This window comes from Cupressus sempervirens, chromosome 6 (genome assembly GCF_028749045.1).
Source record: "Cupressus sempervirens isolate cs-2001-9-10 chromosome 6, ASM2874904v1, whole genome shotgun sequence".
NCBI lineage: Eukaryota > Viridiplantae > Streptophyta > Pinopsida > Cupressales > Cupressaceae > Cupressus > Cupressus sempervirens.
In genome coordinates this window covers 237,742,306-237,814,394 of record NC_143123.1, presented here as the reverse complement: position 1 = coordinate 237,814,394, position 72,089 = coordinate 237,742,306, and the positions used below count along the sequence as shown (strand labels likewise).

Below are 72,089 nucleotides of genomic sequence, written 5' to 3'. Positions count from 1 at the left end.
GGGCTACCTCTAAAAGAAACTCAAGCTAATCTACATTTGGCTGCAAATCTTTTCAATGCTACTAAGGCTAAAGATCCTAAACCTTCATGTGATTTTATTCCTACTATGCCTACTTCAACTAGCCCTACATTGCCTCTTCAAGATACTACCATGTAAACTTCACATTCTCCCTTGTCCTTTGAAGTGGCTCCATGTCAAGAGGATTCTAAAAAAGATAAAGATATACATGTCAAGAAAGATCAATATCAAGCACCCTTTCATCTCCTTCAAGATGTCATCCCTCCATATCCTATGTCTTATTCATCTCCCAAACATGACAAGGATACCACTTCCACTATCTCCATTGAGATTATTGAAAATTGTGAGAAAGTCAATGCCTATGCTATCCAAAGAAAATTTTCAAGATCAAAGTATATCCTCTTGTTCTACTTCTCCACTTCAAAAACATTCTCAAGCTTCAAATTCTCTATAAAAGGTTTTTCTATTATCAAATCTACTCATGAGTATATTGATGGCCTTGGTCATGTTTCCTACTCTAAATATGTTGATATCCCCACCACTTATCCTTTTACATCTTCCAAATCTATCCTTGGTCCTTACCCATCAAAGCTAAAGCCTTCAAACCTTAATTCCATATAGGGGCCTTACATTCCTCCATCTCCTAATTTCACTCCTAGATCATCACCTACTTCTCCCATTACACCTCAAGATCAACAAAGACACTCATTCTTGAAAACATTTCATCGACCCATCCATCTAAATTTTCCATATTAGTCTTATCCATCCACAAGTCCCAAGTCTTTTGGAAGAAATTTGGAAGTACAACATAAAAATAAACACAAGAATCCATTGAAAATTGAAGATCACTATGTCCTGTCTAGTCAATATGTGAGTACAAACAAAGAAAAAATATTCAAGAGACCATAAAGGTCCACTAACCAAAGAGTCAAATCAAATCAAATATGTGTTCCTAAATCAACTATTGAAGAAATGTGTTCTAAAGCATCCAAAGGAAAAGAAAAGTCAAAAGCTATATGGATTCCTAGGTCCCTTTTGAAAGAATTGAATATTGAAAACAAACTAAAGTTGATATTCAAACTTCCAAGGGCTTCCACTCCATCTTCTTCTAAAATTACTTTATTGTCTCATATATCAAGACTTGAAGTTATTTCACCAATGACTCCCCCATCATTCCATCACCCTTAAAGGTGTGTGTCAATGTTGATCTCTCCTACTTTCTCACCTACCCTTATAAAATCCTTTCAAGCCTACACTTACCTTCTATCTGTACTCCTTCTAGCCTTCCAAGATATGAACTCTTATCCTCAATACACTTTTCTACTATCATCTCCCTTCCATCACCCTGTTAGCATCTTTGAGCATCCCTTTCTACAGTCTTGTCTTATTACGACTTATCCTTCCATTAAAAGCACTATCCATTCTATCTAAAAATATTTTAAAAAATTAAAAAGAAAGATAGAAAAAAATGTGCCTTGGTGAAAACCTGGTAACCGGTGCCTTGTAGAAAAAGTAAAGAGCTATAAAGTTGTCTTATGGTAAAAACCACTTCTTCTAGTGCCTTGGATGAGTACCATGATGAAAACTTTGAAAATAGGAATCATGCATAATTCTTCCATCATCCATCCATTCCATCATTCCTCTTTGATCTTGAAAATGTTGAACTATCCCTGAGCATTAGCTATCTTATCCATTGTCTACCTTATCATGACCCTTCTTATCCCAAAATATTTCACTTCTAGCCTCCATACAAGCTTTGTCCTTGCTATTATATCCTATCACTATCCTATTTGACCTCATAATTGACCCCTTGGTCTTGATCACATAAAGTACAACATGGTTTTCATAAGCCTCTTGACATGTCTACTCTTTTAGACTACATAATTTTTTGGTATCTCACTTATTAGCTTCCATTATTTATCCTATATGTTATATTTCTTAGTGGCTTGCAATATTTATCCTATATGTTATGTTTCTTTTGGCTTCCATTGATTATCCTATATTCTATCTTTCTTATTGGCTTTAACTTCTTATCCTACATGGCTTGTCCAAAACATGTTTCATATGGCTATCTTTCCCTAGCTTGGATGCTCTTGAGGAGCTAGTCCTTGAGGATCACCTTTCACTTGCTTCATGCAATATCTTTTGCCTATTCATCTTATCTACTAGCTTGCTACTCCATCATACCCTTCACCTTGCCAAACATTAGAAAAAAATAATGTGATCTTTCTTTAGAGCTAGTCAATCTTTCCAAGTGGTGAAAACCTGGAAATAGGTGCTAATTGAGACCCTTGCATCTATGTCTATCAGTATCTTTCTTGAACTCATGAAATATATTTATATCCTTGTGATTTTCCTTTCCTAGCTTGGAAATAAGTCTCCTATAGGTCTAGGGGTCACAAACTATATAGTTGTTCAAGATCTCATTGTTTTGTTGGTGTTTAGTTGGCAACTCGCTCAATAGTGTTTTTCAACACTTCCCTTGACTTTGAGTGTTTTTCAACACTTATCAGATGCTTTGGATACACTCTAGGATTTTGAGATATTTCTTACTAATAGACTTGAGTCCTAAGGAGAAAGTAATGTGACTCTCACGCACTTAAACACTAAAATTAGCTGAGACTTGTTGGCTTATTTTTCTTTGTGTCTTCTCTATGACAATTTTGTTGATGATTTTTCCCTCCCTAAGAGCCTCTTGAGGATGTCATGAACTAGAGGACTAGGGACATGGAGCATTTTTTCCTTTGATTTATGTTTGTGGGTGTACTTTGTTAGATCTTAGGTGTCTTGAGCATCTTGCTTGACCCACTTGACGCTTAGGATCTTCAATGTTACATCCTTTTCTTTTTTTCACAAGTGTTTGCTTCTCAAAATTGTGTGTCTCAATGTAAGCATAATCTTGCTATACTAAACCTCAGGAATCTAACTGCATAGTCATCTTGGCCTTTATGTCTTTGATGCATAGGTTGAGTTCCCACATTTCTATCTGATATAGATCATATTCATACCCTCATATTTTATACTAGTGATGATTATATGATCTTTTGATGTCCCTAATAAGGCTCGATGATAAAAGCTAGGAGCTACTTAAATAACCCTTGCAATTGCACCTTTGCATACTAGCTTGAATTCCAGGTTCATTATATCTTAGCTTGCATTTGAGTGTCAAGATAATCTTCTTTATCTTTCATGGATGTGCTCATCGATTTCGTTCATCTTCATGATTCTTCTCAATCATGTCTTCATCTCTTTTGACCTTGTCATCTCATCATTCTTTTCTTTTCCTGTCATCAAAAGGGTTCATCTTATCATCGCATTTGTCTACCCTTTTGGGTCCTTCATATAGTATTTTGACCTAATTTCAATTTCCTAGATCTATTTTTTAGATCAATATCGAAATCTAGGTTAATCTTGCTAGTCAAAATTGTATTTCAAAATTATTCCTTCTTCTACACAATTGTCAGATCATTTGAGGCTTAATCTTTGCACATTTTTTAGGCAATCATCATTTCTTCATCATTTCTACTTTCTTCCATTCTTCTTATTCATTCTATTTCATTTCATTTCATCAAATTCTCATGCTTTATCTTTTTGGTCAAATCCAATCAAACAGGGGCATAATATCTTCATTGATTGGTGGTCATTCTTTTGCCTTGATTGCTTAGTTGTCATTATGGACTTTGGCTTATCTCAATTCGATCAAATCTAGCTCATTTTTTCATCTCCTATACCTCATTTTGATTTTGATCCTAAGGGGGCATGAATACATTGTCATTGCTTTGGTTTGTTGCATATTGATTATGTTATGACTATATATTCCCTTAGGAGCATATGCTTGACCTTTCCATTTACTCTTGATTCAACTATCACTATAGAGCTTATGCTTGACCTTTCCATTTTCTCTAGGTTTATTTCTCTCCTAGTGTTTATTTTTTCTTCTAACTGACTATGCATTTGGGATCTACTATCACTATGTACTTCATTCTTTAGAGTTACATCTATCTTTTAGTTTTTATCTTGGTTTCTTCATTCTTTGATGTAATATATTCCCAGATCAATCAGGCATTAGTCAAAAGGGGCAAATGTAACCACCCAAAATGGTCATCTATACTATGAGCCCACTTTCTAGCATTTTCACTTAATTTATTAATCACTTATTCTTGATCAAATCGCCACTTTGCTATTTATTTGATTATAATCTATGGTTTGACTACTTTATCCTAAGTCTTTTATATAATTAATATAACTTTCTCCCTTTAATTAAATAAAATTCCCAAAGTTCCACTTATCCTAAGTGTGCACATGAAAAACATTATTCCTATTTTAAAAAGAAAAGGAAAGGCATTTCTGTCTCACATGAGGGGCACACTTTCTACGTGAGAGGAATCTTTATTTTCAAAGTAAACTTAATTCTCCTCCACACATATTTTACCTCTTAAATTCAATTTTTGATCTATCTCAGGCTCTTAAATTCAATTGTTGATCTATCTTAGGTGAGATTATTGTGCACATGGATAAACCCTTGGTTATGCCTCTTTTGCCTCTTAATCTCAACCGTCCATTTTATTTAAAAGGAGGCTTACTCCTTACTCTCTCATAAGCTTACACTCTCATGTTAATGTTATGGTGCATGTTTTCCTAGTGACTTTTGAGCTTTTGAATGGCTTGGAGCATTCTTGTATTTGCATTCTCATACTTGCAACATGGCTTGCATGTAGCTTAGTTTTCTTTATGCTCTAGTTTAGATCACATAGCTTAAATATGAGGTTTTTTAACTCTCTTTGTTATCTTGCATTTCATTTAGTTTAATTTTCATTTGCATTGCATCCTTTATTGATCCTTGGACATTAGAACTCTTACCTCTACTCTTTGAATCTTCCATTCTATGGTCCACCTTGCAAGGGTTTTCTTAAGCTAGGTTCATTTGAGAGCCACCATCTCATAGCTCTTGCACGTCATAGATGGGAAGCTATAAGCCACCTCTTGAGATTATCTTTATCATGGATATTCTTAAGAATAATGGTTTATAATAGTGTACCCTATTTTTGGTATACAACCATCATAGGAGTCTAGGTTATTAAGAGGTAAATCAAGGAATGTATAATAGCATGACAAAGGAAACCAAGAAGTAGAAGCTCTCATAAATACCTTCTAAGTAGACATGATGGACCCCATGACAACAAACTTCAAAAAATTTGCACGAGTTGAGGCCATGCTATACCTTTGTATAGATCATTTATAGTGCCTACCCCTAGTTTTTTTGTTTTGTTATATTGCCAAATTCTTTTAGGCCAATTTTTATGGTTATGTTATTTGATTTAGTGGTACTTGGTTACCCAATTTGATTGATGTTATTTCATACTTGGTTTATATATTTGATGAGCTACTTGATACTCAGTTATTTCATGTTTATTCTTTTGATGATGATGTTGGAAATAATTTTTAAAAAAAATAAGGGAGATTGTTGGAAATGACTGAAGAGATTATACATAAAAAGTAATGGAACTGGTAAAGAATGCTCTCAATCATTGTTTTTCCATTGATGTCAAAGTTGCTACTTGCAGGAATGACAATTTCTTTAGTGATCCAAATACTATCAATTGGTTGATTGACAAGGAGGAGGCAATCAATAAGATGTAACTAGAGTACCTAGAGAAAGGTTGAAGTTATGATGTTGTAATGAAATACAAGGATCAGCTAAGCCATTGATGAAAAAGTGTATTGATGACATACTCTAAGACACAGAGAATGGGCACATTGAAACATATCAAAGATGTAAGGTTTTAGCTAAGTCATTTGTAAAGTCTAACTAAGTTCATTAGAGAAAGAGAGCCAAGCAAGCAAGTCAATGCCAAACAGATTCTTAGTTGAAGCCGAGCAAGTTCACTTTTAGAGTGTGCTGAGTAAATATCAAGTGCCAAATAGAAAAAAAGTGCCAAGTAAATATCAAGTGTCGAACAGAAAACAAGTGCCGAGTAAATATCAAGTGCCGAACAGAAAACAAGTGCCGAGTAAACATCAAGTGTCGAGCATGAAATAGGTGCCGAGTAAAGATATAGATGTCGAGCAGGATACAAGTGCCGAGTAACACAAAACAAGTTGAGTATCAGTAAACCAATAATGCTTAGTTGCTGCATTATTTTGAAATAGAAGATTCGCTAGATCTAAGCCGACAAGGTTGTTACCTAGAAGTTTGTAAACCAGATAGAAGATAGAGTGATGAGCTGGTGGCACAGAACACCATGTAAAAAGGTTTTTAGCGAATACAACTGGATGCTAGACAAGGTTTCTAGATGAAGAAGAAATATGGGGTAGATACATTGTATCCTACCTAATCCATTGAGACCCTAAAATTGGAGAGGGAGAATTGAGCGGGAAAGATATTTCATATTTCTATTTAAGAAGTCATAAGGTCATGAAGCAGTAGTGTGGTGGTGAGAAAGTATGAAATCATGAGCTGTTGAAGAAAAGTGCTAAGGAGTAAGAGAACAAAGAATACTCTGTTTCACTGGATGACCACAGATATGATTCCATTGGTTTGATGAGTAAAGAAGACTCAAGGAAACAAAGCTTGAGAGGAAGACAAGCTAACAGAACTGAAGTGATTAAAAACCAAGCAAAGGATTGAACTGAAGTGTGATATGTAATCTGCAAGTTATGTTGTAAGTTGAATCAGATCAAAGCTATTGTTGTTACTTTCTAGCAATTGTAACAGTTAAGATAAAACCTATGAACTTAGGTTGGTTTAATAGCCATGTTGTAAATCCTTTAATAGGGTAACATTCCAAGTGAATGTTCCAAAGTCCTTTAACCAGGCCCATTCCTAATAGTTTGGTGAAATCCTCTAACAAGGTCACATTTAACAATGTGTTGTAGCCTTTAATAGGGCAGGCTTTTCACAGGGCAGACCATCAGAAGTGGTTAAAATCAATTGCGCAGTTATTTTGTGGGTATGATCCCCACCCCAGTTTTACCTTCTTATTCTTGGAGGGTTTCTGGGTTATCAAATTCTTGGTGTTATGGTGTGATGCATGTTTACTTTTCTTAGTTGTTTCAATATTTAAATTTCATGCATGATAAGTTCAGTTATGCACCATTAAGAATTTGTAGAGAAAACAGAAAAAGTTTTATCATGGCATTTGGACCTTGAATAACTGATTCACACCCCCCCCCCCCCCCCTCTCAATTATTCTAAAGAATTATAACAGATGATACTTTGTATGTTCATATAGTGATTTCACTCGTTTCATGATGATAGCTAGATGGATGATTTATATATGTTTTTCATGGTTACTTGCCCCATACTTTCAAGTGTATGGTGGACATGTGTGTTTTACTTTATGTTTGATGTTTCTGATGTGGTTGAGGGAGGGAGTTGTAGTCACCTACTAGTCAAGATCTATATGATATACCACTCCCCACCATTGTTTGTTTAGTTTAGATTTATATGCACATGTACATGTTCAACTTTTATGTAGAGTGCAAGTATTGGGCATTGACTTCTATGAATTGTTAGGATGAGTGTACCCTATCATAGTATCTCAATGGTAAAGAGGGGAGATAGTTCTTGAGTCCAAATCCTAACCCTAGGCCAATTATCCTAGAATATAGGACAAGTATCTGAGTTATGTACCCTTCAAAATTTGTCAAGTGATGTGAATTCAAGATTTTGACCCTTTGAGTTTGATATCGTACTTTATCTTTTAGAATGGGTTTTCTTCTTAAGTTTGTGGGTCTATTGTGATTTTTAGTTATTATTAAATCAAATGGAGATAATATTAAATGATTTAATTTAACAAAAAAAATAAAGAAAAATCAAAATTTTAATTATATTTAGAGGAAATAAATTTAAATATTTAATTAAAAGTCCAAATTTGGCATAATTATATATATTTTTTGATAGGTAACAGTTTTGATTTTTCATTAAACTTAAAAAGAGGAATTACATTGGGTTGCCAATTGCAAAAGTTGGCCAAAAAAATTATGAACATTTATCTTCCCTACACCGCAAACATATATCAACGTAATACATTAAAAGGGCATAAACACCCTACCAAGAACAACAACATCCCAACCCACAAAAGCCCACATAATAAAGACATTTAGTTGCCTAGGGCAATGACACCATCCATCTCCACCAACCACCTACGCTTAGTCCTTGAACCATTGCACCACCTCCTCCCTTGTGAAATTTGGAATGGTTCAGTCATCCTCGACTGACCTTGGCATGCCGAGAGGGTTGGTTCCTTAGCAATGCATGTTGTCCATTTCACTCGTGCCCACGTCTTTAGTCAATGAGATGTCCAACCACATTCCTTTCACAATGGAGTCTCCAGTAATCTTCAGAGTCTTCCTCTCAATCTAGTGTCATAGTGGCTATCCTGGAGCTTTAACACTCTTGCATGGCATTGCCTTCATAAATCCCTGCCTCTCCTCACTTGACAACCAAATCTTCTCCTACAGAAACTCCACAATCTTCTTTCACCCTTTCTCTACCTATGGTACATGCACCCCTTGTGGAAACTATAAGGGATTGAATCAAAGTATCCCCTCCCCCAACCAACCTCCATGGCTCATGTCCCATCTCCAATCCCACATCCAAGATGACTCTATCCATAATTTCCTCCAGCCCCAGTAGCCATTGTGGGTCAACACATGTTTCCACAGCCCATTAGACTTCCTCCTTAGTCCCTCCAACGTGTAGTGCCAATGCCACAAAGAGTGAAGCCACATCCAAGTTGGAGTGTCTCCTCCAGTAGGAGTCCAAGTACTCCATTCTATACATTTGTTGGATGTCATCCAGGAACTCCATATCATCAAACATGAAAATTTTCTTCAAACACCCAACCATAATCTTTCTCTCATACGTTTGCGTCTAATTATCTAATTCAAGTACAAAATTGGCCTCTATTTCCGTCTCTCTACTAAAAACCCTATGAAGTGCCCTTCCTTTCCTCATTGAAATCACACACTTCAGACAATCTAGAAGCCTTCTCTATGCGGGGTGCCAATATATAATTACAAACTTTATCATGCTTTAGGGATTGATATCTCTTGAATGTCATCAGGGGTATTGGTTCATGATTTGAGTTGTAGTCCCCTCCATAATCAGCAAAAATGCCTTTTTGGCCTCTTCATAATGCTTCCCAATCTTTTTTCCAAGTTGAGAAGTCTAAGGTCTTCAAAAAAAAATTTCTGAGTCCCCAAAATTGCATTCATGCCCATATTCGCCAGCTTATCTGCCACCTTATTTGCTTCTTTGTAGACATGGGAAACCTTAAAGTCCCCAAACTCCATTAGTAGGCATCTAATCTATTTTATGTGTTTGTCAAGATGTCATGCTTCCAACTTCCCTTTCTTAATTTTGTAAGTGATTATCTTTGAATCCCCTTCAAGATGCACTCTACAGATATCCAATTTAATGCCTAAGATTAAAGCCTCCTTAGCTGCTTGACATTCTGTCATATTATTCGTTCCATCTTTCAGTCTTTTGGCTATAAAGGCAAGAGTGTGGCCTTGATTATCTCTTGCTACACAACCACAAACAAAGACCCCTAGATTTCCCCTAGCTACCTCATCAAAGTTAATTTTCACTCATCCTTCCTCTAGTGGTGGCCAACACATTTTTTCCCTTTTTTGTTTAGGATTAGCCCTTACAAGCCCATTAACGGGCCTTTGTGTAATTATATTTATTTAGTTTAATAATAATTAATTTAGAAGTTTCATTTTTTTAAATGAACTCTAAATATTATATTAGTTAAATTAATAAATATACTTCCTAATTACGTCTTATTATTAAACAAAAGCAAGTGAGAATAATTTTTAAAAACTTTATTATAATTAAGACACAAAAAGTATGTATGAAGAATTAAATAAATAAAATAATAAAAGAGAAGGCTTTTGCATATTCGTAAAATCAAAACCCTAGGTTGAGAAATTCTTTATCGAGAGATTAGAGCCCATTTCTCCACACATAGGTTTTGGGGAGCAAAATTTGGAATTTGAGAAAAAGAATTATTGAAAGTTTCAGAGGGTTTGGATTTGCATGCATTCATAGGTTGTCTCACATTTTAGCTATTTTTTTGAGGTAGGGTTTGAAATCCCATTGTAGGTCTATTTTGTGTCTTCCTGGGTACTTGCATAATGCTTATTAATTTATTGTATTAATCTTTGGATAAAGAATTATGTTGTAGATTTTGAAAAGAAAAAACTTATTAATCAAGAAAACGTGATAGGGGAAAAATGTAGAAAAAATTATAAAATTATTATGACTGTATTCATTTAAAACCCTTTCTAATTCGATCATAGAAAATTGGAAGAAAACAAAAATTTGAACAGTTACATTTTGAACTTTAAATTTTTCATGTGATTATCTCAAGTTTTCCAAATAAAGATAAATATTCTTCTTATATCTAAAATAATTTAATTGCAAAATATATTGGAAAATTAAAAGAATAATTGAGAAAAAATGTTAAATGAATGTTTATTTTTATTTTAAAAAATTATAATTTAATTTTTAGATTTATTTAGTTCAAAAAAAATGATTAATTATTTATTTTAGAAATTTAAAAAAAATTATTAATTAAAAATATATATTATTTATTTATTTTGAAAATTAAACAAATAAATAGTACTCTTTTTTTTATAAGTGGGTTTTTAATATTAATCCTTTTTAAAAAACTCTGAGTGGGTTATAACTTGTTATATATTTATTAATGCAGGTGGACTTATAAGTTAATAAATATATATTGTGACGTGGCTATCTTTAAAGAAGAGTTGTAGTTGAGTTAACTTTATAATCATCAAGTAATGAATATTTAAATATTATGAGAGAAATTGTAAATAGTTTAATTATAATTATAATTTCAAGTTTGAGTTATCTCGACTTGCATTATGAATTCAAGGAAAAGTCAATATTAATATTAGACTTAAATAGAAGTCAAATTAATATTTTAGAAAAGAAATTGATATTAAGATTTAATCTAATAATATAATTTATGTTATTAATTAAATTAGTTACGATTTAAGATTATTTAAATTAATAATATGATCATGTTGCATGATTGATAATCTTTATCCACTATGATACAATTATGAAATGTGAACTTGAATTTGACACAAATCAACTTTTATGGAATTATATTATTTTTGAAACTAAATAGCTACACTTGTTTTAAATGCATGCGAGATGTCATGTTTTATTTTATGGGGGGTTTGGGGGAAACCTAGTAGTTTGACTAGATAAGCATATTTACCAGAGGCTTGGGAAGTGGTTGTTTTTGTGATGCTTTTATGTGATGTTGTTTAATCCTGATTATTTCATTCCCAACCAATGTGCTACAGTCATGTGTTTCTATGATGAGATCGAGTTATTTTTTGTAAGCTCATGTATTATGATTTTCTTGGTGTAACCTTTGAGGTTTTTGGTTAGTTATCTATTAGTTCTTTCTAGTTGCTTGTATAGGAATGAGGTGAATATTGTGATTTTCTTGGTGTAACCTATGAGGTTTTGATCAATTATCTATTGGTTATTACTATATATGAGCAATGTTAGTATGCTAATAGAAACCAAATTTAAATAAAGCTTCTACAAACTAAACAAAATTCATAAACTTCAAGATAGACTAAGATGAGATCTCAATTGAGAATATGAGCCATTAATGGACTCTCTCAATAAGAAGCTCTCTTGTTGAGTAGCTTTATCTAAATGGATAGGATGTATGCTCAATATGCTTCCAAAGGCTTCAATGGATGATTGTGGATTTTTAGTGTGGATAGATGGCTTTAGTATGGATTTGGCTCTCAAAATAGCATTATAACTTTACTTCATGGATTGTGTTATTTTGCAAAGGGGAAGGATCCAATTTATAGGCAAGAGGCTTGAGGAATTGAGGGCTAAGATGCAAGGATGCGGAAAAACTCATGGAGGGCTTAGATTGAATGAGAGGAGAGCACATGGATTGTGCTTCCTTACAACCAATCAAGGAGTGACACATGTCACAGGGTGAGAGGATGGAAGAAAGGGCAAGGATGAGTCAACAAAGGAGGCTCAAGAGATAAAATCTTCATAAAGACCCTTCATAAGTGCTTTGTAAGAACATTTATGACTTTGTGGGCTTTATAAAGTTTTGTGGTTGAAGATATTTGTGAGAGATACCATGAAATTCGAATTTGAGGGTTTAGGGGGGTTTTAAGCTTGCTTAGGGTTGAAAAAATGATTAGAGGAAGGGTTAGAGATGGTTTAGGACTAGGCAAGTGGATGGCAAGTGGATTGCAATTAATGAGGGTGGGTGAAGGAGGAGATATTTGTTAACTTTGGCTTGAGTTAGCAAGTCTTAACCCATGTTTAGGGAATGTGACAAGGTTAGGAGGGGATTAGGATTAGGTTTAAAGACATCTTCTAGAAGAGTCTAGACTTTGGATGAGGATAAAGACTTTCTAGAATAGTCTAGAACTTCTTAGGATAAGATTTTATGAAATAAATAAAGTTTTATTTATTTCAAAGGTTTGGGTTGAGGAGATATTTATTAAAATATTTTTAATAAACATGAGGATTAATATTTAATCTTCATTAAATATTTTGAGTTGGGATTAGGGGTAGGAAATGATGGGATTAGCCTTTAATCGAAATTAAAGAAGGATTAGAAGATTTTGGAAGAGGTTATTGGTCTTAAGAAGATTGGCCAAGTTTTGGACAAAAAATAAATTTTTTATTTATTTTAGGATTTTTGGTCAATTTATTAATTAAATAATTAATAAATAAGGAAATAATGTTTAAATAAGATTTAAACATTTTTGGGAGGGATTCCTTAATTAAATATTTTTAATTAAGATAAAGGGATTTAATGGCATAAAAATTAATTAATTAATTAATTAATTAATAAATGATGATGTCATCAAGGATTTTTTCAAAAAATAAAAATACTTTATTTTCTAAAGGATTTTTGGTCAATTTATTAATTAAATAATTAATAAATAAGGAAATAATGTTTAAATAAGATTTAAACATTTTTGGGAGGGATTCCTTAATTAAATATTTTTAATTAAGATAAAGGGATTTAATGACATAAAAATTAATTAATTAATGATGATGTCATCAGTGATTTTTTCAAAAAATAAAAATACTTTATTTTCTAAAGGATTTTTAGGTGTCTACAATTACCAGTTTATTATATAGGACTAAGGTGAATATTGTGATTTTACGAGCTTAGGGTAGGTTATCTATGTGTATGCTAGTAAGTGGCTTGCAATAGAGGTCAAAGCCCTAAAGAGGGTGCTTGGGTAACCCATTGTAAGTTGTATTAATTAGTGATAACATTTCATTAAATGTGTTAAAATGAATTAACAAGAGTCAATTTCTTGCCTCGTCCATTCCTCGAGTGCTAGTATAGGCTAGGATGGGAGTAGAGAGGATGCTTGGTTGTGACCTTGTCTCATTAGTATGCCTTGTATATATGAATGGATACTAATGTCGCATAGTCCCTAGGGGGTCAGAGTCCAGAGAGGCCGCTAGGGTAACCTTAGAGTTGGCTCATGTAATGCAACTTGTTGCCATGCATATTAGGTTTCCTACATGTCTTTGTTGCCTTTGGGATTAGATGTTACTTGTGTACTTGGTACCTTTAAGATAGATTTCTATCAGGATTACCTGACATAGATACTTGTTATGATTTTGGATTGTTATCTATTTTGGGACTTGAGATTATCTCCTCAACATAGTGGGAGTGGGCCATTTAGGTTCCACGAGGTTGAGTGGTAGTTTTTCTTATATCATTGAGATCCAACATCTGGATGTACTTGTGTAGTTGTTCCATTCTTCTGATCTTGTGATTATGTTCTATGGTCATATGTTGATTTATTGGACTTTGATTTTTGGAGATCTTATGAGATGTTGTACCTTATCATGATGTATATTCTTTTACTATTTCATAGCCTATGACTTGTATAGAGGATGATTTTCATTTTGGGTTATGCCATGTGGCATCTTATGTACTTGTATATTATTTCATTTGATTTCACACTTATGGTTATCCTATGATGTGGACTTTATTTTGTATTAAATTTAATCTTAATAAAACTTATGTATGTGATTTAGCATCATGGAACCCTTCAGAAATGTAACTATTATTGTATAACTTATGTATGTATGTATGTTATTTCTTCCACTATGTTATCTCTTGTTGTTTTCATCTTTAAAAAAAAAGTTTGGCAAACTTAGTGACATAATTGGGTTAATTTCTTTTGGGTTCCTTGGCGGGGCATTACATCATCTGCCCAAGTATTCAAATAGAGTTGTGAATCTAAAATAGTAAAAGGACACATGGATACTATGGTTATTGAACCTCAATAATCCCAATAAAAATATGATACATGAGTTTGCCGTTGCATACAAGAACTAGAAACTCACCCTAGGAGCCATGTTGGAAGATGATCATGTTGACAAGGTAGGAATCAATATATCTATCTAGTTAGTTTCTATAAAAATTTTATGATGGTTTTAGGTTTTGAGGATAGGTGTCCTCCAAACAATGTTTAGTTGACTTAATTATTTCTTTACCTGCCAGGAGGTCAAGTTTTTAGGGAGACCTCTTAGCTATCTAAAATTGTATATGTTGGTGCATAGACTTAAGCAAGGGTTAGAAAAACTGAACATAAAAACAATATAGATAAATATTAGTTTCAATTTTATTATTATTTTTGAATGGAAATGGAATGAACTTATATGCTTTGAAATATAATTATCTCTGTCTTTGAACTTTTATAATGGAAATTGTGGTTTGGCAGTAATTTGAATCTATTGTGTTCCAATTTATGAAGTTGGTGTTTCTTGAGGAATACTAACTTCATGCCTTTGATGGTTTTGTCCTACTTAGAGTATGTTTCCATTCTATCTTTAATGCTTGTTAGATAACTTGTGGATTCAATTAAGTTTTTGGGAAATGAAAAACTTTTCTTTTCAGTTCTTGTAGTTGCTCTTATATTATTTAGTACATTAAGCCCCTTATCTAAGAGTAAGGTGTACGGCCTTAAGTTCTCTCAGGTTAAAAGTACCCATGTGTGTGTGTGTTGTATAAGATTTGTTGAAAATCTTATGAGTTGTACCTTTTGCAATTCAGAGGGAAGTGAACATTAATGCTTGCCCAAATGTTGTGAATTATTTGTCTCTGAAGGGGGTAATAGAGTCTAGCTTGCTAGCATTTATTGAAGAGACAAATATGTTCACCAACACCATGCTTGCCACACAACAAGTGCCCATAGGAAAATTCCCAACCTAACCCCCAAATGAACAATCACTCAAACGACATAAATATGAGAGTTCATGTCTAATAATATTTTTTCATATGCACGTGCACATGCTCATGGATGAACACAACTAACTCCACAAAAATGATAAAAAATTAGCAATGCATGGGTTGGATATTAGAACTGTGTGCTAAAATTTTGACACACTTCTATGAGTTATTATATCCAAGATTTCTCAAGAATGAGATCTTAAATGATGACTCATAGCTCTCTATTTATGGAGTGCAAGGATTTGTAATGGAGGCCCTCAGTTTGACCTAGTTTGTGACCATACATGTACACCATAAAATGAGAGATTCAAAGAGGAAAAGAAAGAATGTTAGTTTCCATGATCATCAAATATGCATGCAAATGAAGATGCAAGCTAATCTAAATGATAACAATGCAAAGCAATTCAAGATTAATCTATGAAAACAGATATGACTCTAAGCTATGAAAATGCAAGGATGAAACATGATGATAGAGGCCATGGATGCATGAGAAAATAAGACAAGAAGAGAGAAGTTGCAATGAAGCTCCAATGTCCAAACCCTAAGGCTCAAACTCCTCCAAAATCACTCTCCAAACTTGCAGCATAACAATAAAATATCCATTAACCTTATTATTTTTATTATGAAATTAGGAGGAGAGGGCTCCTTATATAGTCAAGTGTGGAGGTGGGAGGCTTCTCACAACCAATATGGGATAATAGGGTTTGATCTATGTGAGACAAAATTCCACTAATGATAAAGTAGGAGTGTTTGATAAGAAAATGGAAAGAGGGAAAAAGAATCTCACTCAGAAATATGTGCATTTAAGTGTAGAGAAAAATGAATTATATTTATTTATATTTATTTTATTTCTTTTTTTCATCACAAAGAGATATTTTAGTGAGGATTTTATTTATTTAATTAAAAGAGGGATTATCTTTTAATTAAAAGGGGATTTATTTTATTTAATTAAAGGGAAGATTTTCTTTTAATTAAATAAGACTATTTTATTTAATTAAAAGAGAATTTTTCTTTTAATTAAATAAGACTTAAGATAAAATAATCAAACCTTAGAAAATATTGAAATGATTGAATTAATTATGATTAGATCAAGGAAAATGATTTGAATTGATTTGATAAAATATTGAAAGGCATTGATTCAGGCAATTGATAAATTGATAAATGGGGTCCCATAGTCTAGGCGACCATTTTAGGGTGCATATATTTGCCCCTTTTTTACTAGTGTGTGGTTGATTTGGGAAAACATGTAGTCAAAGAGGGGCAAATATATGCACCCTAAAATGGTCGCTTAGACTATGGGCCCCCATTTATCAATTTATCAATTGCCTAAATCAATGCCTTGCAATATTTTATCAAATCAATTCAAATCATTTTCCTTAATCTAATTGTAATTAATTCAATTATTTCAATATTTCCTAAGGTTTGATCATTTTATCCTAAGTCTTATTTAATTAAAAGAAAATTTCTCTTTTAATTAAATAAAATAGTCTTATTTGATTAAAAGAAAATCTCCCTTTTAATAAAATTAAATAAATGCCCTTTTAATAAAAGAAAATCTATCTTTTTATTAAATAAATAAAATCCTCGCTTAAATATCTCTTTGTGATGAAAAAAGGAAATAAAACAAATAAATAAAAATAAAAATCTTTTTTCTCTACATTTAAATACACATATTTCTAAGTGAGAATCTTTTTATTTAATTAAAAGAGGGATTTTCTTTTAATTAAAAGGGGATTTATTTTATTTGATTAAAAGGGAGATTTTCTTTTAATTAAATAAGACTATTTTATTTAATTAAAAGATAAGTTTTCTTTTCAATAAAATAAGACTTAGGATTAAATGATCAAACCTTAGGAAATATTGAAATTAATTGAATTAATTACAATTAGATCAAGGAAAATGATTTGAATTGATTTGATAAAATATTGCAAGGCATTGATTTAGGCAATTGATAAATTGATAAATGGGGGCCCATAGTCTAGGCGACCATTTTAGTGTGCATATAAGAATTGCCAGGAAACAATAAAGTGTAAATACCTCACTCAATCGAGCATCTTGCTAGGAGTACAGATTTGACACAAATCCTAATGAACACAAAGTAAAGCCATGGAAAGATTGTAAACCTAGCAAACATTCCAATTCCATAAACTAAACACATGCCACACAATTCCCACAAAATCTAGGTGACATGCAAAATGAGGGAACAAAAAGCCCAAAAATAAAACATTCTAAAATTTGACAAAATTTAAAAGCCACCTCCAAAATGAGGTCAAACACCCAAAAATCAAATAAAACTTGATCTACAAGCTCACATGCAACTTTTGAAAACATAACTCCACTAAAAATTTCAAATTACAATACAAAACTTATAAAAATATTCATTCTCATCCAATTGGGTCAAATTAACACATGAAAATGGAAGGGGACACTAGTTCTCAACCTCTAACCAAATCACAATAAAAAACGAAAGGTAAAATAGATCAAAATAAAAGAAACAAGAAAGCCCTAACTCACATGCCAAATCTAGGTATTACAACCATAGATGAAAAACTCATTGTATGCAACAAGACACTTGGCAAAGAAGGAGATCCACACTATGAATCCAAAGAGATCAACCTTATGATGATCAGGCAAGCAAAACTCTCCCATTGAGAAAAATAATAAAAATTCCAAAGAGGATTTGGAGAAATTTTCTCCAATTCAAAAAATGAAAAGAGTAAAAGTGAGTGTTAAAACTCCCTTTGGCCAATATAAGCACTTTTATAAAAGTGACTAATAAATTAGGTCATTAAATAACTCAATAAACTAATTGGTCCCTTTTCCCAATTAAAATAGGAAACTCCAAGTTTTTGGAATTCAATTATGACTATTTAGCTAGTAAATAAAATACAGAAAATAAATTATAAAATTTTCCCCAAATCAATTAAATTAGCAATTTAATAACATTTTTTGAAACAACTACAAAATCCTAAATGCATAGACACACTGATGAATCTAATCGCATAATACATCATTAACATAGATTTACCAATAACTAGAGGACTAATAATAATTAGATAGAAACATCACCCATATAGGGACAACATTGGTTCAACATGAACGATCAATGTCACTATCTCCTAGTGTCACTGCTGGTGAATGTACTTGGTACCTATTCGGCAAAATCTTAGGGGGTTATATTGATGGAGCCTTAGGAAGTATGGTTTTTTTTTGGAATGATAAAAATATTCACGAGGAACTTGTATCACAGAATAGGAATATGATCAATATTAGATTTTCTAATGCTAAGGATGGCACTTCATGGGTGCAAACTAATGTTTATGCACCTAACACTAAATGGGGTAGGAAAGCTCTTTGGATTGAACTTTCTAACTAGAGAAAGAACTTTGCAGATGAGGACTGAGTCATTATGGGTGATTTCAATACACCACTGAAAGAGAATGAGAAGAAAGGGGGCAATTAGACCAATTTGGACAACATAATGGATCTAATGGAATTTATTGGTAATCATTTATTGCATGACATGGATTTGCAAGGTGTTGAATACACTTGGACGAATAGAAGGTTGGGTAAGGGTCTCATCCAAGTAAGACTTGATAGAGCCCTTATTAGTAATGGTTGGTTTCAAAGTTATAAATGTTCCTTATTAGCTCATGTGAGAGCAGGTTCTGATCATTATCCCATTTTTCTTTTGGATGACCTTGTTACCATTAAAAAGCACCATTCTTTTCACTTTGAAAAAATGTGGACATTACATCTCGGGTTTGAAAACCTTACTGATTCCTGATGCTCAGCACTTATAACAAACTAGCTTACACAGCTCTTGTTGCATTTTTGTATTGCTTGGCATCGTCTGTGACTCGGCACTCAAATATCACTCGGCACTTGTATAATGCTTGGCACCTAAAGTCATTTGACACTTGATCTTCACTCGGCACCTGAAGGCTTCTCGGTACCTAAAGACTGCTCGATACTTGAAGATCACTCAACACCTATTGGATTTCCTGACTCGGCTCATATTGTGCTCGGCTCCAATGTAGAAAATGGTTAAGTGTGTTGGCCCATTTTGAGACTAACAATCTCCCCCTTTGACATGAGTGACAAAAACACTTAACTGACCTTATGAGTACATTCACTAATCTGCTTGGTATATACAGATGTTTTAAAACCTTGATCAAAATTTTGTAACTTACAATATATACCTCAAAATTATGGTAACTCCCCCTGAGTTGATTGTGCCATTATTTGCGCTATCTTAGTAACCAAAATTTGATGTTGCATATCATGCTCCCTTTTTCTCTTGTCTCCCCTTGTTCCCCTTGTTAACTTGTCTCTTTGCCTTCCTCATTCATCTTGTCTTCCCCATTCATCTTGTAATCTCTCCCTTTTTGACACTTATGTCAAAGGATTTTAAGAGTTAAGACCATATTTTGCCAAAAATGTGTTGTTTACCTCCATAATCATCCTAAGAGTGGCATCCCAATTATGCAAATAAATTTCTAATGACTTGTGTTGGATGGCAGTCTCAATAGCAAGGTGAATAAGTCCTTCTGAAGTAGAAAGATTAGGATCTTTCTTGAGAACAATTTCAGCATAGACTTGTTCTTTATGGAGTACTTCTAAATGTGGGGTAATGGAGGATTGGAGCTGTATCAATTTTGCCTTGATGGTGGCCTCTTCTATTGTTAATACAACTATTTCTTTCTGAGTGTGAAGCGTTTGAGCAAAATGCTTCTCACTTTGGGCTAGATCCTTGGGTAGCTGCATGCTTGAAACATTCAAATTCCTCTCCAGACTCATTATCTTTTGGCTAGTTTCCTATGTGAAGTATGAAAAGTCACACAACTTTGTGTACAATGAGAATATATTCTCAAGTACCTTTTTCACTTTGTCTATTCTCTTTGCCAATTCAATCTGTGAAAGTGCTATTTCACTAGATATTTTCTCATTAACTTTCCCTTGAAATTTTCTTTTAGACCATTCCATAAGTTTTTCATTTGTCTCTTGGTCTGCATTTGTCACCTGGTCAACAATATCTGATAATTGCTATATGATATGCTTTGACTCGTCTAGTGACTGAATACTGAAGGCATCCATAAAGATGTCTTTGATCTCATGTAGTGTTTGCTTTTGTTTATACTCCTTCCTGAGTCTAAGGCTTCTTGCACTTCATTGATTTGATCAATGCTTATTGTTTTTGAGTCATAACTTGGTATGACTATCTCCTCATCTAATTCAGGGTCTCCATAGTGAAGTACCCTTGCAACTTTTGTAGAACTTGACCCTGGTGCAGATATTTGCAGTGGCTATTGTGAAGGAGTCCCCAAGGTAGGCAAATTTATCAATGTTTGTATTGCCTCCCGCTCTTTAGGGGTTTCCTCTGTTTTCTCCTCCTGTTGTCTACCTTGATCAATTATTGTAATTTTAGGAAGTGCACCTTGAGTTTGTGTTGTAGGATCAGATGTAATAGTCTGTCATGTTTGTTCTATTTCTTTGTCTACTGCTACACTTGGCTTTTCTATTGTTGTGTCAACTATGCCTAATGAAACAACTATTCGCATTTGAAGTTGACCACTAGTAGCTATAGAGATGATGGAAGGTGGTTCTTGTGGATACACCTTATCTCTAATTGTGTTTTCTACTAGTTTTTGTAGTTCATCCATACTGACCAATATTGGATCTACACATAATCTTGCTTGTTGCGTGGATTGGTCAAAGATTCTTTTGAGATCCTCTGCAGTTAATGGATTGATGTTCTAAGCAGAAGTGTCAGGAACATCTTATATTGTTACAGTTTCTATAGGTGTGATGAGTACATGAGGAGGGCTAGAAGGCGGCAATTATGTGTCTTGCACACTCTGGTCTTGTTGCTGCTCTTGCTCAGTTGTTGCCATTTCATCTTGCTTTTGTGTCTCCTCCTCTATTTCTTTCTTTTCTTCTTCCTTCTTCTCTTCTTCTTGTTTCTTTTCTTCTTCCTTCTTCTCTTCTCTTCCTTGCTCTACTTCTATCTTCTCTTCTCTCCTTTTTCTTCTTTCTTCTGGTGGGGCAGTAGCTTCTTCCTTGTATTCTTCTTCAAGAAAATCTTCAATCTTTTTTGTACAAGTTCTTCCATGATTTTTTTGTTCTTTGTACAATTTCTTCCATTTTGTTTTGGAGAATGAAGAATGCCCTGTACTTAGGTGTAAACCTAGCATTATGCCTTTTGATTGCTTTCTTTATTTTCTCCTTAGTCAAATCAGGCAGTATGTTTGCTAGGGTTGATTCTCTTATCTCCTTCTCCATTTTCTAAAAAAAATGCTATCTGTCTTCTACAATTTTAGACAGTTCATTTGGCAATTGTCCATCTAGTTAAAGAGGAATATACTTGAACTGTGCCATCATTCCATAAACTAATTCTTCTATTCTATTTTGTTCATCTTTAGTGAACTTATTGAAATCAACTTTATTTATGTTGCTTAAGTCTCCATTTTCAATCTTTTTACATAATGTATCAACTGAAAAATGGCTTACCTTTTCAGATTGATCTTCTTCATCAGTATCAGGTTGAGCCACATATTTTCTTCTTTTCCTTGGCTCTTCCTATGTCTCCTTGATTGTTTTCTTCTTTGTAGCATCTTCTTTAGCTTTTTGTGTGGAGGCCCTTGTTGAAGCTCTGGTTGTTGGCTTTTGTCATGATGGCATGGAAATTTTCTTTGGTTTGGACTAAGCTGTAGGCTATTCTGTTGCCTTTCTCTTCTTTGGCTTGGCTATGGCATCCTTGGCTTCTTCTTCCTCTGCACCTTCCTCTTTGTCTTCACCTAGGCCTTGAGTTAATTCCATTGGGCCTTGTTCTTGTTCATCCTCATCATCATCATTGTCATCATCATCTTCTTCTTCTGCTTCAGCCTCTATTCGTTCACTAAATTTCTTCTTAATTTTCTTCATCAATTTATCTTTCTTCTTCAATGTGGAGGTAGTCTTTAATTCCATATTTATCTTTGACCTTACCACATCATAAGTACCAAAGTGTGGGGCACTCTTATCTGTCTCTTCTACCAATAATGCAGTTATGGCTGCAGATGCTTCATCTATGTTAATCTCATAACGAAATGGCCTTAGCCATCTCACCCTTGGAGTTTCTGCTTGGATATAGGTGAAGTCAATATCAACTAAGAAGCATATATCATTAATATGTTTTTCCACTAAGAAACTAGTATTCTCACCCTTTGCTTCATGGATTTCTTGAAATCCTCAAAATAGCTTGTCATCAGGGTATCAAAATTGTCTCTCATTTGTTCCATATATTCATTAATTTGGGATATGATAGTTCTATCACTTCTCCATGTAACTTTTCCAAAAGAGGGAAATTCATTCTGAACATAAAAGAATACACAAACCATAATTGCTCCAAATTTGCATTGTGCACCCTTTGTCCTTCTTATGGTTGCTAGGTTTTCATTAATTTGTTGTAGTTGCAATTTTGCAAGATCATAAGTATGATCCTTTTTCACTAGTTTGTAGCCTACATCTACTACAATACATGGCACATTGTTGAGTCTATTGTATTGGTAGAATTTGTGGGCAATAACTCTAACAACAAACTCAACTAGAGGATCCTGAATGGTGTGAATTATCATTCCTCTTTTGTTCCACTGAGCACCAGTGTTCTTTTCAATAACCTCCTTGGATTCACTTCTCAAGGTCTTGTGTCGATCTAGGGTAGGATATCCAGTTACCCTATGAATGATTCTTTTTGTGATTTTGACAGGGACATCTTCTAACCAAAGACTACCATCATGAATCCTGCTCAACATAAGTCTGATCCATTTTGTTTTAAATACGGTGGGAAAACTCAAAACTCATGTTAAACCCTTCTTTTCAGCAATTTTGTATTCATCTTTCAACACTCCATCAACACACAGCTTTGCATAGGCTTCTCTTATTTCCATGTCTCCTATGGGTCCTATCTTACAATTATAGCATTTCCTTACATCCTGAACCATAACAACATTTGGGGGTATGCAAGAAAGGGCTCCGATGGGAGCGTTTTTGTATGCAACTTTAGGGATAGAGCGAAAATCAAGTTGCCAAACCTCATTAGATACTAATTGGACTTCAAACGACTCTTTGTCCTAGGTTGTCTGAGAACTCGAAGCCATTTATGCAAACTAGGGTTTCCTTTTCACAGAAATATGAAATTGTGTAGCTTGGCACAAATGAAAATACCTCAAGATCGATGAAAATGCATTGTAAGAGGTTGCAATCTACTTGGAATGTTGGATTCTCTACTATGAAGTCACTCTGCTCTTTTTATCTTCTTTTCTTCTTGATCGCGATGAAGAGAAATGATTGAAATCGCAATAATATGCCCTATTTTCATCGCATTAAATGCTCACCTACAAACTCAGCTTCTGAAAAAAATTTAACCTTACTCGGCTTGCACTACATTTCCACTTTACTCGGCTTCCATAGGAGTTACTCAACTCGGCATCAGCTATCAACTCGGTTGTTGTTAAGAACTCGACATGTATTGAAGTTTTACTCGGCATCCTCATTTGAAATTTTGTCTTGGCATCTTGTTTCATGTAGATTTATACTTTGCATTGCTTCTTCATGGTTTAGGGCTGATGTATGATACTTCCTTATATATATCAGCCCTATAGACTCTTTCTTGTGTTTAGTTGAATGATAAATGATCACTTGACCTTGTGGGTGAAGTGACCCTTTCATTGGATGAACTTGATTCATTCTTTTTTTGCCATGTTTTCTTCATGTCTATTCTTATGTGTTCCACATCAATCTTTTCTTTACCCTTGTTTACTTCAATCTTTGGTGCCTTTGACCTTGTAGGACAGTTTTTGTTGATATAACCAATTTTCAGGCAACTGAAACATGTGGTTTGGTTTAACCATCTTTTATAGTTCCCTTTGAAATGTGTTCTTATGTAGTTCTAGGGTATATGTCCATATTCCTGACAATAATGATAGCTATACCTAGTGTTGTAATCCCAATGGTATTGACTTTCATTTCCTTTTGTTTTTGCTGGTTGATTTGATGTCCACATAGGCTTTGATCTACATTCAAATGCTTTGTGTCCATACTTCTTGCAATTATGATAATGTCCATCAAATCTTTGTGTCCTTGTGACTTTGGATCTGCAATCTTGTGTCATATGTCCTTGCATGTTGCACTTGTGACATTAACTCTTGTTTTTGGGTGCGTTTAGCTGATTGAATCTTCTACTCCTGCAAATATTGGCAGTATGCCCCTTTTTATTACAGTAATGACAAATGGGGCTAGAATCCTTACCTTTGTCACTTCTTTGCTCAACACTCTTTGATGATTCTCCTACTTCTGTGCTGTTGTATCCAAGTCCTGATGTTTCATGGGCAGATCTTGGAAATTTCATCAACTATTCAAAGTACTTGATGGCTTCACTTGATTTGTTGAGATTCTCTGCTACCTCTTTTCCTCTGTTCAATTCATTTTGTAGTTGTTCATTCTGCATCTTCAAAGTAGAGATCTCAATATCTTTCATATTGAGTTCATGATGAAGGTTCATCATTTGGGCAAGTGTATCCATCTGCATGTTTGAGATCCTTGTTAGTTCAGTACATTTTTCTTCAAGTTTGTTTGTAAGATTTCTTTTGTCATCTTCCATCATGACTCTATCCTCAACTGTTCTTTTATTTTGTTCAATAATTTCACATAACATTATGGCCTATGATTCATGTTCCATCTTGAGAGATCTTATCTCATTTGCTTGAACTTTGTTTTTCTCCATCAGTTCTGCTATTGCTACATCAAATTCTTTAGTGTCTCCATTGGCAAATAGTTTTGTGGTATTTATCTCCTTGTAGTTTATATCATTTTCAGCTATGGCTATATCCTTCCTTCTTTTCAAGGATTTTCTCAGTTCCTCCCTTGCTTCCTCTACTTTGTGTAGAGCCAGTTGCACATCAATCACTTGATTGTCAATAATCTTCCCAAGTTTGAAGACTTCCATATTCAGATCTTTTCCTCCAAGATGTTAGACTTCTTCTTGTGAGAACCTTGCAGCTCTGATACCAATTGTTGGAATATCTTAATGGAAAGAATGCTTCTGAGAGGGGGGGGGGGGGGTGAATCAGAAGTACTAGCTTTTAACCTATTTTTCACCAATCCTTAATAACATAATATTGAAATGTACATGCATGCATATCAACATTAAGCAATTATGAAAAACATATGTGCATCACCACATAACACATGAAATTTTGGTGACCCAGAAACCCTCCAGGAATAAGAAGGTAAAACTGGGGTGGGGATGATACCCACAAAAATTACTGCAACAATAATGTTTAACCACTTCTGATGGTCTGCCCTGTTAAAGGCTACAACACATTTTTAAATGTGACCTTGTTAGAGGATTTACAAACACTTTACATGAAGTGTTACCCTGTTAAAGGATTTAATCACCTATTTAAAGGATCTACAAAATAACTGTTAAGCTAACCTATCACCATAGGATTTCCTTTTTAATATAGTTGCTAGAGAGTATTAGGTATAATAAACCTGAAAGCTTACAATCCTTTGATTGCTAAATACAGGCACTTGATCTGCTTTCTTCGATCTTGATCCTCTAAGATCTAATACTTTTCACTCTAAAATAGTTTCCCTTACACACCCTCGTCCATTCACATATATAATGAGATTTAGTCTTCCTTATAAAGACATTTGAAGACTTAAGGTTAGATGTGGATCTACGATCCATATTGAATCTTTGTTTCCTGCTCATTCCTTGCACTTGTATTATTGGTTGCATGCCTTCTCCATTTTTCTTATTGGTTGCATGTAGATTACATAGGAAATACAAAAGATTTGATCTTATCATTTTAATCCTTTGAGATTCATCATATGTCAGCCATGAAAATGATTTACATCTAAATTTTTAAAGTTACAAACTCATATGTGCATTCTGTGTTACTCGGCACTTACTGATTTTTGATGCTCGGCGCTTATAACAAACTAGCTTACTCGACTCCTGTTGCATTTCTGTATAGCTTGGCATCGTCTATGACTTGGCACTCAAATATCACTTGGCACTTGTATAATGCTCAACACCTAAAGTCATTCGGCACTTGATCTTCACTTGGCACCTGATCTTCACTCGGCACTTGAAGGCTGCTCGGTACCTGAAGACTACTCGGTACCTAAAGATCACTCGACACCTATTGGATTTCCTGACTCAACTCATATTGTGCTTGGCTCCAATATAGAAAATGGTTAAGTGTGTTGGCACTCAAATGTCAAAACCATTTTGAGACTAACAAAAAGATGGAACAGGGAGACTTTTGGGAGTATTTTTGACACCAAAAGTAGGATTATGGAAGAATTAAAGGAGATTTAGGATAGCATTTAGTTTGAGGTTTATGAGAATGTTTCTAGGGAGAAGGAGGATCTGAAATTGATTAAGTTTCATAATATTATTACCAAGGAGGAGATGTACTAGAGACAATGGTCTAGAAAAGTGTTTATTAAAGAAGAGGATAGGAATACTAAATTTTTCTATATGCCTACTTTGAAGCATAAAATGACTAATACAATTTCCAGTTTAAATGTTCAAGGTGCTATTACTGATGAGGATGAGGATATTAAAAGGGAAGCCATGAATTTTTTAGTGGTTTGTTGGAGAGAGAACTCAATTTGGATAAGGAAAAATAGAAGGAGTTTCTTAAATGTATTCCAAAAAGCATATCTGAAGATCAGAACAAAAACCTCACTACCATCCCTTTCAATGTTGAAATAACTAAGGCAATTTTTTCCTTTAAGGGGGATAAGGCTCCTGGTCTGGATGGTTTTCCCTTCCTCTTTTTTCAAACCTATTGGCATATCATTCAAGAGGATATTTTTAATGGAGTTAAAGAATTCTTTGGTTCTAGAAAACTACTTAAAGAGCCGAATGGTACTTTTTTGGCATTGATACCCAAAAAGTCAGGGGCTGACAGTATAGACCAATTTAGACCAACCAATCTTTTCAATTATTTTTATAAGACCATCTCTAAAGTTCTCACTCTTGGGATTTGGTCTTTATTACCTAATATGATTTTGAGACATCGGAATGGGTTTGTTCTAGGTAGGCAGATTTTGGATTCTATTATCTCGGTACATGAAAATATTCACTCCCTCACTAATCTAAGAAATAAGGGTTCTTATTAAAGTTGGATTTATCCAAGGCTTATGATATGGTGGACTGGGAGTTCTCAAAGTGTGGACTGGAAGCTTTTGGGTTCAGTAAATTTTTTTTGAGTTGGTGCATATGTTGGTTTCCTCTGCCACCTTTTTTGTTCTTGTTAATGGATCTCTAACTCCTTTCTTCTAGGGTTCTTGTGGATTACAATAAGGGGATTCATTATCTCCTATCCAATTCATCCTTATGGGTGAGTGGTTAGATAGATTTGTGGAAAAGATGGTTCAAAAGGGGGAATTTGTGGGTTTAAGACCTTCTTCTAAGGATTTAACCCATTCTCATTAGCAATTTGTGGATGATTCAATTGTGATGGGAGAAACCTCGGTCAAAAATGTGAAAACTATTAAAAAGGCTCTTGAGGATTATGAGTAGGCTATGTGACAGATTATTAATTGGAATAAAAGCTTGATCTATTTCATTAATGTTAATGTGCATACATGAAACAAAATTAAAAGAATTATGGGATATGAGGTTGGTAGCCTTTTGAGGTCATATCTTGGTGTACCTCTTTGTCTTGACCCTCCTAAGTCCTTCTAGAGTTCCCTAATTGAAAAAATCCACTCAAAGTTAGCTAGCTAGAAAGGATCCCTCCTTAGCTAGGCTGGTAAGATAATTGTTCTAAAATCCACTTTATAGAACATGCCCCTATATGCTTTGAGTGTCTTTAAGATTCCTAGGAAGTATACTTTGGCCATTGAAAAAATTCAAAAGAATTTCTTATGGATTGGTATGGCAAAGAAGAAAAGAATGGCCTTGATTACTTGGGATAAGGTATGTATGCCCATCAAAAAAGGAGGGTTGGGTCTAAGAAAGATTAATAACATGAATGACTTTTTATTGGCTAAGATTATTTGGAGATTACATAATGAAAATGAAGAATGGAAAGACATATGGAATCATAAATACAACTGGGAGAATCAAGGCTTTAATCTTTTCCTTGGCAGTCAAGATACTCAAGGGGGTTTGGTGATTTGGAAGCAGGCTCAAGAAAAAAAGAAGATTACTAATAAAGGGGTAAGATGGAAGGTTGGAAATGACAAGTCTATTCAATTTTGGGATGACATATGGATTCTTGATCATGCTTTGAGTTCAGACAAGAAATGGAATGGGTATATGGATCAATGCAAGACTATTTTTGGGACACATGTTGCTGATTATTGGGAAGAAGATAAATGGGTGAACCTTACCAAAGTTGATGAGGCTCTTAATGACCTTAACAAAATGTTGAATGTTGTATTTTTAGTTCATGAGGAGGATGCTTTAATATGGAAATTTAATCCAAATGGATTATTTTCAGTCTCATCTATGCATGGTAATACTTTTGAAGACTATCATGTGCCTTGCTGGGCTAAAGCTTGGTTTAAAGGCTTGACACCCAAAGTTAACATATTTTTTTGCATCTTATTGTAGGATGAAATTCTTGCTACTAACAATTTAATGAAGAAAGGTATGTGTCTTGTTAGTAGATGTTAGTTTTGTAAGGAAGAGGAAGAGTCAGTTAATCATTTGATCATTCATTGCTCTTATACAAGAAGATTATGGGAAAGGATTTGTGGACTTCTGGATGTGGATTGGGTTTTCCCCCTTAGTATTCAAGATTTATTCTTAGCTTGGAAGTCTCCTTCTCGTAATGCTTTGCTTATCAATTTATGGGATTTTATCCTTCCATATTTATGTTGGGGTGTTTGGAAGGAAAGAAGTAATAGGATTTTCAAGAGTAAGGAGTCTACTTCCATTCAAATTTTTCATAAGATTAAGCATATAGTGATTGATAATATTAGGATAATTGGGAAAGAAAAAGAGACTCAAGATGATTGGGAAGCTAAAGTGATTTAGAACTGGAAATTGGAAGGGATCAAATATTCTCAGAATGATAGTAACCTTAGAAATTTGGCTAGGTGGGATTGTCCACCATAGGGTTGGTATAAGATTAATTTTGATGGGGTCCCAAAGGGCAACTCCAAGGTAGCGGGTTGTGGTGTTATTATCAGAAATGAAACATGGATAGTTTGGGTGTTATGGCTATTCCTATTGGGGATCAAACCAATCATGTTGCAAGAGCTAGTGTAGCTCTTTATGGTCTTTTATTTGCCAAGAGCATGAATTTGGAGAAAATTTGGCTAGAAGGGGATTCCCTTAATATTATTAATTGTTTAAATAAAGTTAATAACCCCTCTTGGACCATCCAAAATATTATTTTCAAGGTTAGTAATTTGATTAATTCCTTTGTTTAATGTGTTATCACTCATAACTCTAGAGAAACAAACAAAGTGGGCAAATGGGCTACAAATGTGGCATGCAAAAGCCATACTAAGATGATATGGAATTATGCTGACAACATCCCTACTAACAGGCTATTGTTGATAGAATACGACAAGGTTAGAAGTATGCAAAAGAATTTTAATAATTATGGAAAAGGAATTTAGGAATAATTATGATTTGCACAAGAATGGGGAGTTGTAGATTATGATTATTTTTTATGAGACAACTCATTTATTACCACACGGGTTGTGGGCTTTTTTGCTTAAGAGAAAACTTTACTAGTATTTTGATACAAAGATCTCCATTTCATCTGCACTTGTTAGGACTATGAGGAATTGTTGCAATTTGAGGAATATGGGTGATAAGAGAAAGAGGGTTGAGCTTGCAAGTTGCAAGGAATGGAAGTAGAAGACTAAAATTTGGGATATTTTAGAACATGGGCAATTTGCGTGCTTCATGGAGAAGTTAAAGGATAGTGATCCATCCATAACCTACTAGTTTATCAAGACTTGGAAGAATGGCAACATCTTGGTGGGAAATCAGAGAATGGAAGTCACAAATGACATTATAGTTGAAGTCATCGATCTTGATATGGATGGGATCAACTTCTACAAAGATAGGAAGCTATCCGATCGTGTTGTTGATGAATTTACGAAGATGACTAAGGAGAGAAATAGGTCGGTCAAAATTGGCAACTCATATTTTAGCCTACATTCCATTTCCAGGCCATGGAGGTTTATTATGTTTGTTGTGATTGAATACCTAACCCTTGATGGTCATTTTACTAAGATTTTTGGGCACCACTTTATGCTGGTAAACCATTTTAGGCATAGGATTATAATTAATTTCCCTTTCTACCTAAGGTAGTCGCTAGATAATACCATTTTAACTTATCTAGAATGACCCTGAGGGGCATCATGCTTTCTATGAGGGTTTGATGGTGTTGATCATGAATCTTCTTAAAGTGAAAAAAGTGGACAAACCCCATATCAGTAAAAAACCCTTGAGTGTGATACTGAGGGGAGTGATTAGGATGAGGTTTATGAAGAGGAAATAGAGGATGAGGAAGAGGAGATGGTTGATAAGAAGAGGAAAAACCTTTCACCTAGGAGATTGTCTACTAAGAAAAGGAAGAATAAGGAGGTGGATTATGAGATGGAGACAGAATCTGATGAGGATAATAAGGAGGTTATAGGGAAGAAAACCAAGGGAAAAACTAGCACTGTTACTAGAACCAAGGTGAAGAAGACAGACAAAGTTATGAACATTCCCTCAGATGATGAGCCTTTGATAAAAAAGAAGGAGCTGAGAGGTAAGAAAGTGCAATCTCAAGGAAAGGTTGATGACATAGGCATCAAGGAGGCAGATAATGAAAGAGACACTATGGATATGGATGAGGAAAACTTGAATTAGAGCAAGGACTATGATGAACATGGGTATATGAAGGGCATCCTTGGAAACCTAAGTGTGATGATAAGGGATATTAGTAGTATGAAGGAACATATGCAAGATAATAGGAGGGATTTTGATCAGCTAAGTAGGACTACTAGAGGTGAGAGGACTCTTGGTCAACATTTGGATAAACTCTCTAAGGTTATTGGAAATATGAAAGAAGTCAAGAATTTAATGAAGATAATCCCACCACTGGAAGTGGAGAATAGAGCTATGGAACAAATGATGAAGGATATGTAGAAAAAATGGATGTCATGGGAAATAGAGTTGACAACATAGAGAATGCAATTAAAAAACTTGCAGATTAGAGTTGCTCCATCTTGAAGACTATTGCAGATAACATTAAAACTTTGCTAGGCAAATTGGAATAGGGGAGAATTAGGGGTCTTACGGACATGAAAGAGGATCAAAGCCCCAGTAACCGCACCAAAGCTAATTCAAAGAAGACTGAGGTGCTGGAAGACAAAGAAATTGATGAGTTGAAGGCCTCTACTGTAAACATGAATATCCTTGCAGATCAGGCTATTGATTTACTAAAGACTCTGTAGCTATCTTGGTGTTTTCTTTTTGCTATTTTTTCCTCTTTGTTGTGTTAAGGCTTCTTGTCTTAGTTTGCTTAGTTTTTTGGTGCTGATGCACAGTTCCTTGTGGGCTTTCTATGCTTGTTTTGTTTGATACTATGTAAAAGGTTTCGGGTCCTTCAAAACCTATTTTTACTTAAAAAACAAGTAAAAATATATTGTAGATGTTCAATATATAATAACCAAAGCACACAAAGACACAAAATCATGTGAAGGAGAAGATACTATGTAAATCTCACAAGAAAGTGACTATGACTCTATTCCTACTTTGCACTGGCACCAATAGGAAATAATGGTGTAATACATCATAACACCATATAATTGTATATTAAAGCATTTAATTTAAATTATTCAAATAATCTATTTTCATCATTGCGCATTTATTTACTAAAGGTAAAAGATAGATATACACATCGTAAAAAACACCACCAATGAATCCAATAATATATATCTAATTTAGAAATCATAATCCTTGTCGAAATAAAAAATAAACTAGATATTTTCATAAGACATCATGACACAAAACTAGCATCATAATGTAGATATGATCAAACTCAATAGTAACACATCTAACATATAAAAACTATGATAATACTAATCAAAATAGCGAGTCATCAAAGCATCTCAACTTGCAAATACACATAAAAATCTATCAAGGTATATCCTAGATCAAAATAAACCACATAAGAGAATGCAAACATGGGAGAAACTAAAACACACAAATATTAAAATTAGGTTATGCTTCATAATGTACAACTCCAACCACTACTACTCTCGATGACACCTACATTACAATAGTGTACAAAATATTAGTATTAGAGAAATAGAACTAGCTAAATGGAAACATGAATAATTAAAGTAAGGTCTACTCTATGCATGGTAGATGAATATCATATAACCATCCTATTTATAACCCTTGTATTCCCAAGGCACGAGAAAACTAATTCTCTTGAGAAAACAAAATTTTTATAAACAACATAAATATTATGAACATGTTTAATAGAAAAATGTAAGAGGTCAAATAAGGTGTGTAAATATAAGACTTCCACTTTTCACTAACATTCAATACAAGAGAAAGAGGGACTTCCAAACACAACCCTCAATATAACTCAAGTTAGATTGGAAAAATCTAAATAGGACAAAGGGATGTAAATACTAAACCCAAGTTATACTAAGGAAGTATGCAAGCAAGTAGTTTTTCATGAAATGCTAATCAACTTTAAATGTGCAATGTGAATATAAATTGAACCGATTGATTAAGTGACAAGAGTAAAATAGATCAAGGTTCTATATGCATGTAATGGGCCTAATTAAGATATGCAAATAGGTATATGCTAAGAGATAAGAAGAAGGGTGGCAAATGACCTTCAAATATGCAAATGAAAATGCTTTTCAACTCCAAAAATTATGGAATTGAAATTGTGATTGAGATTTTGGCTGCTAATCTATGATCATAATAGAAAACCCTAAAAACCTAAAAAATACCATATCTCCAAGAACAAGTTACAAGATGAAAAACATGTTCTTGGAGCACATAAAGGAAGTTAACCCAGAGTTTTCTAAAGTTTTGCAACTAATACCTTTTAGATCTAAATTCACAATTTTGATACCTTATTGTTGCACACAAGGAAAACTGATTGTTATTGAGGGGAGAGACTTACCTTGGTCAATCCCCCATTTAGGAATTAAACTTGAAATGAAATGAAATGTAAATCATTTAAAGAAGCAAGACAATAGTAAATATTCAACATGCTTGATTGAAACCCTTCTCAATAAGGATTTTGCAATGCTTGAATGTTGTAGATGTTGAATCTTCAAAGAAGGATGTAAGAAATCTCTATAAATGTAATGGATCTCACCAATACCAAATCAAGGAGCCATGGTAAAATAGAAGAGGAAGAAGATGAATGCCACAATGTAGATCTCCTCCCTTGATGGCCAACAATGCACTAGATCTTGAAGAGGAAATGATCATAAAGGGTCCTTGAATATTTGAAAATGCCTTGAATTATTGAGAGTGTCTTGAAGTATACTAGCTTGAATATCCTTAAGAATTCTTCTTGATGTCTAATGGATGTGAAAATTAGGTTCCCATGCTTCCTTTTATACTAGTTCCCTAGCGTGAAAATAAAGCAAGTCAAAATGGTCACCCAATTTTCCAAGTTAAGTCTCCAAGACAAAATTGGCCCCAAGACCAAAAATTCCTAGGGTACTGATGTAGGTATGCTCTGATACCATTGATGACGGGCCACACCACCCGTACCAACTCACAACCCAAAATGCAACAATATGGAGCTAGAGAGATGACAAAAATGCTTCATAAAGCATCCATTAATACTTGAAATCCATTATAATATCCTCCAAATGAAAGGACTCCAAATTCTTACAATATAAGAGATATTTTCTCTCTAAGAGCTTCTACAAGAAATTACATCCGAAGAGCTTCTACTTGAAGAGCTTCTATTTCTCCAACTTCCTTTAAAAGAGCTTCCATTTCTCGAACTTGATTACAAATGATAATAGGCCTTTCTTAAATAGGCACTTCTAACCCAAGACATTACAAACACAACCAATGTGGGATAAAAGGTAAATACAACTACCTTTAAATAAATATTAAATTCCCACCCAAATACAACTAAGCACCCAACAAATATTAAATACATGATTTAAGAATCTTTCCACAAACTTCTAAGATGCCACCTACACACTTCGATTAATGGAATGACAACTATTTTTATTATTTTCTATTTATGCCACCCATGCACCTTGAAAATAGAAATTCCTTTTTTCAACTTTTTTTCCTATTTTATTTTTTAAATTATTTTTCCTTCCATTTTCGTCACTTTCTCTCTCCTCCACAATTTTTTTTTTTTTCTCTTTCTTTTTTTTTTTTCTAATAATTTAATTTTCCCATGCAAGATGCTCCTGCATCAGATTCCCTTGGTAGATAGAAAAGTGTGTCCCACACTTTGATGTCAAAAGAGAGATATATAACCATCTTCATCTTCACCACAAGCTTCCACCTCAATAGGGACAAGAAAACTAACATGCAAATCTTCCACATTTTTTTTGCTGATGCATGATGCTCCTGCATCCGACTCCCATGGTAGGAAAAATTTTGTGAATATGGATTCACAAAATGAAGTAGCCACTGTTGACAGATTCTTTTACTCTTCCTCCAACACATAGCTAGAACAAGTATCCGATGCTGAAATTTCTCCTTTGCAATGAACTCTATCCAAGTATAAATCTCATCCTCATCCAATCTTGTTGAATTAATCACACCTATAATAAATCCAACAACACCATACCAATCTTCCTTTGCATACCATACATCACTAACAAGATTCTCATGCAAACCAATATCTTTCAAACTCATCTTAAATTCAACATCATATAATTCATAAGAATTTACCTCTTTGACATAGTCATCTTCACTTGCCTCTTTCATGTTGTCAACAATGCATGTAACTACTCCACTTGCTTGATCTCCAACGAAGGCACTATACTTTTTCTCCATTGCTGCAATCTTCAAATCATCTTGATCTACTTTTGGCGCACAAATATGGTTATCTTCATGCTCTTCCTCTTCCCGTTCATCTTCTTCAACTTTTAGTTCACAAATAATTTCCTCTTCATCCACTTGCTCTTCCACTGGATCATCTTCCTTTTCCACATCCAAGGAATTATCAACATCTCTTTTCTGGTGACATGCTCTTCATTTCCACAACTCAGCTTCTAATTCATTCACTTGCTTCTGCAAATCAACTAGCAATGATTGTTGATTTCTTGCTCTAAATTTCTCAAGTCAAGGAATCCTAAGAATCCATCCAATCACAAAAGTCATCTTCTTCTTTCTCTTCTCCATAATCAAGTCTTTAGAAGACAAATCTCGTCCAAAACAAGAACCTCATGCAAACTACCTCACAGTCGGCGCTCTGTCTACACAATCAAGAACTTCTTCACAAACTTCACCCAACTCAAGGTCCTGGTGCAAATTGCCTCACGTTCGGCGATCTTTCTGCACGCTCAAGAACTCTCGCTCTACTAAACTTCACCCAACCAAGGTCCTAGTACAAACTGCCTCACACTTCGGCGATCTGCTTGTACACTCAGGAACAACCTGCTCTGATACCACTGATGACGGGCCACACCACCCGTACCAACTCACAACCCAAAATGCAACAATATGGAGCTAGAGAGATGACAAAAATGCTTCATAAAGCATCCATTAATTCTTGAAATCCATTATAATATCCTCCAAATGAAAGGACTCCAAATTCTTACAATATAAGAGATATTTTCTCTCTAAGAGCTTCTACAAGAAATTACATCCGAAGAGCTTCTACTTGAAGAGCTTCACTTGAAGAGCTTCTATTTCTCCAACTTCCTTTAGAAGAGCTTCCATTTCTTGAACTTGATTACAAATGATAATAGGCCTTTCTTAAATAGGCACTTCTAACCCAAGACATTACAAACACAACCAATGTGGGATAAAAGGTAAATACAACTACCTTTAAATAAATGTGAAATTCCCACCCAAATACAACTAAGCACCCAACAAATATTAAATACATGATTTAAGAATCTTTCCACAAACTTCTAAGATGCCACCTACACACTTCGATTAATGGAATGACAACTATTTTTATTATTTTCTATTTATGCCACCCATGCACCTTGAAAATAGAAATTCCTTTTTTCAACTTTTTTTCCTATTTTATTTTTTAAAATTATTTTTCCTTCCATTTTCGTCACTTTCTCTCTCCTCCACAATTTTTTTTTTCCTTTTATTTTTTTTTCTCTTTCTTTTTTTTTTTTAATAATTTAATTTTCCCATGCAAGATGCTCCTGCATCAAAGCAGGAGCATCATGCATCAGGTACAGGTTGACTTGGTCAAGTTGTACTAGTATAGGTCGATTGGGTTGACCTCTACCATGGTTATCTTGAGAAGTGGTAACCCCAAGGTCTCAAAAATTGCATAGATTAAACTAGAAGAAAAAGAATTAAGTGGGAGAAAGAGTTGGCTAAGCACTAATACATCCATGGTCCATAAAATTGCTAAAAAGTGGGAGTTAAAATGTCTTAAATGATGGGTGCTTCCATTTTAAGATGATGCAAAGTACAATCAACAAAATAAACTAAAGAACATGAAACACCCATGCATAATGATCTTTACTATCATTTTTCTTGAGCTAATCAAGTGTGCTTAGAGGGTCATCTCTCTACTTAAGGGTACCTAATATTACTTCATGATCAATGTTACTAATAGTCCAAAATTCTTTCTTCTTTGGTCTTCCTTGATGCTTCAAAAACTTAATTTTTTTTTCTATAACAAGGTGTGAATACATGAGAATGGATTTGTGTTTCTCATAATCTTCAAATGCAGGCATGTCACTCTTCTGATCATGTTGTTCATGACTATATTTCCACAATAATCATTAAGCTAAGAGGATACATGAAACCATCATCATCTATAGTTAGTTGTGCAAGCTTTTTCTTTCATTGTACAAAACATGCTAACTAGTAACTTGATCTCTCATTCCCAATCTCTACATTTTCATTCTTATTGTCAAAATTATACTCAATACTTTCAAATTTAATGTCTTTTTTAGTTGAAGTAACATTTAAAGGTGGTTCTATGGCCTCACCTTCACCACTATTTAACATACCTTGTCTCCTCTTCTAATGATTTTTCCTATCTCTTTCTCTACGCACTTCAATTTCTTCATTTTTATTCTTTCCCTTTCATTGACGACTACTCATCCCCATTATAACAAAAAAAATATGATGAATAATTATTGCTAATAAAAAATTGAGAAAAAGATGCTCCAAAAAGTTTTATTCTATTTGAAAACATGTGAGTGTCACTTGTAAAATAAGTGTAGGGGTTGTTCAAATCAAAAAATGGCTCATTGCCCTACTTTGTCTGGAGCATATTAGGTATCACATGTATATCATATATGTGATAATGATTAGATGCATGATAAGGAAACATATGAAATTTTGCGAAGTTTGGAATGAAGCCAATAATTTACCATCAGTGCCATTGCTAGAGGTATTAGGTATATGATACATATTAGGTACCCAATATGGATGGGTATGCAAATTTTACTAGAGAGAGGGAGATATATAGAAGGGGAGAAGTGGAGAGAGAGACACTCAGACTCTCTCTCTCTCTCTCTCTCTCTCTCTCTCCCATTCACTCTCTCTCTCTCTCTCCTCCTCCTCTTTCTCTTCCCCTCTCTTCATATATGCTTATCTCTCTGTCTTTATCTCTCCACCTCCCTTCTCTCTGAAAAGGGCAAAGAGAGGGTGGGCGGGGGGGGAGAGAGAGAGAGAGAGAGAGAGAGAGAGAGAGAGAGAGAAGGGTAGAAAGATTGAAGTGGAGATAGAGAGAGAGGGATAGGGAGCAATAGAGAGAGAAGAGAGAGATGTGGGATAAATACCCAATGCCTGGAACTTTAAAAAATACTTTATATATATTATATAATGTAATATACATTATTATAGTAATATATATTATTATAATTTATTAGGATCTATTATATGGTATAATATTATATTTATTATATTGTTATCATATCCACTTTATTTTTTATTTGTTCAATCATATCATGTATTTGATCAATGCATTTAATGTATTTGATAGGTATCGGGTATCCAATAAATTTAGATACCCGATATACATCTGATACAAGACACCTCTAGTACATCTAAGGATTTGCTTTGGGATTTTCCTCAAGTTATCGCTATGGGATGCCAAACTTAGATGGTTAACTCAAAAACTATATTTTTCATATTTGTTTCAATCTCCAGACTTCAACTATATAGCCGGCATGAATTTTTCACTCAAATTTGATGAAACAAAAAGGGTTCCTCAAGTAGATTCTCAACTTTCCATTAATATAATTATTGTCAAATTTTGAGTTGAATAAGTATTTGTTCTTTATTTTCTCATTGGATTAATTGAGTTACCTCTAAAGTCTTGATTGATATATTGATTGGAAAATATCTATAACTTTCAAATGGCATTACATTTTTGAAACCTAAAATATGCATCACATTGTATGCTTCACCTACTACAAGATACAATTTTTTCAATTTGATGAAATTTAGACCAAGTTAAAGTACTTAGACACAATAGCTAATTTTTTATTCCAAAAAAAATATAGTAGAAAAATCATGAATAATTATTTACTTGGGAAAAAAACTACAAGAATATATGTGTCACATCCAAACATTGGTCTACTACTTATATTTATAATCTTGCAAAAAATTATTATGATTTGATTATGTTTAAGGTGGTCAAACATACACCTACTTCTTATCTTTTTCCTGAACTTTTTGTACAACTCCATTAGAATTTGATATTTTTACTTCATAGATTTTTTTTTTTGAAAAAAAGACTAGTATATAAAAACTAGATCCATTTTTCTACAAATTCCCTTCTTACGTGTTTTTGATATAAGATCAATAACTTGTTCAAGTTTTTATATCAATTTGGCTAACCTTGATTTTCTAAATTTTCATTGCCACTTAAAGACCTAATTTAATATATCGTGATCTTGCACATACCCTTTAGTTCTAGGCTATTCTCATATTTTATAACTTTTGGTTATGTTTGTTAGTGACATTAAATAGAAGTCTAAACTTGACAATTTTATGTTTTAAGAAAAATTCACATTACTATGAATTAATGTATGCTCTCAAGTGAGATGCCATTTTAAATGTTTGTAGACTTTTTGACATACTAATTTAATGAAGTGTACCAATGGTTTAAGAGACCACTTTTAAGGTTTTGGATTTTTTTGGTACCTTCAAGATGCATGCTTTAGGGGTCTATGATGCCAAATTTATGTGTGTAAACTTTTTGTTGACTTTCTTTTAAATTTGTGATTTGTACAATATTAAAAAACTTTTTGATCATTTTTTTTGTTTCTTAGTATATTTCTTAAGGTAGGATGCTTATTTTGGTTTTTTCATACTTCACTATATTATTGGCACATTCTAATATTTTCCATGGTCCTCACGAGAAACACATATATGTTATTTTTTGTGTGTGTCCAAGCTCTATTATGTCTTGTTTGATGTATTGGAAAACAACTTTTGTGCTTAAGCTCTATCTTGCATCTTGATTGATTTATTGATTATGTAAGAGTATTACCTATAATTTAAAAGTATATTAAATCTAGAAACTTAGGAGATTATAAATCCACATCTGATAAAGGATGACTTACAACTGCACTATATTTTTTCGGATATGTAAATAATGCTTACTATTGAAGTTTGAGGCCCAATATAACATAATAAATTGACACACCATATCAAAAAGGAAATTTAACAAGGAGAAAAATCCTTGATGTTTAATTCCTTGTAATACCAAAAAAGAAAATTTGACAAGAAATTAATCCTACTACTATACTAATTAGTAAGTGTACTTCCTCAACAACATAAAGAGTTAATTTGACAAATGAGAAAAATACTTGAAACATAGTCTATTAGCACACCACTATAAATAATCATAAACATGACAAGATGTGAAGTCCTTCATAATGCCTCAGATGGAGTTGCACTTTTCTTGTGGAGACATCGGCTATGATCTAGTTTTTTATTTATAATAATTTCAAAATTGTTAAAGAACACATAGTTGCCCTATTAGAACAAAAGAGTGGAAAAAGAGGAATTATATATAAAGAAGAGCATATAAATGGAACAAGATGATAAGTAGAGGAATAAGTGGGGTATTAGTATGAAGGAGAGCCCAAATACTAACATGGCAACAAAAAAGAGTAAGAAAAGTTAAAGTAAACATATGGACAAGGCAATTTGGGAGAAAATAGAATACTATATCAAGTACTTCAATCCTCCATATGCCACCTTCAAAATAACTATATAAGAGTGGAAATAAAATAGAAAACAAAAATATTAGTGACTAAGTTAAGGTTTAGTTGCATCAACTTAGGTGTGAAATAGAAAGGTGAACAATTTCTAAAAGGAGTGCAAAACTAGAATATCTTTGACTCAAAAAAGCTCTTGAGTCGAATTACAAATAGAACATGTCATTTCTTTGCTTTAAATCTAGTGGGACATAATAGCATTTTATCACAACGTATAATAAAAGAAAGACAAAATATTTATAAAAAATAGATAACATAAAAACCAAATAATCACCAGTATTCTACAATATAATTGGTTGTAGAATTATCCCATAAACCATTTAACCTCACATATACTAAAACCTTTCATTCATATATATTTAAAATTGGAGTTTGACACCCACTTTGTCACTTACCTTAGTGAGTTTGACAATAATAAAGTATAATTTGCATGTGTATTCGAGACAAAAACATAGCGGTTATACTATACAATTGGAATCTAAAAGAAAAGAAAGATCAAATAATCACGATGTAAATACTTATTTGAAATTCAGTTTTCTACAATATAATTGGTTGTAGAATTATCCCATAAACTATTTAATCTCACATATACTAAAACCTTTCATTTATATATACTTAGGTTTGGAGTTTGACACCCACTTTGACACTTGCTCTCTGAGTTTGGCAATTATAAAGTATAATTTGCATGGATATTCTAGACAATTACATTTAAGTTATTCTACACAACAAAAATCTAAAAGAAAGACCAAATAATTAATGTAAATACAATATAATTGATTGTAGAATTATCCATTTAACCTCGCATATACTAAAAACCCTCTATTCATATATAATTAATTGGGAGTTTGATCCCTACTTTGAACCTGGTGAGTGTGATAACCATTTTAACGCTGATTTTGTCACCTGGTAGACAATTACCTGGTGCGACAAATCTGCCCACAAGTCGCCATCGCCAACTAATTGCTCGTTGTCAGCTGAAGCAATACTCTTCCCAGATGTACATTTTTTACCTCGCTCTGGACAACTTGAATTCTGTGTCGCTATTCTGGATTGCGGCCCAAACGATGAAACACACAGATAAGATGTTATCGGGTGCGTGCCATTCCATTTATTGTAGATCATCTGTACCTTCCAAGAAATTAAATTTGCAGGTTTCTCTGATGACCATACGAGGCATTGTTATAATGTCCATGCCTATTTTCTTTATAACCACCAAGATTTTTTTATTTAAACGCTGTTAAGGTGCCCACAAATTTTATTATACGTTCCACATTCACATTTGCATAAGGGCTGTGACGTTGTTCAGTCGAAATTAACTTGAAGTTCTTTTACAATACATCTTGCAGGTTGGAAGCTGCCCTAGCATTGCCATTGTGAAAACTTAAAATGTAAGTGTGAAGGAGTGGCAAAAATGTGCGGAAGAGTATTGGGTTTGGCATTGTCACTTTGGTTGTTGGCTGCAGCTCATGCTTCGATCCACGAATACACCAATGCCGGCTTTTCTCCACAGATGAATGCATTCTCCTTCTATGCGGGCAGTGAAGGGCTTTATGCTTCTTCAGCTACAGGCAATGGGAAATCATTCATTAAGTATGTTCTCACTACTTTTACCCTTTATTTCTTAATTGGAGTGGGGTCTATTAGTTTGAAAGAGTTCGGAATATTATAGTCAGGGGAGGATTACCCCTCATTTAACTGTATTAGAAATCCGGATCTATGAAGAGAAAAAAATGACTTTTCATAACATGTTTGATGAGAATCATTCGGATTTGACAACTTTTAAAATTTATTTATAAATTTTGGTGTCCTACTGAATGAGATTTTTGGAACTGGTTTGGAAATTGGCTGCTGCTGATGAATGTCTAGATCTGTTCTAAATTACGGAAATTGCTGTTTCATTGAACTTAAGAGACATCCTTTTCTTTGTGAGACTTGTGTATAAAGAATTGATAATTTCATTAAGCAGTTATCCTGTTATACTTAGCTGCATTGACTTCACCCTAGCTTCATCCTCAACGATTTTTTCATGACCATTTCTGCGATTGCTTGAGAAATTTTGTGGATGGCAATTGCCCGTCACTGAACAAGAGTCAACTCATACATGCTTGTTTCAATGGCAAGAGAAAGCTTAATTTTGGGACAGTTCTACCTATTTTTCGGTCAAAAGCTTCGTTTGTGTTTTGACTTTTAGGATGTGTTTGTTTATCCAACGAATATTGCCAGGACACTTTGAGTTATAAAGCAGGTTCATGGTATATATGTGATCTGTACATAATATTTTCCCCAAATGAATAATGCTGACAAATCATTTGTGGGTGCTTCGCAAAAGAATTTCAAATGAGCGACTTCCTGATTAGGATAAGTTTGTTTGGCAGGTTTGACTTACTTACTTTCCGAAGGACTAATGAATCTGCTTCCAAGCACGGGGAAATGGAGCATATCACTGGACTAATTGAAGCAATCATATTTGATATAAAGGATAAGGATTTGATTGGGATGACCTCACATTCTGGGGAAACTTCACTCTGCTGTACTCCCGACCTGGCGAAGTCAGAAGGTTGTAAACTAGGGAAGATCATTATTCGACAATCTTCTAATGGGACAGATTGGCCTCGCCGTATTTCTTTCGTTTTCAAAGGAAATAATTTGGAAACAAAGACCCAGCCAGACACCATCTACATACCAAAGACTGGCATGTACAATCTATATTTCATGTTCTGTGACAAACAACTGAAAGATACTGTTGTGAATGGCAGAACTCTGTGGAAGAACCCAACAGGGTATTTGCCAGGCCGGCTGGAACCTTTAAGGAAATTTTATGGTTGTTTGTCTTTGGTGTACATAATTCTTGGACTTACATGGTTTTTTGAGAACGTACGGTTTTGGAAAGATATTATACAACTGCAAAACTGCATATCCGCAGTTATATTTCTCTGTATGCTGGAAATGACCTTGTGTTATTTTGAATATGCTAATTTCAATGCAACCGGACGCAGACCTGTCAGCATCACTTTCTGGGCAGTCACCTTTGGGGCTATTAAGAAGACTGTCTCCCGCCTTCTCCTCCTTGTGGTTTCTATGGGTTATGGTGTGACACGGCCAACTCTTGGAGGAATTACTTTCAAGGTGGCTCTTGTTGGAATAATTTACTTTGTGGCTTCAGAGGCATTGGAGCTTGTAGAGAACGCTGGGAATATAAACGATGTCCCTAGAGAAGGAAGGACTTTATTTGTGATACCTGTTGCACTTTTGGATGCCCTATTTATAATATGGATCTTCACTTCCTTATCAAAAACCTTGGAAAAATTGCATGTAAGTTGCTCTTCACTCTTATTACTTCTAAACTGTGTTTCTTCTAAAAGAATAAAGGGATAATAGACCCCAGCATAATGTGAGGCTTAACCATGGAAATAGACAAACATAGACATTATATTTTCGAGTAGCATCTCATTCCCTGGAAGATATCTGCAAATTTAGAGAGATTATTTTCGTAGTTCTAATTTTTCTCCATCATGAAGGGCAGTCATGTAGGACTCTGGAATTTTTTTTGTCCTTCTTGATACTGCAAGTTAAGTTAGAATTCCATCTACATCATTTAATGATCATTAATTTACTGGTATTGAGACAAAATAATAAAAATGTATAGTTTGTGTGGAAGGGGGATTTCACTAATACTTTAAATGCTAAAAGAGGCACAATAATATGCCAATAGGAAGACCAAAATTCATGTAAAACTTAAAACTGCTATAGGCATTGACCTACTGAAATACTTCCAAATGAAGTCAGTATGCTTGACTAGAACATGATGCTTTATATTTTATCCATGTCAGGTGAACTAGACTGCTCAGGAGAAGTAGCAGGCGAACTATCTTTAAGATCAGCTGCAAAGCTGTGAAGATTAACTATCGGAGGAAAAGAAGTTTTGCCAATATGACTGGCAACAAGGACCTCATCCTGCCCAACAGGCACTGAAGAAGGCTGTCAGTTGGAATTGATCATTCTTCCACATAAAATAGGGCTCTGGTTCCCCAAAATCTATCATAGACCATCCATCATGATCACAAGTTTCTTAAGGTCCAGTAATCTCTTTTCTAACAGGGGCTTGCGGTTAATTTAACAGCACTGTTAGTGATTCATTAGTTTGCAGCAGTTTATCTTGTCATCTGTTTATGAAAAGGAGCCATGTGTTTTTTCTACTTCTCAAATGGTAATCTATGTTGCTGGTTTTCGTTTGGGTTTGAGTATGTGAGTAGGGTGATTTTCCCTGGGTTTGGCTGTTCAATTTATGATATTGATAAAAATATCCATAATTTGCAAAAGAATAAATACAGAATTGAAAACATAGCTGAAAGTGATAAAGATATTGATAATTCAAATCAAGTGCCAAATCAATACAAATTTATAATCAATAATCTCATCATATGTTTTTTTGGGACCAGAAGTAGACCCAGTGCCACTCCCAGTAGCTGTAGTTGTACCATGCAAGTCCTATGAATGAGCCTTTGTTTTCCTTGAAAAAGACTGGAAAGCAGTTCAACAAAAGCTTCCAAGTTGGGACAGTCAAGGGCTACATCTCAATTCCTTGTTGCCCCTTCTTGTAGTTGATTTACTAATGTGACAGGTTGGGCAAGTTGAAATGCACATAGATCAACTCCTCTACCTTTTTTGCAGCCAACAACTTGCGCTTGATTGGGTGGATAAAGCATTGTGTACGCTAGTATAGACGGAATACTCTCACTCGCAAAAACTCATCAAGCCTAACAAAAAACCTGGGAAAAATTTGGCTAGTTTTTAAAAAAATCTTGGGAAAAAACTTGGGAACCTAATTGAGAAGATGCATCCAATGAGTTAATTAATGAGAAACACAAGAAACGAGAAGAATTTAGATATATGTAAATGCAAAGTGCGTACAAAATCACATTCTCATGTAGAATGATGAAGGCGAAAAGCAAAATAGTAAATAGTTTCTATCTGTAAGAATTTGGTATAGCGCTGATATCATGTAAGAATCTGCCTCAAACTTTTGTATTAGGTAAGAATTTGCCTAAGGCAAGAATGAAATGCCAAGATCTAGAAGCTCAAGAGATAGCACAAGAGAGACAAGATATGATCAAATCAGAATAGATTAATTAGATAACTAGATGAATACATTATAGAAGTGCCTTGTATATAAAGACAATCAAGATGACTAGGAGTCATGCAAGAGATAAGCATAACAACTAAGAACATGTCCACCAAGAATGGATTATCCTCTATTGTGCATGAATGTACATGCAACAATGAGAGGATAAGAATACAAAGGTGTATCCCATAAAGAGATGTAGTAGACAACATGTGCTCAATTGGAGCACAAACTATTGTATTGTCTACAGGACAACTCATATGAATATGCAAACTCTTAGGTGTCTACATGACAACTAATATGAATATGCATTGTCCCAAGTAAACTTAAGTAAAGTGCAAATAGGAAATACTTATTTACACCAACACCTCCCTTAAGTGCAACTTCGGGGAATACACTTAAGCTCACAAAAGCTAGATAATAATGCAAGATGGATCCCGGCTATTAGGCCATGTTAGGTACCTATGTACAAGATGCAAGTGCAAAAGATAGATGCAATGCAATCTCTCATAAAGCGGAGAAAGAGGGAAAACCACATGGGAAAAATCCCCTTCCAAAAAGAGAGATAAGTACAATAAAAGAAAATGAGAGAGTAGACCTTATGTGAGGAAAAGATCTCCCCATAAGAGAGAAGAAGAGGAAGAGAGACCAAGTAGCCCCCCTTCAATGTAGAATGTACAAGAATGGTAGATGCTCCAGGATTGATGTAGAAACTGTGCCATGAGCATAGAACAACATTCCTCCCCTCAGGAAGAAATAAAACCAAAGGTGCATCAATGAATCCTCCCCCATCTATAGGAAGAAACCTCAAAATGTATGGAATCTCTGAAACTTGCTTAAGTGTACCGATGTCAATACTAAAAAGTGCCTCCTCCAAATCATGTGTATATGCCACTTTGGTGAAAAAGACAATTCAAGATCAACTAAGGATAAACATAGAACATGAATCAAAGATTAGTGTCTCCTCCGAAGAGAAAGTGACCTCCAACTGCTGTATCAAAGTATCCACCATCATGTCAACCTCGAAAGAATGATTAAGTAGAGAGTGAAGATGAGGGTCAGAGTGTTCCCTCACAACAACTAAAAGAGGATCATCTTCACCGAAGAGAAGATGAATGTCATCAATAGTGTATCCCAAATTTGCAATGTAGGACTCCATAAACAAACCTGCAATGTCTATCAAGTAGTCATCCTATGGAACTGAGTCTAGAAGACAAGGAGTATCCTGCTGCACTGAATCACTTGAATCCATGGCTGTGTGCATACAAGCATCATCAAGAACAATAGTTGATGCAATATCAATAGGAGAATTAGTAGTTGCAAATGGATTCTTTGGATCATCAAGACTCTCAATATCATCAAAAGTTTGAATCTTCCATAAGGTATGCTCATCATAGGGAATGTAATCTACATCATCAAGTGGAAGGAGACAATCTGCAACTAGATCTTCTGGTAATGGAGGAACATGAGGATCTCCAAAGTGTTCTCGAATAATAAGTCAACATGTGCATAGTCACTTAATACCTTCTAGCTTGCTATCAACTTCGGAGAAGAAAGATGAACCAAGGCTATAAGCAATCAATCTTGTTATATGCATATTCCTATCACACCAAACTAACTTTTTGAACTTTGACTTGGGCTTAGGAATAAGTCCATAAGGATTAGGCAAGAGTTTTATCCATCTACAATATGTAATGATTCCCTTTGCCTATGATGCATGATTATCCCTAGAAAAAATACAATTGAACGATGGATTTCCATTCCATGACTTTACCCATGATATGCTTATCTCATAAAAAACAAATTAATGCACTCTCCAAAATGCGGAAAAAGAAAGAACCCCCCCAAAATAGATGCTTTGGCACTTTATACTTAGTGCATGTACAATTGCCACTTGTCAAAACGAACCAAAGTGGACTTCTAATTTTGATGGTTACAATAACAAATATGAAGTTATATCAGACTCAACAAGATAACACACAAGATCTCTCAAGGATCTAACAAATTGCAAGTGCCAAAATAGGCAAAAAATGACAAAATGTTGAAAGTACTATGTCCACTCAAAATTACTCCAAACTGATACCAGATCTGGAAAGTAGACAAAAATTTATGCACTAAAAAAAATGCACTTGAATATGTGTCCATATGAGCTCGAACGAAGCCTTTGAAATTGCGAAAATATGGATTTGTGATTTTCAAGAAATTTAGGAATAGAGATTACAAACAACTTGGACCATTGTGTAGATCACATAATTCTACCCAAAAACAAAAAAATCCTCGAAAAAAGGAGTCCATATGAGTGAAATATCACAGTTTGAAATTCACCTCTGTAATTATTATTTTTTAATCGCTGCCGTTGTATCGCCAAAAATCAAATTACTCTAGATTTTGTCTTAGATGTTTGATTTTGATAAAACAAAAGCTGATTTAGGGGTTTTTAAACCTTTTGAATGTGATTCCAACATCTGATTTGCACTAGCAAGTTTCAATCTTGACCTACATTTTTTCTCTCTCTCCAATGGCTATGCAATGAACGCTCCTTTAGCTTTGATACCATGTAAGAATTTGGTATAACTCTGATACCATGTAAGAATCTGCCTCAAGCTTTTGTACCATGCAAGAATTTGCCTAAGGCAAGAATGAAATGCCAAAATCTAGAAACTCAAGAGATAGAACAAGAGAGACAAGATATGATCAAAAGAGAATGGATTAGTTGGACAATTGGATGAATACATCATAGAAGTGCCTTGTATATAAAGGAAATCAAGATGACTAAGAGTCATGCAAGAGATAAACATAACAACTAAGCACATGTCCACGAAGAGTGGATTATCTTCCATTGTGCATGAATGTACTTGCAACAATGAGATGATAAGAATACAAAGGTTTATCCCATAAAGAGATGTAGTAGACAGCATGTGCTCAATTGGAGTGCAAACTATTGTATTGTCTATCGGACAACTCATATGAATATGCAAACTCCTAGGTGTCTACATGACAACTAATATGAATATGCATTATCCTAAGTAAACTTAAGTAAAGTGCAAATAGTAAATACTTATTTACACCAACACTATCAAACTAGAAGTAAATACATCATTACAATAACTTCTTCCTCTTCCTAGCTCTACTAGCATAAAAGGGAGAGGCTTTAATCCTAGAAGAGGAACCCTGCATAGTGTGTGACTGTGAAGTCTATGGTTGTGCCTCCTGGCTCGGTATCCTCGTTGACTCGCTCTCCATCTTGGATGTATCTCCTTTTGCCTCTAGCATTGGCATTGACTCCTCATTTGACTCCTCATTGTCCTCCTCAATGTCATCCAATGTGAAATCCAATCCACCCCCCTCCTCCATGGCCTGCCTCTCCAAATCAGCAATGTCATCTTCTAAAAATAGTGGACTCGGCTCTTGTGTTGTCCAATCAGAATAAGGATCTATATCATCCAAATCAAGTAGACTGAGTACTGTACCTTGTGCCTTTTTTATGTGCAACTTAAGATTATATTGTACATTAACAAGGTCATTGAAGCATTTTTGAGTCAATTTGTTTCTCTTCTTTGTGTGGATGGACTCAAATAAGATCCAATTGTGCTCACAATGGGATGAGCTACAAGGCTGGCACAAAATTCTGAGAGCATATTGTTTTAGATTCATGGTATTGCCACCCCAACTTTGCGACCAAGCATTTGCAAAATAAAATATTAATAAGTTATAAAGCAATGAGAAAAGAGAAAACATAACTTATCAAATGACAAAATTGTAAATGGTTTATACTTTTACGGTTTACCTGGGGTTTGAGTGCATCTTGCTCTCTTTGCTAGAATAAAACGAATTACTGATTGATTCCACATAGATTTGTTGTTCGGTCACAACAAGGTCTATTTGCACAACATCGGATATCATCCTTTCAATGCATACAAAGAGGCCCTCCATGACCTCTCCATTAGGATCTAAAAAGGAATCCTCATACCTAAAATAAATAGAAAGTGAAATCAAGTCTTAGTACACAACTTAAAAAAACTAAGTAAAATGAAGTTTTAGTAAAATCTGAAAAAGAATCATAGTACCTGAAATAGGGGTTGAGGAAGTAGCCTACTGCATGAATGGGTTGGCGGAGCATATTGTTCCACTTCCTATCAATTATTTCCCAAATGGGATCAAACTTAAGTTCTGTTCCCCTTGTAGCAATTTCTAACAGAGTCTTTGGCCCTATCCATGGCCTCACCCTATCCATAGCCTCATAAAGACATCCCATTGGGGTTTGTTCTTGTTGGTATAAATAAGGATTTACTATTTACACTTTACTTAAGTTTAATTAGGATAAAGCATATCCATATTAGTTGTCACGTAAACACCTAGGAGTTTGTATATTCATATGAGTTGTCATGTAGACAGCACAGTAGTTTGCACTCCAATTGAGCACATGTTGTCTATTACATCTCTTTACAAGATACACCTTTGTATTCTTATCCTCTCATTGGTGCATGTACATTCATGCACATTGGAGGACAATCCACTCTTGGTGGACATGTGCTTAGTTGTTATGCTTATCTCTTGTATGACTCCTAGACATATCAGTTGCCTTTATATGCAGACATCCTCTATGATGTATTCATCCAATTGTTTGATTAATCCGTTCTTATTTGATCATATCTTGTCTCTCTTGTACTGTCTCTTGAGCTTTTAGATTTTGGCATTTCATTCTTGCCTTAGGCAAATTCTTACATGGTATCAAAGCTATACCAAATTCTTACATGGTAGCAGAACCAAAGGAGCGTTCATTCTGTAGCCATTGGAGATTTTTTTTTGTAGGTCAAGATTGGAGCTTATTGGTGCTAATTAGATGTTGGCATCACATTTACAAGGTCCAGAAATCCCTAAATTGGTTTTTGTTTCATCGAAATTGGACATTTGAGGCAAAATTTAGAGTCATTTGATATTTGGAGGTGCGACGACGACGATTCATAACAAATAATTACAAAGGTGATTTTCAAACAATGATATCTCCCTCATACAAAATCCTTTTTTAGAGCAATTTTTTTTGTTTTGGGTAGAATTTTGTGATCTACATAGTGGTGCAAGTTTGTGATCTCTATTTCAGAATTTTCCAGGAAATTGCAAATCTTGATTTTTACAACTTTGGAGGCTTTGTTTGGGCTCATACGGACACATTTTCAAGTGCTATTTTTTTTTGAAAGTGCATGATGTATTGTCCACTTTCCAAATTTGGTATCAATTTGGAGTAATATTAAGTGGACATAGTACTTTCAGCATTTGGTCATTTTTTGGCCTATTTTAGCACTTGTAATTGATTAGATCTTTTAGAGATCTTGTGTCCTAATGGTATTGAGTCTATTATTGCTTCACATTTTCTGTTGTAATTATCATAGATAAAATTCCACTTTGGCCAAATTGAGCAAGTGGTAATTGTTTTTGAACTACATATAAAGTGCCAAAATCATCTATTTAGGAGGGGTTCCTTGATTCATTGCATATTGTGGGCTATATTGATCTGTTCATGATGGATGAGAATGATTTAATTACCTTGAGAAAACAAAATTATAAACAATGGAGTGAATTAGTTCGCTCGTATCTTAGTAAGCATAATGCATTGCCATATGTGAAAGGACTTTCATACAAAGATGACACTATTGCAATCATTTGTCAAGCACTTTATCTATATATGGATATGGAGGTTATGGATTCACTTGATGATATGAAGTCAATTGATCCTTATGGTATTTGGATCTATCTTTGGGAGGTGTATGGAGATCCACATGTTCCTCCATTCCTGAAACATCTTTTACCTCTAGTTGTAGCTCCTTCCTCTCCAATTGAGATCACTACATCTAGTGTTATTTTTGATGATGCTTGTAGTCATACATTCATGGATTTAGGCGATTCAGTGTAGCAGAATAATCCTTGTCTTCCAATTGCAGCTCCTTGGGATGACTTCTTGATAGACATTGTAGGTCTGTTTATGGATTCCTACATTGAGGATATGGGAGACACTATTGATGATATACATCTTCTCTTTGTTGAAGATGATCCTTCTTCAGTTGTTGCGAGGGAACACTTTGACCCTCATGATTCCCCACTTGATCTTTCTTTGGAGTTTGACATGATTGTGGATACTTCTTACAACATTTACAGGAGGCCTCTTTCGCTTTAGAGAAGACATTTGGGTCATTGGAGATTGATTTACATGACTCTCAAACTTCACTTGAGATATCATATTGCATGGTTGATCATAATCATGTGTTGGAGATTCCTAGTCAATTTCCTGAGACATCATACCTTTTGAGGGCTCTTCCTACTGATTTCAGAGGATTCTTTGGTACACCTATGATACCATTTATTCCTAATGGGAGGAACATCTTTTAGTTTTCATGGTGCAGCTTCCACTTTGATCCAAGAGCATCTTTCATGTGTGTACATTCTACATTGTGGGGGGGCTTCTTTGATTCTCTTCCTTATTCTTTTGAGGAGACACTTTTCTTTGTAGTTTGAACCAAATTCTTACATGGTGCAGCTACCATTGGTTCCTTGCTTGTCACCATCTATTGTTGGTCTTGAGCTTGATTGGTTCGTGGCATCTTCATTAATCAGGACATGGTGACACATCTTTAGACTTCAGAGACAACATACCTCATATGGATTCCCCTTCCATATGCCTGTCCACAATGGGAAGCCTTCTTGCATTTGTATTTGGTGTATCTTCTTCCTAAGGGGAGAAATGTAATTTGTAGACATTGGATAATCTCCTGTCTTCAAGCACTTTCCATACTTCAAGAGTTCATTCATTATGGGGGGATTTCATTTCTCCTTATTTCATTCTTATGGAGGTATTCTCTATTGTATATGCATGATGTATGTCATAATAGGGGGTCTTGATTACTCCATCCATACATGCATCTTGCTTTATTTTTCTTCTCTCTTTTTGGGGAAGGGTTTTTCCCATGTGGTTTTCCCTCTTTCTCCACTTTATGAGAGATTGCATTGCACCATTTTTTGCACTCGCATATTGTGCATGGGTACCTAACATGGCCTAGTAGCGGGGACCCATCTTGCATTTTTATCTAGCTTTTGTGAGCTTAAGTACATTCCCCTAATTTGCATTTAAGGGGGGGTGTTGGTGTAAGTAAGTATTTACTATTTACACTTAAGTTTAATTAGGATAATGCATATTCATATTAGTTGTCATGTAGACACTTAGGAGTTTGCATATTCATATGAGTTGTCATGTAGACAACACATTAGTTTGCACTCCAATTGAGCACATGTTGTCTACATCTCTTTAAAAGATACACCTTTGTATTCTTATCCTCTTATTGTTACACGTACATTCATGCACAATGGAAGATAATCCACTCTTGGTGGACATGTGCTTAGTTGTTATGACTCCTAGACATATCGGTTGCCTTTATATACAGGCACCCTCTATGATATATTTATCCAATTGTCTGATTAATCCATTCTTATTTGATCATAGCTTGTCTCTCTTGTGCTATTTCTTCTTACAGGGCCCTATCAACTAAGTGCATAACTTTAACTACGGGCTCAAACATCTGCAATTGAAATTTGAAAAATACAAATTAGTTTAGAAAAAAGATTAATTAATGAAGTTACTAAGATAGTAAGTTACAAATTAATAATGAGACTTGAATCAAGAATAATTTCACAATTTCACAATTTCAATAGCCTTGTCCAAATTGTTTTTGTCGAAGACTTCAAATTTCTTTGAGTAAGGTGACTCAAGTCATTCTGGACTCACAAGCATTTGTTTCAAAGGAAATGTTGTACTAGTAATACTTTGCAACGTCAAGAAAACCATTGCAAACCTTGTGACAACAGGTCTCACCAAATCTCTCTTTAGTGAAGAATCTCATCAAATTTAGAATCCAAGGCTGATTATAGAGATACTTGGTGATTTGCTTTGCATCTTCCACAACTGGAGTCACCCAATCAAGTTTTCCAATGTCCTCGAAACGAAGGTCAAGAACATGTGTTGCACAAAGTGATAAAAAAAGAGTGGGGTGCTTCTTTTGGAAGATTCTACCTGGTATATCAATAAAAATTCAATAATTAGTTTCCAACTTTCCATATTTTACATCAAAGCTAAATTAAATAATATCATAGAATTAGATTCATTATTCATAGACAACGTAGAAAATTAAAATTACCTTCTGCCACATATGTTGTCGCATTATTTGTGATCTACTCCCACCTCCATGACAACATTCTCCAACAATAATGCCAACGTGTGCATTTTTCACCTTATTGGAGGCATCAATAGATTTCCAAAACATTACATCATCTTTGCAAGCAACCAAAAAATTAATAATGGTTCTATTCCTCGCATTTGTCCACCCATCAGATAGAATAGTACATCCATATTTCTTTCTCTCTCTTTTTTCTTCCACCACTGCTCTTGCCCCATCAACTGCATTGACAAGCAACCTACAAAATTAAAGTGAAATCAAGTCTTAGTACAAAATTTTGATTTAATAAATAGGAAATAACAATCAAAACATCAAAATGAACTCAAGTAGATTTCGATTATACACTAACCTTCCACTCAAATCCTTGCGAAAAGGGGCCTTGTCCTTTTCCTGAAACTATCATTGTGGTCACCAAATTAGCCAATAAGGACTATCAACCACACTCATTGGGATATTGTCAAAAAACCAAAAAATCCACACATGCAATATTGGTTTCTTCATGCACCTCCTTGTTCCATCCAGTGGCCACTAATGATGGTTGTGCACCATGTGTGTTTTTGGGCACAAAATAACTGCCTATCATTGGTGTTGGTGGTGGTGAAGAAGTTAGAACTAGGTACTCTAATTGAGGAAGTGGAAATGGAAGTGGAAGTGGTAAAAGAGACATTCTTTTTGCGGATCCATGAGCCACGAAGAGAGCCCACTATGTTCTCAAGTGCTGCTTCTTCTTCAACAACAATAGGAGTACCTTGAGTGTCGGCTATGGCTGCCCTCATATCGAATCTTCCCCTCCTTATTCATTTTTTTCAATTTCACAAGTTGCAAGTAGGGTATTAATAGATCTTTTTATTTCTTCATTGCTTTGTCACAAGGATTTGAATCCGGTTTCCTAATGCCTTCAAGGTGATATTTGAGGCGGTTTATGCCTCCATGAATTACCTTTTCACATTTTATGCATATCACCTTCCAAGGCTCATTTGGAGCTTCATAGGCATACCTTCATGCTTTATCTCTTGCGTTTTTAGGTTGGGTGCCTATATATCTAGATGGGCATGGTGTTAGTGGTCACACTTCCTCTGAACTTGCCATGCTTATTTATCGCTTAATTGCTGCCCTACATGTAGAATTCTAAAGCACAAGTCATTTTATTTAGAAAAATAACTAAACAAAGTTAGAAATAGAAACTGAACTTGTCATGCTTATTTTGGTTAAATCCTGCCCTACACATAATTCTAAAGCACAAATCAATTTTTTTAGAAAAATAATTAAACAAAGTTAGAAATAGAAACTATGTAAATTAGTTTGAATATTTTTAGACATCATTCAAAGTTAAACAACTAATAACTACACAAACTGTTAGGGTTTGTTTTTTTGGGAAAAAACTACATATTCTTCAAGAAACAGTGACAGATTCAAAAAATCTTGTCAAAAATAGTGTTGAGATGTCTTCAAATGATTCAAAATCATTTCTAACTACTTAGGAATGAATTTGAATTCATTCACATGAAACAAAAAAATAGAATGTTTTTAAAAAGTATTATAACGAACTCAGCAAACATACCTAGGAATGAGATATTCCTTGCAAAAGTGGATGAAATCTGCTTGAAATCCACTTGAATCTGCCTTCAGTAGCTTGCAATCAGCTAACAAGGGCTTGGAAGCCTTTCTTCTCCTCTACACAAACCTCAAACTGCTGCAAATGATACCTAGCATCAAAAAGTACCATTTTTGGTGTTTAAACCCTATCACGTGGCTGCGGGCAAGTTTTTTGCAAAAACTAGGCATCTGGGGGCTGTGAGTTTTTCTTGGGAAAACTCGCAGAGCAGTCATCTATAAACTCTAGTTCTACTTTGATGAAGAAGAACTCACAACCGTTTCAGTTTGGAGACTATCAAGAAAACAATTACAATTAGAAATATAATAGCTGCCAAAGAAAAGTGTAATATTCCAGCAGTAATTTGGTATAGGGTACCCAATTTTGATGATGTTTGAAAGCAGGGGAGGATAGGGATTATACACAAATGAAATGATGCAGATAATGGATTGTAAATCACCATTAAACCTTATGACAATTTGCAACTACAGATCTGGAATGTTAATTGTCAATTTGACAATAATTTCAGTAGCAGAGAACAATAGTAGTGCATACAAGTTACCAGCAGTTAGTTGCTTTGTGGATAGCCTGTATTTATACCCCAAATACCCAAGCCTAACCTCCTGATAGCTCTCAGCCCACTGGAAGATCTGTTAGGGTTTTCTGGGGTGATTGTGATGAGGGTTTCTGTGGTCTGATAGGCCTATATCACCTAGGGTCTTTGGTGGGTTAGTAAACTATAGGATCATGTAAGAGCGGCCTCTAGTCTGATTATCATGCCATAACCCCAGATGGGCATCAACTATCTGATTTGCAAGCATCCAACAAGGTCTGGAGTCATCCACAGTGAAGTACGCCACTATACTGTTACTCAGTAAGAAGCAGATCCCAATTTCTTGGCAAATTTGCGAACAGCAGTACCGAGTAAGCCCTTGTAGCAGCAGAACCAGGTAGAAATCACTCAAACCCTTGGCAATATTTACCTAGGTGTAACCATTTTATTCACTCATTTTGTTGGCTAGTGACATAATTTCTCGAGTTTCTGTCCACCCACTTGTTAACAATTTCGGTTTGTCCATCTGTTTGAGGGTGAGAGATGTTATGGTAAATCGATGTTGTTGTAGTTGTATTAAATAGAGGAGGTGAAAACTCCTTGTATAGATTGACAAAGACAATGCAAAAATAGAAACTATCTAATAAACCAAAGATTAACTAAGATGACCATTAAGGAAACTTTATAATATTGTAATACCCTCTCTTAATGGTCATTGTCTAACTGCTGTCTTTTGGTCACAAATTCTTGAAAATATTTTGCTGCCTTTGTGATATTGCTATCAGGATTTAACTGCGTGATTTTTGAGTCAAACTCATTTAATGACAAAAAATTGTTGTGCAAAATGTTAATGACCAAGAAGCCAAAATATGTCCAAAAAAGAATAGAGAAGGGTGCCCCTTCTTTAGAAAGCTTTGCAAAAAGAGACAAGAGTTTGCCACTTACCCTCCCAGAATCAGCAAAACTAAATCATTATAAACCTATAGCGAAGCTTCTCTTCCTTGGAGATAAAGACAAATATTGAGAACAACTAGCACGATTTTGAGGAAAAATCAGCTAACCCTCCAAACTTTGTAGATAAACTTGATGCCCTAAAACAGAGTGCAAGAAGCCATATGATTTTTTAGGAGAAAAATCAGAAAAATGAGACACAAATTTTGAGGTAAACAAACGATCAAAAGCAGACAACAAAATTCAAGGCACGGATCAGAGAATGCAAGACTTTGTTCTTGGGGAAAGTGGTAACAATTATATACCCAAAGGAATTGCACACAACTTTGAGAATTACAGAATCATAATTTGTTTTCAAGGGGAAAAATTATGAAAACCCATTAGATAATTTTTTAAGGGAAAAAACTATGAAAACCTATTTTTTTAAGGGAAAAAATTATGAAAACCCATTATTATTTTTTAATTGCAATAATTATGAAAACCCATCATAGAAACCTTAATGTGACAAAACACGAGATTTCGCAAGGTAAAACAACACATGCAACCACATGCAAGAACATGCAACCTTCAAAAATTACCTAGAGACTTTTGCCCAAACCAAGAAATCGTGCAATCAAAACCCTCAACTACGGTTGCAATTTTCAACAACAATCTTTGAAGACAAACCACAAATTTACTAAAATACATCTAATGATTTTTATATAAAAAAACCGAAAAACAAATTTTGGGAAAAAATTCTAGATCAATAGAGGCTCATAATTTTCTTAAAAAATTTGCCAAATTTTATGAAATCCCATTGACCCGCTTTGATACGATGTTATGGTAAATCGATGTTGCTATAGTTGTATTAAATAGAGGAGACAAAAACTCATATAGATTTACAAAGATGACACAAAACTAGAAACTATGTAACCAAAGATTAACTAAGGTGACCATTAAGGAAACGTTATAATATTCAAACTACAGTAAACAAGAAAGGAAACAACACAGAATTAGAGAAACACCACGGAAGAAACTCCTATTTGATATTAGCAAGTTTTTGCAAGCCTAAAGCAGCCTACCATTCTTTTGCTAGGGATTTCACTTGGTCGACAAGGAAGCCTCTAAGATGTCCTCCTTAAGAACAACGATTTCAACACTCCGGACCATAGGCTTGGCTTTCCTTCTTCTTGCAAGATTTTCCAATTTGATATCCCTTTTCCTTTTCTGAAGTTTTCTCTAGAGCACATAGAGACAGCAAGTAAAGTCTCTATATTTTCTGCAGTTAAGGAAGCACCTCCCATTTGATATCAGATGTTCTGCAGGCTTGAGACAGCCAATCATTCTTTTGTTAGGAAGATCACTTTGTCTACAAAAGAAGCCTTTAAAGGGTCTTCCTTTGTAACAATGGTTTCAACATTCTGGTCCATAGTCTTAGCTCTCATTCTTTTTGTAGGTTCCAACTTGATATCCCTTTTCCTTTTCTGAAGTTTGCTCTAGAGTACATGTAGACTGCAGCTGAATTCTATATAGTGTTTTTTCTAAGGCCAACATTTGAGCAAGATTTTTGTTCAATTCATCTTGATTTCTTCATGCTTCTTGTCCTTGGAGCGTGGCAAATAATTTGTTAACTTCTTGCCAAGCCTCATCATCGAAATGGTGATTTCTTCCTTGTCTGTCCAAAGAACTCAATCTCCTAGATTTTCTTTTTGAAGTCCTAATGTTGTCATAAAAACCATCCCGTAATTTGACAAAAACCAGTTCATAATGTTATTATGTGGGTTTAGAGTCTAGACTATCCTTCAGCATGTTACTGCAGCTTTTCAGTCTGATCCTGTCTTGCTCATGTTGGAGATTAGCTGTTCCCTTTTGCAAACTCCCAGCAACTTTGAGATTCTTGGATTTGGAAGAAATGTGCCAGTTTTTGCTCATTTGAAGGGTATTAGTGGGGTTGGAAACTGCAAGGGGAGATAAAAGGAACTGAGATGAGGGCTAGCCAAGGAATCCTCTTCCAAAACTCTCTTCTTGTTATCCACAGGTTGGGTTTTCTAATGGGCACAAGACATAGTATGGCTGTCAATTGGAGTCGGAAATTCCTTTTATGAAGGAATCTCTAGTGGGACCAAAATTTTGACTTAATGAGGATGGGTTTGGGTTTGAAAAGGGTTATTCGCCACCATAGCATTAGAGTGTTGACACATGTATTATCATCAAAACAAGGAAAAACATTCTTTGGTGGTGGGGATGAGCATGACACAGTCACACCACCTTTTGCCACAAGCAACGATAATTCTTGATAGGCATAGATAGTGGCACACATTCCTCTCTTCTTGCTTTGTCCATCTAAGACCAAGGGCGAACATAGGTAACATAGGGATTTGGAAGAAATGTGCCAATTTTTGCTCATTTGAAGGGTATTAGTGGGGTTGGAAACTTCACAGGGAGATAAAAAAAACTGAGATGAGGGCTAACCAAGGAATCTTCTTCTAAAACTCTCTTCTTGTTATCCATAGGTTGGGGTTTGTCATGGGCACAAGACATATTATAGCTCTCAATTGGAGTAGGAAATTCCTTTTATGAAGGAATCTTTGGTGGGACCAAAATGTTGACTTAATGAGGATGGGTTTGGGTTTGAAAAGGTTTATTCACCACCATAGCATTAGAGTGTTGAAACATTTATCGTCATCAAAACAAGGAGAAACATTGTTTGGTGGTGGGGATGAGCATGACACAATCACACCACCTTTTGCCACAAGCAATGAATTCTTGATAAGCATTAGTAGTGGCACACATTCCTCTCTTCTCGCTTTGTCCATCAAAGACTAAGGGAAAACATAGGTAACATGTGCATCTCCCAACCTACAGGTAGAGACATTTAATGTTCCAATGCAAGACAAGGTAGATGATTCTATTGGCAAATTCTTCTTTTCTAGTGTCATTGCATTCCAATTTTCTTACTTTTTTATCATAAGGAGGTTGTGATTATAAGAGAAGAGTCACAAGTGGTGGCATCATTGTCATGGATGGGCGGATGGACATAAGGCATTATCTATTCATCAATATCATGCCAAATGTAATGAGGGCCCTTCTTCCTTAGGGTTGTTGATTGTTTAGGGCACCACAAAGATGTAGATTGTAGAGTTTTAGTTTCACATCCTCAAAGATGTTATTGAGGAGTTTAAACCTGTGTGTGGTATAGGTTGGGACAAATGTGGCCCACGTGTGCAGAGCTGCAAGGAAGTTGATTGAGGTTATCTACAAGTAAATATGATGGGCTCCTTCAATTTTATGCCATGGATAACACACTAACAAGCATTAGGAAAATAGCCTAGATCAAACAAGTAGCTCTTGATTTGAGAGGCATGCAAATGGTTATTTACAATAACCACACTTTACATGCACTATTTCTGACCTTATTGAAGAAAGAAATTCTCAAACCTGTTGAGACCAAATATGCCTCATACATCATTTTCTCAGGGAGGATGACTATACTTACAAGAGCCATAGAAACTAATGGATATTACATAAGAGTGTGATTAAGGTTCAAATCCAAGTCGAAGTGGGCGAAGAGGGTGAAGGAAGTGGTGAAGAGAATTTTTTTGGTTGATCAAAATGTGTTGTTTCCTAGTATATCTCTATTTTCACAATGATAAGAGATGGATACTCTGATGCTTGAAATCTTGGAGAGGTGTATGAATGCATTTGGCCAAGTAAAGGTTATATTGTTGCCAAATAAAGGTTATATTGTTATACAAGTGAAGCCTCCCACTTTGTAGTAACACTTTCTCAGATATGTCTGTTGTGTATTAAACCTGAAGTGATATGTGCAAAGGCTTGGTAGAGTTGTCCTTATGAAGATGGTGGAAGGAAGAGGAGCTTCTTGAAAGCACTTCATAAGATCTATGATATTGAGCATGCTTTCACCATTCATTGTGAGTGGACCAAATTTGTCACTCTCAAAGGATTTCCAAGAGAGACACAGTCAGAAAGATTGAATATAGTATAGGAGGATATTGTACTAAAGTGGACAATGCATGGGCTTCATTCATTAATATCCATGCTAGCCTTCTGCCTTGTCTCAAGTTTGTAGTTCTTTTATTACAAAGAGAACTCAGTTTACACATAACTTCATCTATAATATTAATAGGAACAAGTTTATGTCTAGGAGACTGAAGTTTGTAGCTGTTTATAATGTCTTGTATATAATAAACCACAATACCTTTACATACAAGGAGAGTTTGACAATTATTAGGCACAAAGAGGATTGGCTACTCTTCATTTGGAGGAACATGAGCTAGATGGGATTAACAGCTCTATGGATGAGGCATTTGCCACATTTTATAGTGATGATGGTAAAATTCTTAGACCATTGGGCTGTTTGCCAATTGTAGTTTAATAAAATTCTGATATTGAAAATTGGAATATATCAATGTTCCATGGAGACATGTCCCCCCCCCCACCCAACAATTTTTTTTTTTTCCTGGTAGGGAGACATTTCTAAGACTAGGGGACTTGTGGGAAACAACCTCCCACAACACCACCACCTCTACCAAGGACATTTCCAAGTCACTTCCTCTATGGCGCATGCCAATACATACTGATTGGAACCTTCAACCTCATGAAAACTAGTTTGCCTTTCGTGAAACATTTGTATAGATGTAATATTGTAGATTTTTCCTCGAAGATTTCAATCGACCTCTATTTGTATGTTACTCCTTCCCACCCATCATTGCTAGCCCTCCCATCTCCATCCCCTCATCCCCAAATTTCGTCCCATGGTCTCTTTGCACCCTAATCGTGTCCTCATGTTGGGAAACTTTGTGGAACTATGGAATGAATTAAAATATCGATATTCGACATTTTCAATATATTGTATATCATACTTTGTAGTTTCATTTATTACTTCTTTTACATTATTTTAACCTATTTTTCCAAGTGCTATATTATATTTGCACTACTGTCATCCTGCTGTCCTAAACTTTGGTTCCTTGGTCCCTACATCCCCCAATTCAAAAACTTTGAGGAACATTTGCAAATACACATAAGTTGGTTGCATATCGTTGTTACAAGATACAAAGAAGACATGGCAATGGATTTATGTTTACATGGGTTTTTAATAGGTTCCCAAATGGTTGGATTGATTACAAGGAGAGAAACTCATCGAGTGCATGGCAAAGAGATTTTGAGAATGCATGTTTGTAATGCTCCTATGCCTTGTGTAGATGACTCTAGCGCTGCTTGTGCAGCCCCTTGACAGTTCATGCGGTCTAATTGTCCCATCCGTACGACCAATCTGATAAGATCCTCTTTCTCCTTCTGCCCATATGACGTGCTCTCTATTGTACAATCTAACTCTCAACACCTATTATGTACGGTTAACCTCTCTGCCCGGGTTAGTCTCCCTATGTATGGGGTTTTGTCTTGCATCACACAATCTAGCTCAATGATGATCGGTCCAATTGTTCAATGACTAGTCTGCCAATCACCAACCTGTATGGTGGTCTCTTCCATCCGTATTACCCTTCACAACATCTTATAATCAATCAATTTGTGTGTCGCTAATTACTTGATGCTGCGATATTTTGGATTAATGGAATTGGTGATTAAATCAAACAAGTGTGCTAAGAAGGCATACAAATAGATATGCGAAGATTAGGTTATATATATATATATATATATATATATATATATATATATATATATATATATATATATATATATGCATTAAATTGGTCTTCAAATGAAGACTTCATAGATTTAGACCAATAGGTAGAATAGGGTGAGGAGTTACTCCCAAAAGGGAGGGTCTTGCACCTCCGAGAATTTGTAAAGACAAAGAACAAATAAGATTCACCATACCTACAACTATGCCAAACTCAGTCTTGAAAATGGGCTCCGGGAAACTTCTTGAAGAGTTAGAAATAGGCCAACATGGAAAACATAAACTAACTATTAAAATAAAATAACCCAAAAGATATTTTCATTTAATTTGGGGCCATACAAATCTTTAATTATATTGAGGACATTATAGTCCTCTTTGTCCAAGAATTGCTTGCCCTCAAGAATTTCTAGACTCGTGTGTTCAAGATCTTTTTGCCTTCCCTTGTGGCATCTTCAATCGGTAGATCTCTCCAATAAACTAGGTACTACTTGATGATTCGTGACCTCAACATTTTCTCATCGACATTGATGATCTTTGTGGGCTTTGGAATAAATTTTCCTTCTTTGTCCATGGGTGGGAGTTCTTTAGAAACTGTGACATGTCTGACTTTCTTTATAAGGCATCAAACATGAAAGACATTGTGAACTTGACAATGCTCTGGAAGCTCCATCTCATAGGCAACTTCACCCATCCTCCAAACCACTGTGTAGGGTCCATAGAAGCATGACCTCTACTTCTCGGCACTACTTTTCTTCAATGAAGATTGCCTATACGGTTGTAGTCGGAGGCAACCAAATATCCTACCATAAAACTTTGCTCTACCCTACGTCCATCGACATACGTCTTTTGCTGATTTTGAGCCCTTTGCAAGTTCTCCTTGAGAGTCCTCAAGGTATCCAAACTTTCTTGTTGCCAGTTACTTTCTCTTGGTGCATGACTATCGCCTAATGCTAGATCCACAAATGACAAGGGCTCATAACCATAAAGTGCCTTGAAGGGCGACATACGTATCAACATGTGATAGGTATTGTTGCAACAATGTTCTCCTAAGTGCAACCAATGGACCCACACCTTTTGTTGTGCTGAAACCTAGTACCTGAGGTACCTTCCAGCTATTTGTTCACAATCTCCATCTGACCATCCGTCTATGGGTGGTAGCTCGTACTCAACAAGAACTCTGATCCTGACAACCGAAATAAATTCATCCAAAAGATGTCACGGAAATGGCTATCCCTATCACTATGTTCTGTAGAAGGCCATGCAAGCGAAACACCTCTAGAAAAATAACTTGACCATTTGAATTGTCTAGCATCTTGTGGGAATGGCAAAGAAATGGGCATATTTGGTCAAAATGTCCATCACGACATAAATGTGATCTCTCTCTCTTGCACTTACATAAGCACAATGATGAAATCCATTGAAATGCTCTCCCATTTTTGTTTAGGTATTCGAGAGGGGTAATCCTGCTGGCAAGGTATGCTCGAAGTTATTTGATTGGCAAGTGGAACACTCTTGTACTTACCGTAGGACATTGTTTTCCAGTCCCTTCCAAGTGGATTTCTTCTGATCTTGCCTATATGTATTGAGGTACCCTGGGTTTCCTTCTAGAGGTGCGTCATAGAATCTTCTTCTTCATCTTCGATTTGATACTAAATAGATTCTATCCTTGTAGTAGATGATGTTGTAAGTCACCTTGTACCTTTCATCTTGTATTTATCCATCCATCACTTTGCACACAAAAGAATTCTTGGAGTTCTCAACCAACATATGTGCCTTCCAATTTGTTAAGATTTGTGATGGTGAACATATGGCAGTTCTTCTTGCTAGGGTGTTGACTACCACATTATTTTTGCCCTTCATGTACTCAATATCAAAGTGATATGCTTGGGTTTTTCTTACCCATTTTTGTTGCTTCTCATTCAAGGTCTTCTGCTCGAGGAAATATCATAGGGTGTTGTGGTCTTTTTGCTCCTACTAGGTGTTAATGTTTTATGCCCAAAAATTAGATAAACAACATAAGAAGAGTAAATAAGATGCACAGAAAACACAAAAGATTTTTCCTAGGAAAACCCTTCCACTTGATGGGAGAAACCTAGCCACACTAGCAAAAAAAATCTATTTTTATGATATTTGTTATCAGGATTTAACTTTGTGATTTTTGAGTCAAACTCATTGACCCATGTTTCATGAGTAGTGATTCAACAAGAATCCAGCTTGAGCACATTTAACTACAAAGTTTCCTCCATAGTTAAACCCAAAGCTTGCAACCCCATTTGTAAAACCTTCACCAAGTGTTGTGCCTTATGAAACATTCATTAGAAAGCCCCTTAAGCTCATCAATTGATAAGTAGGAGATAATTTCCACAGCAAGTCAAATTATGATATTGCTATTAGGATTCAACTGTGTGATTTTTGAGTCAAACTCATTGATCCATGTTTCATGAGTAGTGATTCAACATGAATCCATCTCTCATGAGAATAAATGGAACACTTAGCACTCATTGGATCTAGGTGATGCTCATAGGGGTGAAGCACGGGGATTTCCCAGGAGGTCACCCATCCTAGTACTACTCTAGCCTGAATGCGCTTAACTATAGAGTTTCCTCCATGGTTAAACCCAAAGCTTGCAACCTCATTTGCAAAACCTTCACCAAGTGTTGTGCCTTATCACAATACTATTGAACTCTGTTTTTGCTAGAATTTGCTTTGCAACTTCAACTCTGCTTTGTAACTTCAAACACTCTACAACTGGTAATAAAATTCCGGCTCTTTTTACCTTTTATCTCTTTTCAGCAAATCAGAGCATGGCATTAATGGCATTAAAACGACATGCCTGAAATCTTTTCAGTACTTCAAAAGTTGTCCTATATTCAATCTTTACACTGTTCATACCTTCCTCTCATCATCTATTTCCAGCTTGGACATGCACTTTAGTCTTTGTTTTTTGCCTTTAAAACTAAAAGTAGCGGTGGCGATTGACCTCTTTTCTCCACTTCTCGGTGCCTTTATGACTCTCTTTACTTTTGGCGGCGATTGCGTGAAAATGGTTACTGTAACCATTTCGCATCTTCGCCACTTAATTATTGAACCACCAACTTCAGCCCATGAAGTAGCGAGACACTACTTAACCTTCTTCGCAACATTGCTGCAGTTAAGGGCTTACCATTCTACACCATGGAGATGTGACATTAACTGTAAGATCAAACATTATCTCTCCATCGCCACCCAAAATCAAACAGCTTGCAAGTGACCCGCGAATTAGCGAACCCAGTTACCACAACCATTTTGCAGCTTCGTAACTATTCAAGTAACTGTCTTACTAACCGCAGTGATCTAGTGATTCATATCATGAATGGTTACTTAACACTTTATTGCAACATCTCTCCTTTAAAATCTTATCACGGCTTAACACCCGCAAAGGCACGAAAAATGCTCATGTCATCACAACCTGTTAGCTTTGCTCACCTTTTATCCTTGCGAAGCAGTGAAACCTCTCTTTTAGACCTATTGCTAAGTCTCCGCGGTCTATGACTTAACATCTTTCAAACTGGTGATGCTACGAAAACCTTACCTTAACTCTTTTGCCACTTTGCAATAGTTAATAGCATATCATCCTTAACCTGTGCAACGATGCCAATACCATTTTAAAGCTTAACTGTCACCCTTTTTGTGGTTTTGCATCCATATACCCTAACTCGTGATTTAACCTTGTGATGCTACGATCACTAATTTAAATCTTGACTACCATGGTTACATTTCGCGGCCTCGCAACTTAAAAGTCACCATGCAAATCACAAGCCGCGAACCCGCAATTTTGAGCTTCTCTCCACTTCGCAACCTTAACTTGAATGCTAGCCATGTTGCCCGCGATGTAGTGTGAACCTTGTAACTGATTGCTTTGCAACATCGCCACCCTCAAAATGGTTAGAGAACATAATGGAGAGATCTAGCGATCAAAAGGCTTTTGCCTCTTCGCAACTTAAAACACTTAAGGCCACAATCTTATAACATATGAAATAAAACAAAGAACTTAGGGATATGAAAATTTATACCTATAACCAAAGTTTTATAGTATCCCTATTTATTATTTGCATACCAACTCATGAACGACCTTGCAAACCATAAGACGTGAGCAACAATTTAGGGTTTTTCTTGAGAAATGACAACATTTTAAGAAACCCTAAGCCTGAAAATATATTTTCGTCCTGATTTTCACAACAAATCAAGAATTTTAAGCTTAGTGAAAAATCAAACCATCAGGTCCTTACCAAATGTGGTTGGCAGTTAAGGCTGGGGCAGACAAGTGAATTTGTGAAGGATGCCATTTATGTCATGGGTTGACTTGTTTGCCTAATGTTCTTGATTAGGGGTGTGCACATGATTAGAGGGGGTGGTTAGGCTTAATGAAGAGGGACTAGAAGGCAAGTGGGAAAAGTAGGACAAGAGGAGAGAGAATGAGTAAAGGAATAAAAATTCCTTTTAAATCCAAGTGGGAGGATTCAATTAAGTAAATAAAGGATTTACTTAATTTAATCAAGGAATTAAGGTGCAAGCGGGGGATGTACGAAAATGCAAGTGGATGGTGGGGAGGGGGATGCATTTTTTAGTTGATTTGAATTCAAAATTGGAGGAAATGGGAAAAGGTTATTTAATAAAATAAAATAGGAATTTATTTAATTAAATAGGATATCAGACTACAGATAAATTGCGACTATAGAAGAAGTGGAGTTATGACAATTAATTTGATTAAATAATTATGATCAGATTGAGGTGTCTACACTAAGGCCCTGTAAAATCATATGGACTGGGTGCCTTGAACACTTCTCAGCCATGGTAAATGCCTTGGCTGATTCTCATCTTCTTTATATCAGTGCTTATAAATCTGCTCTTAGTTTATATGATATTCTATTATCTTCACACACACCTCTTCTCACATCTTTCTTTCTTTTATATCCTTATGAAGAGGAATATCTCTTTGAAAAGAGATGTCCAAATAAGAATGCTCGACTCTTATCCTTGTATTTTTTTTCTATATCTGCATCAACACCTCATTTACTAAGCAGATCTGATATAATTTAATTTCTTACACCATTTACTTCTTGCTTGCTCTGAATATTAAGTGAATGATGTCTAAACTTTTAATAAGGAATAATATAAAGAGGTTAATGCAAGGATAAGAGTCATGTATTTTTAGTTGGACATCTCTTTTCAAAGAGATGTATCTCTTCATAAGGATATTAAAGAAAGAAAGATGTGAGAAGAGGTTGTGTGAAGATAACAGAATACCATATGAACTAAGATCAGATTTCTAAGCAGCGATATAAAGAGGATCTATAGAAGAGAATATGAAATGAAGGAAGGAGTGAATGCCATGTTCTTATAGTACCAAAATTTTAGCATATGCCATCCTTGCTTCATAATGGTTCTCTTGGTTCCACAAGCTATCATGTACCGAAGGTTGTGTACTGGGGTATTACGAGAACAAAGAAGCCCTAAGTGTGTGATCTCACCCGTCTTGAACCAGAGACCACTACATTAGTATAATTTTAGAGTAAAATTCATCATATAGCTGCAACTGCCTCAGTTTTCCTAACCTTTACTAATTTCTTTTTTCCTGTGCAAAGCAAGGATAACTATCATGACATGTCTATTGTGTAATCTCTGGTTTCACTGAATTACACAACTGCATATCTCAACCAGGAATTTGTGCAAGGTGATATTTGGGATGACTGATGTGTCCTCTCATCTTCAAGCCACAATAATTGCACTTGCTTATTCCTATCTTCGTTCTTAATGCGCCAGGCCTTCATGTGGGATCCCTAGACTTGGCACCACCACAATTACCTAGTTATGCCAATGTTAGAAACTATAATTTATAAACCTTGGTTTTGAAAGAAGTTTACAAAACAATGGCAAAATTTGAAATATTAAGGACCTGTAATTGCTAGATCACAAGAAGATGAAATGGTAATTTTGGGGCAAGAAACTAACCGTACCCACTCAGCTCTTGGCAAGAATTTTAAATCACTGATTGGAAAGAACTGAAATTCTCAGTGATGGGTTTTTATTACTGTAGATATCCCTTTCTTAAAGATATGGGGTTTCTTTTGTCATATTGTGATGCACGTGGAGATATTGGGATTTTGATTTACCTTGAAGCTAAGCACTTGCATTTTGTATAAAGTAGAAACAATTATGTCAATCTTGATTGCCTGACTTTTGTTTAATCCTTCTTAGAGGAGTAGATACCATTAATCCGCCTGTAAGACCTATCATTTAAGGGGTTTTCCTTAATGTCTTTCTTTTGTACGATATTTGGAATTTGGCATGTTCTTTCTCTAATTTGTGATTTGTCAATATTTCTTATCAGGTGCGGAAAAGTTTTGCAAAGCTTGATCTCTATAGAAAGTTTACAAATGCCTTAGCAGTATCTGTACTCTTTTCTGTCACTTTCATTGGCTATGAGGTAGAAACTAGACCTTCTGTGCCTAGTCTTTGAAATAGTACAATTGATTTCCTTCTTTTTACTAGAATTGGATACAAGTAAGCTACTTTAGGACCTAAAAATAGCGCTACTATTATTGTACATGAAGTCTGCTGATTTTCAATTTCGCAGTTATATTTCAAGGTAACAGACCCCTTCAATGAAAACTGGGAAACTTCTTGGATTATCATAGCTCTCTGGAACTCACTTGCATTTGTACTGCTTTGCGTGGTTTGTTTCTTGTGGGTACCATCCCATAATGCCACACGGTAAGCTACAATATTTTTCTCATTCAAGCTTAGTTTAGGCCTTTTCAATGTTATTTCAGGGATTCCTCTTTATCATGAATAGGTGACCTATAAGCTTGTTCCTTCTCGACAACCAATTTTAGGAACCAAAATTTTTAATATATGCTATCCTAATCAGAGTGCATGGTCCTCTGCACAAGGCATAGAACTGCAAGGCTAGAGTTTGTGATGCATTTATCTGGACTTACTTCTTTGACTTGAAGTACATTGAAATATTTCTTTGGTTGGCTACTGTATGATTGTGTACAGGTATGCATTTTCTGATGAGGCAGGAAATGTTTTTGATGAAGAGGAGCTTGTTGCTTTGACTGGAGGAATTGTGAAACCAAAAGGTGACGTTTCTATCAAACAAGATGTTTTTAGTCTTGGAGAAGAGATTGAAGAAGATAAAAGAGAATAAGTCTTATATTATTCCAACTTATATTCAAATCGGAGGTTGTCAAATTAGTTGGGAATATGTCCTTTTCCCCCATTTATAAACATGGTTGCCACCCATTGTTTCATTTGGATGTTTTGTTTCATCGTGCATCTCTGTTTCTATTAATGCAGCAAATTGTATGCGGATGGGAAGCACCATGTGGTATAGCATTATAAGAAAGTTGTTGCCTTTATCACGTCTAAGGTTTTTTGAGGCAAATAAATTAGAACCAAGTTCTAATTTATAACAATTAGTACCATAGAGACCCATTTCAGATATTGAGGCTTCAAATAATATTTTATTCAGTTCCTTTTCATTATGACGAATTTCTCTCTCTTTTGGGTTTATAGATGGATGAATATGTTAAATTAATTACTTATAAAAGATTTGATTCCCTGATACAAGTTGACTCTCTTACCAACTCTTAGCAACAATCTAACGAATGAGTGCTTTGTGCAAGGGTCTGGGCCCCTTTCAAAATTACTATTTGCCTTAATCAGGAACAATCTCCCAAATGCCTTGACCATCGAGCACTACATTCAAAGACTTTTGGATGACCCTAAGAAGGCCATTTTAACAAATCCCATCTTAGTTTTGTAGTTATTCAAATTCTTAAACAAGTCCTATATGAAAGAACAGGCAAAGCAAAGGAGGTCTTCAATGAAAATAAACTAAGGCAAAACATGCCCTATGCTTGCCATAGGTTGAAACCAATGAGATGGGGTGAGCATTGTGCTCTCATTTAGTACCATACTTGGTTTTAGTACCGTGCTATTTGTAAGCAACAACCTTGCAATGGTTTTAGCATATTCGATATAATTTTCTTACAATAAAATATTATACACTATAAAATGAATCATTCCGAGATGCAGATGGTGCCACATTGATGTTGACAGTCCTTTTCCATGGTGATGATTTATTGGCATCTAAAGCTAGTCACCTTCAGTTTTGTGAATTATTTTTTTATTTCAATGTTCTCTTCCTCAGTCCCGTCAATGGCCATACCCCTTGTTAGAAAAATGAATGCATGGAGTTTGAGAGAATTGGATGTCACGACCTTTAATGAGTGGCTTGTACTTCTTTCCTGCATTTAATATAGAGATTCAAATTAGATTGTTTCCTCTGAATTGAGGACTCAAAGATTTTGATCAATTTCCATATACAAACTTAAGATGCCAATGAACTAGGTGATGACGAAAAGTCCTTAGACAATCTCAAGGATGAATATCACCTTCCAAATCTATTTAGGAAGGCACTCTTTACATCATGATACACATTCCGTTAAAATTGGGCTACTATGGACGGAACTAAAATGTGATTCATTTTATTAGGAGCCAGAGTCTTGTATTTTATCCCTTGATATTGCAAATAGCCTTTTGCTCGAGAAGAATTGTGTAGTCATGCAGAGTATAATTTTATTTTTGTTTGATCTTGTACACCCATTAACAACATATAATGATATTTTGCCTGATACGACTCAACCAGCTACAAGGTATTATTTTTCATCGAGAAATCATATTTAACTTACATGGTAGGCTCGCATTTGGATTCACCGCTTGCTTCTACATATTGTTGTGGATTAATGTTTACAACTCGAAATAGAGCAAACTGAAGATATTCCTCCAATTTGAAAATCTATTTTCTTGCGCATTAGGGTTAAGTAGGAAGATTTGTGTCGCACGTCTTGAATTATGGATTAAACTATCTTGGTCTTTGTTGTTTTTGTGAGGTGACTATTTAATTTTGTCACACAGTCGGAGTTGAAGTTGAAATGAAACGTGAGGCTCCCAGAAAGACTTTGGAGTATCAATATACACCTTTGGTATCCTATGTTTCTTTTAAAAATTAGATATCCATAGCTTGACACAAGCACATACTGCTATGCCATTTAAAACAAAAATAGGCAGTTGATTTCTCATTTAGTAATCCTTAAAGCAAAGATAATTGATCTTGTAGATCTATGTGAACTTATTTCACCGACATATTGACTTGTAAATTAATATTTAAAGAACATGAAGGAAAAACCATGAGGCAAAAGAGAAAAAAAACTAAGCGTGGAGAAAAACCTTTTGGATAAAAGA

At 35.0% G+C, this 72,089-nt stretch overlaps 1 protein-coding gene across 3 annotated transcripts; it reads left to right on the top strand.

Moving 5' to 3' along the window:
• The first annotated feature begins 41,569 nt into the window (after positions 1-41,569).
• Positions 41,570-70,334, top strand: LOC149552128 (uncharacterized). 3 transcript variants are annotated; one of them, XM_089787609.1, is made up of 6 exons: positions 41,570-41,807; positions 42,062-42,305; positions 43,091-44,027; positions 69,169-69,264; positions 69,415-69,551; positions 69,840-70,334. In XM_089787609.1, the coding sequence occupies exons 2-6, from the start codon at positions 42,127-42,129 to the stop codon at positions 69,988-69,990; spliced, it is 1,500 nt and encodes a 499-aa protein (XP_089643735.1). In that variant the 5' UTR covers positions 41,570-41,807; positions 42,062-42,126; the 3' UTR covers positions 69,991-70,334. The 3 variants fall into 3 exon arrangements, with proteins under 3 accessions (XP_089643735.1, XP_089643736.1, XP_089643737.1); XM_089787610.1 differs by having other exon boundaries at positions 41,740-41,866; XM_089787611.1 differs by lacking the exon at positions 41,570-41,807 and adding an exon at positions 41,813-41,957.
• Positions 70,335-72,089: the final 1,755 nt, after the last annotated feature.

Bases quoted from the DNA above. Each gene is read 5' to 3' on its own strand.
- LOC149552128 (XM_089787609.1), top strand. From the start codon at position 42,127: ATGTGCGGAAGAGTATTGGGTTTGGCATTGTCACTTTGGTTGTTGGCT. The intron at 42,306-43,090 runs GTATGTTCTCAC...TTTGTTTGGCAG, and splicing joins AATGGGAAATCATTCATTAA to GTTTGACTTACTTACTTTCC. The intron at 69,265-69,414 runs GTAGAAACTAGA...TCAATTTCGCAG, and splicing joins TCACTTTCATTGGCTATGAG to TTATATTTCAAGGTAACAGA.